At 41.1% G+C, this 71,680-nt stretch overlaps 3 protein-coding genes across 5 annotated transcripts; 2 read left to right on the top strand and 1 right to left on the bottom strand.

Annotated features, from left to right (window-relative positions):
• Positions 1–11,001: 11,001 nt before the first annotated feature.
• Positions 11,002–29,300, bottom strand: msrb3 (methionine sulfoxide reductase B3; the record flags this gene model as incomplete). 2 transcript variants are annotated; one of them, XM_079581297.1, is made up of 6 exons in its annotated part: positions 11,002–11,280; positions 11,354–11,451; positions 14,081–14,109; positions 14,190–14,267; positions 14,354–14,462; positions 29,091–29,300. In XM_079581297.1, the coding sequence occupies 6 exons, from the start codon at positions 29,179–29,181 to the stop codon at positions 11,074–11,076; spliced, it is 612 nt and encodes a 203-aa protein (XP_079437423.1). In that variant the 3' UTR covers positions 11,002–11,073. The 2 variants fall into 2 exon arrangements, with proteins under 2 accessions (XP_079437423.1, XP_079437424.1); XM_079581298.1 differs by lacking the exon at positions 29,091–29,300 and adding an exon at positions 22,676–22,751.
• A 1,864-nt stretch (positions 29,301–31,164) lies between these two features.
• On the top strand, positions 31,165–53,828 carry dera (deoxyribose-phosphate aldolase (putative)). The gene is made up of 9 exons (XM_079581285.1): positions 31,165–31,296; positions 37,668–37,765; positions 38,688–38,835; positions 40,837–40,932; positions 43,985–44,119; positions 44,259–44,387; positions 49,839–49,951; positions 51,811–51,960; positions 53,745–53,828. The coding sequence occupies exons 1-9, from the start codon at positions 31,266–31,268 to the stop codon at positions 53,799–53,801; spliced, it is 957 nt and encodes a 318-aa protein (XP_079437411.1). The 5' UTR covers positions 31,165–31,265; the 3' UTR covers positions 53,802–53,828.
• A 6,082-nt stretch (positions 53,829–59,910) lies between these two features.
• mgst1.2 (microsomal glutathione S-transferase 1.2) lies at positions 59,911–67,634 on the top strand. Of its 2 annotated transcripts, XM_079581301.1 has the most exons (5): positions 59,911–59,952; positions 60,028–60,040; positions 62,863–62,996; positions 65,390–65,487; positions 67,370–67,634. In XM_079581301.1, exons 3-5 carry the CDS (start codon positions 62,880–62,882, stop codon positions 67,614–67,616), a joined length of 462 nt encoding a protein of 153 aa, XP_079437427.1. In that variant the 5' UTR covers positions 59,911–59,952; positions 60,028–60,040; positions 62,863–62,879; the 3' UTR covers positions 67,617–67,634. The 2 variants fall into 2 exon arrangements, with proteins under 2 accessions (XP_079437427.1, XP_079437428.1); XM_079581302.1 differs by lacking the exon at positions 60,028–60,040 and having other exon boundaries at positions 59,923–59,965.
• The last annotated feature ends 4,046 nt before the right edge of the window (positions 67,635–71,680 follow it).

Here is a 71,680-nt window from a genome sequence, read left to right as displayed (position 1 = left end):
GTCCCGGTTTAGACCCGGTCCAGTCCTGGTTTAGACCCGGTTCAGTCAAAGTTTAGACCCGCTTCAGTCCACGTTTAGACCTGATTCAGTGCAGGTTTAGACCCGGTTCAGTCCAGGTTTGGACCTGATTCATTCCAGGTTTATACCCGGTTCAGTCAAAGTTTAGACCCGGTTCAGTTCAAGTTTTGACCAAGTTTAGACCCAGTTCGGTCCAGGTTTAGACTTGATTCAGTCCAGGTTTAGACCCGGTTCAGTCCAGGTTTGGACCTGGTCCAGTCCTGTGTAGACCCGGTTCAGTCCAAGTTTAGACCTGGCCCAGTCCCAGTTTACACCCGGTTCAGTCCAAGTTCAGACCTGGCCCAGTCCCGGTTTACACCTGGTTCAGTCCAGGTTTAGACCCGGTTCAGTCCAGGTTTGGACCTGGTCCAATCCTGGTGTACACCCGGTTCAGTCCAAGTTTAGACCTGGCCCAGTCCCAGTTTACACCCGGTTCAGTCCAAGTTTAGACCCAGTTCAGTCCAAGTTTTGACCCGGTTTAGACCAAGTTTAGACCCAGTTCAGTCCCGGTTTAGACCTGATTCAGTCCAGGTTTGGACCTGGTCCAGTCCTGGTGTAGACCCGGTTCAGTCCAAGTTGAGACCCGGTTCAGTTCAAGTTTTGACCCAGTTCGGTCCAGGTTTAGACTTGATTCAGTCCAGGTTTAGACCCGGTTCAGTCCAGGTTTGGACCCGGTTCAGTTCAAGTTTTGACCAAGTTTAGACCCAGTTCGGTCCAGGTTTAGACTTGATTCAGTCCAGGTTTAGACCCGGTTCAGTCCAGGTTTGGACCTGGTCCAGTCCTGGTGTAGACCCGGTTCAGTCCAAGTTTAGACCCGGTTCAGTCCAGGTTTAAACCCGGTTCAGTCCAAGTTTAGACCCGGTTCAGTCCAAGTTTAGACCCGGTTCAGTCCAGGTTTGGACCTGGTCCAGTCCTGTGTAGACCCGGTTCAGTCCAAGTTTAGACCTGGCCCAGTCCCAGTTTACACCCGGTTTAGACCAAGTTTAGACCCAGTTCAGTCCCGGTTTAGACCTGATTCAGTCCAGGTTTGGACCTGGTCCAGTCCTGGTGTAGACCCGGTTCAGTCCAAGTTGAGACCCGTTTCAATCCAAGTTTAGACCTGGCCCAGTCCCGGTTTACACCCGGTTCAGTCCAGGTTTAGACCCGGTTCAGTTCATGTTTTGACCAAGTTTAGACCCAGTTCGGTCCAGGTTTAGACTTGATTCAGTCCAGGTTTAGACCCGGTTCAGTTCAAGTTTTGACCAAGTTTAGACCCGGTTCAGTCCAGGTTTGGACCTGGTCCAGTCCTGGTGTACACCCGGTTCAGTCCAGGTTTAGACCCGGTTCAGTTCAAGTTTTGACCAAGTTTAGACCCAGTTCAGTCCAGGTTTAGACCCGGTTCAGTCCAGGTTTGGACCTGGTCCAGTCCTGGTGTAGACCCGGTTCAGTCCAAGTTTAGACCTGGCCCAGTCCCAGTTTACACCCGGTTCAGTCCAAGTTTAGACCCGGTTCAGTCTAAGTTTAGACCTGATTCATTCCAGGTTTCCAGAGTTTGACGTGCTTGCTGTTACAGATGATGGACAGTTGTTTGTTGATACCATGGCGCTCTTCCCTCTCCTCGGGGAGTCGTAACGCTGAATAATAACCGCCGTCCCGCTCCTCCCTGCCCTCAGTTTGCCTCTGAGCGGGGCATGGACCTGGCTGACCTGTGCTATCCAAACACGCCCAACAGGTCCTGCCGTGTCCTCAGGCCGGACGCAGACCAGCAGCTGCTCAACAGCCTGGTCCTGGGCGTTCTCTCCGCTCTCATCACCGGCCTCAACCTGCTGGTCATCCTCTCCATCGCCTGCTTTAGGTCAATACGGGAGGAAGGGCTTTGGGGGCTGCTTTGATATGTTCTCAGATTGTGTGGGATGTTTTGAATAGGTTTTACCTGGGCTTCGTTGTGTCTGAAAAGCTTACGGGTCTCGTATTACTGTGGCAGCTCACATTTCAGCCTCTTTTCCGAATGTTGAGGCTCCTGGACGTGTCAGAATCATGATTTTCAAACATTTACAGCAAATATTCTGTACCGCAGTCTGATGATAACTCTGTGTGTTGTTGCATTTATTTGACATAACCCCCACCGCTGATATATGTGGTGTCTCTGTGGTTTTACTGAGTCTGAAACACCGCGCGCACGCCCCGTGACTTACAGCTTTACACACGCGCTCTGAAAGGTCTGGGATTCTTAATCTCGTTTTGAGGCTCATATTCCAGTCTTTTCTCAGATGTTGATCTTCTTCGATGTGTTGGGAAGGATCTGGGTCTTGTTGTTTTTGTTTCCATTTGTGCAAAAGGCTTTAATCTGGGTCTTTAGGATCTTCATGTGCTGCAGCTTTTCTTGTCCTTGTTTGATTCTGAAAGGTTTCTTCAATCCACTGTGCTGATGAGCTCCTTCATTCGCTGCAGGTTTTAAAACGTTTTCTAAACAGTTTACTGACTAAATGTTGAAATGTATGAGCTTACTGAGTTGACATTGACATTTTTAGACCTGGTCCAGTCCAAGTTTAGACCATGTTTAGACCCGGCTCAGTCCATGTTTAGACCTGGTCCAGTCCAGGTTTAGACCAAATTTAGACCATGTTTAGACCTGGTTTACACCAAGTTTAGACCCGGTCCAGTCCCAATTTAGACCTGATTCAGTCCAGGTTTAGACCAGGTTCAGTCCAAGTTCAGACTCGATTCAGATTTGGTTTATACCTGGTTCAGTCCCGGTTTAGTCCTGGCTCAGTCCAAGTTTTGACCAAGTTTAGACCCGGTTTAGACCAAGTTCAGACCCGGTCCAGTCCTGGTTTAAACCTGAATCAGACACGGTTAAGACCCGCTTCAGTCAAAGTTTAGACCCAGTTTAGACCAAGTTTAGACCCAGTTCAGTCCAAGTTTAGACCCGGTTCAGTCCAAGTTTAGACCCGGTTCAGTCAAAGTTTAGACCCAGTTTAGACCTGGTTCAGACTCAGTTCAGTCCAAGTTTAGACCCGATTCAGTCCAGGTTTAGACCTGGTTCAGTCCAAGTTTAGACCTGGTCCAGTCCAGGTTCAGACCAAGTTTAGACCATGTTTAGACCTGGTTCAGTCCAGGTTTAGACTCGGTTCAGTCCCAGTTTAGTCCTGGCTCAGTCCACGTTTTGACCAAGTTTAGACCATGTTTAGACCTGGTCCAGTCCAGGTTTAGACCTGGTTCAGTCCCAGTTTAGTCCTGGCTCAGTCCACGTTTTGACCAAGTTTAGACCATGTTTAGACCTGGTTCAGTCCCAATTTAGACCTGATTCAGTCCAGGTTTAGACCTAGTTCAGTTCAAGTTTAGACCCGGTCCAGTCCCGGTTTAGACCAAGTTTAAACCCGGTCCAGTCCCAATTTTGACCCGATTCAGTCCAGGTTAAGGCCTAGTTCAGTTCAAGTTTAGACCCAGTCCAGTCCTGGTTTAAACCTGATTCAGTCCCAGTTCAGTCCAGGTTTAGACTAAGTTTAGACCTGGTCCAGTCCACATTTAGACCAAGTTTAGACCATGTTTAGACCCGGTTCAGTACAGTTTTAGACCTGATTCAGTCCAAGTTGTGCTGCAGCTTTTCTTGTCCTTGTTTGATTCTGAAAGGTTTCTTTAACGTTATTTACCGTTTTAGCAGTTGAGTGATATCTTACTGACATTGACAGGTTTAGACCCGGTTTAGTTCATGTTTAGACCGGTTTAGACCAGATTTAGACCAGGTTCAGTCCAAGTTCAGACCCGATTCAGATTTGGTTCAGACCTGGTCCAGTTCCAATTTAGACCCAATTCAGTCCAGGTTTAGACCAAGTTTAGGCCATGTTTAGACCCGGTCCAGTCCCAGTTTAGACGAAGTTTAGACCCGGTCCAGTCCCAATTTAGACCTGATTCAGTCCAGGTTTAGACCTGGTTCAGTCTCAGTTTAGACCCGTTTTTAGACCAGGTTCAGTCCAAGTTCAGACCCGATTCAGATTTGGTTTAGACCTGGTCCAGACCAAGTTAAGACCCGGTTCAGTCCAAGTTTACACCCGGTTCAGTCCAAGTTTAGACCAAGTTTAGACCATGTTTAGACCTGGTTCAGTCCAGGTTTACACCCAGTTCAGACTCGGTTCAGACCCGGTTCAGTCCAAGTTTAGACCTGGTCCAGACCAGGTTTAGACCAAGTTTAGACCTGGTTCAGTCCAGGTTTAGACCTGGTTCAGTCCCGGTTTAGTCCTGGCTCAGTCCAAGTTTTGACCAAGTTCAGACCCGGTTTAAACCATGTTTAGACCCGGTCCAGTCACAATTTAGACCTGATTCAGTCCAGGTTTAGACCTGGTTCAGTCTCAGTTTAAACCCGTTTTAGACCAGGTTCAGTCCAAGTTCAGACCCGATTCAGATTTGGTTTAGACCTGGTCCAGACCAGGTTTAGACCAAGTTAAGACCCGGTTCAGTCAAAGTATAGACCCGGTTCAGTCCAAGTTTAGACCCAGTTCAGTCCAGGTTTAGACCCAGTTCAGTCCAGGTTTAGACCTGGTTCAGTCCAGGTTTACACCCGGTTTAGACTCGGTTCAGACCTGGTCCAGTCCAGGTTTAGACCTGGTTCAGTTCCGGCTCAGTCCAAGTTTAGACCCGGTTCAGTCCAGGTTTAGACCTGGTCCAGTCCAGGTTTAGACCAAGTTTAGACCTGGTTCAGTCCAGGTTTACACCCGGTTCAGTCCAAGTTTAGACCTGGTCCAGTCCAGGTTTAGACCAAGTTTAGACCTGGTTCAGTCCAGGTTTACACCCGGTTCAGACTCGGTTCAGACCTGGTCCAGTCCAGGTTTAGTCCTCCTGGCTCAGTCCAAGTTTTTACCAAGTTTAGACCCGGTTTAGACCATGTTTAGACCCGGTCCAGTCACAATTTAGACCTGATTCAGTCCAGGTTTAGACCTAGTTCAGTTCAAGTTTAGACCATGTTTAGACCTGGTTCAGTCCAGGTTTAGACCCAGTTTAGATCAAGTTTCGACCCGGTTCAGTCCAGTTTTAGACCCGATTCAGACCAGGTTTAGACCTGGTTCAGACTCGGTTCAGTCCAAGTTAAGACCCGGTTCAGTCCAAGTTTCGACCCGGTTCAGTCCAGTTTTAGACCCGATTCAGACCAGGTTTAGAACTGGTCCAGTCCAGGTTTAGACCAAGTTTCGACCCGGTTCAGTCCAGTTTTAGACCTGATTCAGTCCAGGTTTAGACCCGGTTCAGACTCGGTTCAGTCCAAGTTTCGACCGAGCTACACGTCACGCAAGGGCGGAGTCTACAGTGAAGATCCCGCCCTTATGCCCTTTTTAGGAACATGCTTCGTCAGAGCTGGGGAGGAGGAGTCTGTAAATCCTCCATGAATTCCCCCACGACCGTGGTCATTATGGTAAACGGGGAGGAGTGAGCAGAAGCCGTCCATTATTTTTTACAGTCTATGGTTTAAACCTGAATCAGACACGGTTGAGACCCAGTTCAGTTCAGGTTTAGACCCGGTTCAGTCCAGGTTCTTGTGTCCTCCCTCTCCACAGGCAGCTGCAGTCCCCCACTCACCGCATCATCCTGTCTCTGGCCCTCTCAGACTTTGCGGTGGGTCTGATCATCATCCCCATCGCGATCCGGACCACGGGAGTCTGCTGGGTCTGGGGCGACGCCGCGTGTGGCCTGTACTTCTACTTCGGGGTCACGCTCGTCATGGCGTCCGTGGGCTCCATCGTCCTCGTCTCGGTCGACCGCTACATCGCCGTGGTGGACCCGATGCACTACCAGCAACGCATGTCCATCTGCAGCGTCAACCTCAGGATAGGCCTCACCTGGACGGGCGCTGTTCTCTACTGTTTCGTCTCCATGCATTCTCTTTTTAGCCCCGGAGGAGGGGCGCGCTGCCTGGGAGAGTGCAGCGTCTCTGTTTTGGTCGAACTGGACATTCTCTTGACCTGGGTGCTCCCCTTCGGTATCATTTTCATTCTCTACATCTACATTTTCAGAGTGATCCACAGTAAAATCAAAGCATCACAGGACAATCGGTCAACGTCGAAGAAGATGAGATCCGAGTGGAAAGCAGGGAGGAATCTGGGTAGCGTGATAATATGTCACGTGGTTTGTTACATCCCGTACTACTGCACTGGGTACACGGGGGGCACGATAGGCACCACGCACGTTACCGCGGTGGTGTCTGTGCTGCTGATCTACCTGAACAGCGCCGCTAACCCATTCCTTTACGTCCTCATCTATCCACAATTCAGGAAGGCTTTCAGAGCGATCCTCCTTCTGAAGATACACCGCCCCGAACCCGTGATACTCTGAAAAACTCTGCAGCTACAACAAATGAATAAGACCGCAGACTGTGGACCAAAGATGAGAAGTTAAGGGTAACACAGAGAAGCTAGTTTGGCTTAAGCTAACTAGCTGGTCGGCTGCTAGCAGATTCATTCAGGATTAGTTGGTTTACGTCACACCACTTTTATGTTGTGCTTCACATTAATTTGGCCCGCCGAAACAATTCGGTTGGCCCGCCAGAGAGTGACCTATACTTTTGCGCTGGGTGTGGTTAATCCCCTTAACTCCCGCCTGAACCGAGAGGATCTTTTTCCTCACGTCATCAAAGTTTTTTTTCAATCATTTTTTTTGTTGGGTGTTCAACTCATTTTTGTAACTTTTTTCGTCATTTTTTCGTCCATTTTTTTTATCACATTTTTGGTCATTTTTTTGACAAATGTTTGTAATTTTTGGGTCAAATTTTTATCACATTTTTGTCATTTTTTGTCATTTTTTGTCACATTTTTTTGTCATTTTTTGTCATTTATTTTGGTCACATTTTGTCACATTTTTGTCACATTTTTGTCATTTTTTTGTCACATTTTTGTCATTTATTCGTCAACTTTTGTCAATTTCTTGTGACATTTTTGCCACTTTTTCATCCATTTTTTGTCACTTTTTTGTCAATGTTTTGTCACTTTTTTGTCACATTTCCATCATTGTTTTCATCTCAGTTTTGTTGCTAATTTTTTTCCCCAGAAGCTTTTGGACTGAGGTAAAGCCAAACTGGAGAAAATGTGCTTGGTTCAGGTGGGAGTTAAGGGGATAATACTAACTCTTTCATTCATTCTCAATGGTAAATATGGTTGCAGTACACTTTTTGACCACCAGCGTCAAATTGGGGTCGCTGTTTCACTCCTTTCGCACTCTTGTGGTGTCTTGGTATTTATCGACTACAGAGCGTCTCAACTTTCACAACCTTTGCAACTTTTATTGCAAAGGTTGTTGACATCAACAACAGTATATGTTAAAAATTGACTTATAAAAGAATTGATGCTGAACTGACACTTTCAAAATAATCTAATGTGGCATTTTCTTTGAGTGAACGAATGAAGTAAAGTTACTGTAGGTGCTGTAGATACAGGTGTTTGTTTGCACTAAATTGCTACAATTGTTGATTCTGTTTTACTAAAACTAGGCCATAGCTACCATTTGTTATAATATAACATGTTATTTGCATAGATAGAATCAAATGCAAATGTAGGCTATCGAAAAAAAAAAAGTAATTGAAATAAAGTAACTATAATTTGCAGTTATGTGTTTTTCGTGCTTGACATCGCCGTGTTTGGCCCGCGACTCACAGGCACTTTTTAATTTTGGCCCTCGGAGACAAAAAGTTTGGGCACCCCTGGATTAGCTCATGGTAGAGATGCAAAATGAGAGTCAGCTAACAGACTCAGCCTGACCTGACTGTACACATCGTGGCGCAGAAGAGCCGCAACAGTAGTCTAACCTGCTGGAGACAAATGCATCGATAAGTGTCTGGTTTTGACACTATTCCTCTGATCTTAGCAATGTTTTTCAGATGGTAAAAAGCTGCAGATGTTATTACTTTTATGTGGCTGTTTAAATTTAGGTCTGAGTCCATGATTACTCCTAGATTTCTAACCTGATTCTTTGGTTTCAGAGAGAGAGACTCAAGGTGACTGATAACACTTTCTCATTGTGTCTGTGGGCCAAAAACAATGATCAGTTTTGTCTGAATTTAGTTGGAGAAAGTTGTTTTGCCTCCACAAACTGATCTGTTGGAGGCAGTGACAGAGTGTATCTACAGGCCCATGTTCACCAGCCGTCAGTGACACGTAGATTTGAGTGTCATCTGCATAGTTGTGGTACGACACATTGTTGCTGTTTATTAGCTGACCCAATGGAAGCATGTACAAGTTGAATAAGAGGGGTCCCAAGATTGACCCCTGGGGGACTCCATAGATCATGGCAATTTTGTCAGAGACACAGTTGCCAATTTCAACAAAGTACGTCCTGTCCTCGAGATAGGACTTAAACCAGTTTAGAGCTAGGCTGCTCTTCTTAGAAGAGGCTTGATGACTGCAGTTTTCAAGGCCTTTGGAAATGCTCCAGTCTGGAGTGAGATGTTAACTAACTGAGCAAGTTGTGGTAACAAGCTGTTCAGCACAGACTTCAGAAATCTAGTGGGTAATTCATCAAGGCAGCATGTACATGAACTCAGACCGGAGATAACCTCTTCCGTTGTTTTGTCAGTAACAGGTGTGAAATGTGTCAGCTCAAGGTGTTTATCTGGTGGCAGAGTTTCCATATTTTGTGGAAATTATGTCATTTTTAATGCTTTGGACTTTGTCATAAAAAAAACATTGCAAACTCATTGCACTTAGATGTAGAGATGAGTTCTAAGGGCAGTGAAACTGGAGGGTTAGTTAATCTGTTAACTGTGGAAAACGGAACAGTTCATACACCAATGTACGTAGACACTGGAGGCAAGGAGGATGAAGTGTCTTGCCCAAGGACACAACGACTGTGCATTTGCAGGAGCAGGGATTCGAACCCACGACCTGCCGATCACGTGACGACCCACTCTACCAAATGCTCCACCGTCGCCCCAATGGATTTTAGATTTATCTATATCTTTTCCAGATGGGTTCTTAGCTCCTTATGGGCTGCTGAGGATCATCCCGAGGTTCCTCTGCTAAAGGAGGATTATGGGAACCCTACAGCTCCTTTCCTAACAACCTCCTAACTGCACTGACACTTTTGGATGACGCACATCCAGGTCAACAATAAAGAGGAGCTTATTTACATTTTTTAGATGCAGCCCACATCTAAAAAGTGGCAAGATAGCTCCTCCTCCTTTACCTTTAAGGCCGACGTCATAAGGTCGACCTCGAGTATCCTTGTGCAGTGAGGAACAGGAGCTTCAGCTGCTTTAATCCCCCTTTTTTTCATCATTGAACAAAATGATCTGGATAAAAATGTATTCAATAATTGAGGCCACGCTGTCAATAAAATACTTTTTAATGGGATATTTTTGTTGCAACAAAATGCAAATCCAAGTCAAAACCAGTTAGATGCATAAATACAAACAAAACAAACAGTTGATACAAGTTTAAAACCTTTGTGATAATTCAAATAAAGAAAAAACACGTTATTTTTTACCCTATTTTCTAATATTCATATCCTCCTTTTTCTTATTCACGCTGACGAAGTGAGAGATGTGTCTTGCTCAAGGACACAACAACTTTTTGCTGGTTCTGGAAACTCAGATCTTAGCTTTGTCTGAACTAAACCATATTTTTTTAATCACAAACTGAAGGGAAAGGAATATTGTATCGCTAGTTCAGTGCCACCGGGCTGAGCAACAAACAGACTCAAGTTTTCTCTCATTTATTACTAAAAAAAATAAGGCATTTGAGGGTTAGTGAAAATGACCAAATTCCTCCCTCTTTCCCACCCACAAAGACCAGACAGGTGTGTATCAACTCGTCTAAGCTCAGGTAAGAACATATCTCTGTATGGAAAAAAAAACGGTGGCCTGGTCCTTTAAAGATAGTGGGCTGGTGCCTCATCTTAAAGGAGCTATACCTGATTGTACAAAGAAACAGGGTCGCTCAAATTTCAAATTGCTATTTTCTGGCCCAAACTCATCTCAAACTTTCGAATATCGTCACAGGGACCGAGTTTAAACCGGTTTTCACAACTTTCAGAGAGGAAAACTGTCACTTCACTGTAAAAAATGCCTACTAGCCTGACGTTTTATGACTGTTTAAAAGGCTTTAAAGGGGGGGTGTTATGCAAAATTGACTTTTTCAAGCTTTACATCATGTTATTATGTCACTCCCTCATTAAAAACATGCCTGAAGTGTTGCCTTGGCACCTTCACGTATTTTTGAGTCATCTGTGAAAACTCTGATGGCGGCCATTTTAGGGATAGGTTTGGCCTGAGTCCTCCTAGGAACGCCCCCACCTCCTGGAGACGCCTCCGAGCTTTCGTCACCAGAACCCCCTCCCCACTGATGCCACAGACAGCGTGTGGAGGGGGCGTGTCTGAAAGGCTCAGAGGTTCTTAAAGAGACAGAGGCCTATTTCAAGACATTCACTACAGCCATTTTGAGAGAGACATTTTATACAAGGCAGTTATTCTAATTTACTGCATTTACAGACCAACAGAAGGTTTGGTCATCATTGTAGTGTGATATAGACTGAAAAAAGCATAATACCCCCTCTTTAAATACATACTATATCCATACATCCATACTATCCTACGAAAAATACATTTGCTGGCTGGACACACTCCCATGGTGATGTTTTGCACAGCAGTGGATTATTAGGGACATGGGCAGGCTGGGTGTGATGCTAAAGCGACGCCCTCAGGCGACCAGCGAAAGCACTGGCGCATCGTTGTTTGCACTCAAGATACCAACCTCGTCTTGAGCGACGCTGTTGTTGCGCCAAGTGAATGATAAAGGCCCCAAGTGTGCGATCATTTTTAGATTGCATAAATAAGATAAAAAATAAATCCACTCATAGCAAATCTTTGTAACTAATATATTAACAAATAAACCATATATTTATTTCTGGCTCTACGCCTCATTTTGATTTCATTGCAGAAAATATTGGCAATTTTGGAATTTTTTCTGCAATGACAGAAAACTTTTTATGAATTTAAACTATTATGACGGATATTTTAAAGGCATTTTAATGAACACTTTTCTGTACCGCCGACGACAGGCCTTAGAGCTCCGTCTTGTCCTGTTTAGCTGGTCCCGTCCCCTCTGCTTCAGCTTCGGGTTTGGACTTGGACCCAGCCTGGGGTCCCGGGGGGGTCTCCGGGTCCGAGGAGGTCTGGGGTTCGAAGGCCAGGGAGGCGGAGTTGATGCAGTAGCGCTTCCGCGTCGGCCTGGGCCCATCGTCGAACACATGACCCAAGTGAGCCCCGCACTGAAGGAAAACACGGGAGGAAAATGTCAATGTCAATGTCCCAAATTTAGAAGAGGGTGGAAGGGCGTCTGACCTGGCTACACGTCGTCTCCACGCGCCGCATTCCGTAGGAGAAGTCGTCCGTCTCGTCGATGGAGCCTTTACTGAGCAGGTCATAGAAGGACGGCCAACCTGAGACACAACATGCACAAAACCAATGGAAGATGATGATGTTGTTCCCCTCATAAAAGAACAGATATGTGTGTTTTGTTTCATTCATCATTCATTCATTCATTCATCCCGAGTTATGGCCAGAGGGAACCTTTGTAAGACGGTATTATGAGCCGTGCAGAGCTATAATTGGTGCGAATACTGCTACAACCGCCGCTGGAGCTATGAGCTTGCCATTTGCGCTAGGGAGCTTGAACGAATAATAGTCATGGATATTAAGGTTACATCTTATAACTGTCGTGGCCGCCGTCTAGGCCAAAGCGTGGAGGACAAAGCTCGCCGTGTTGTCGTAGATGAACTTTTAGGACAGTGTGATATTCTGTGATCTTAAAGGACTGGATTCCATTCACGACAGTTTTCTCGGGGCTGGAGAGTCGACTACTGACCTTAGCCTAGGGATGAAGAGGGGAAGAATCCCAGGACTCGTGGCTATTTTGTGGAATAAAAAACTGGACTAGGGCGGCAACTAACGATTATTTCATCATCGATTAATCTATCGAATATTTTTACGATTAATCGATTAATCGCTTGGCTGTGAATGGTGTAGGAAAATTGGGTATAAAAAAAAAAAAATCATCACATAAAGCCAAAGTGGCGCCGCTTGAGGACATGTTGATGGAGGAGGCTTAGTAAATGATTGTTGGAGGCTCTTGGCGCTAATTCTGCTTCTGATTGGACGAGACACAGACGGATATTTATGAAATTTACAATATACATAACACTACAGAACCTTACTATGAAAAACAAAGTAGGTTTTCATCAAAAATACTACATTTTCATGTCATTTTTGCTCTATTTGAGTCTGTGTGAACCAGAAAACGATTAATCGATGACTAAAATAGTTGTCGACTATTTCAATAATCGATTAGTCGTTTCAGCCCTAAACTGGACTCAATGGTTAATGTCGTTAGACTTGATGTAGACTGGTGCGTTGCTATACGTCTGTCTCAGCAAAACAAGGAATTTGTGATTTTAAATGTTTATGCTCCATATGAATGCAGTTAACCAGTCAGCCAGTTAACTCTTTGTGTCAATACGAGTGAACACTTTGCGAGCTGTCTTGAGAAACCTGATGTTTTACACTGGTATGACTGCCTCTTAAAAGTTTAGAGGTTTTTTATTGATTGTTTTTTTGTCTGTGTTGATCTGGACCACAAGTCTGTAATAAAGCTATCTATCTATCTATCTATCTATCTATCTATCTATCTATCTATCTATCTATCTATCTATCTATCTATCTATCTATCTATCTATCTATCTATCTATCTATCTATCTATCTATCTATCTATCTATCTATCTATCTATCTATCTATCTATCTATGAAGCTAAGCAGGGAAGGGCCTGGTTGGTACTTGAACGGTGCCTGTTTGCGAACACCAGGAAGGCTGGGTGAATGTAGAGAGTGAGTGGCTGGTGGTGGTCAGAGGGGCCGATGGCACAGACTGGCTGCCTCGCTTCCGTCAGGGCAGCTGTTGCTATACTCGTAGCTTACCACCACCGGGTATGGAGTGAATAAATAATGACGACAGTGTAGCGCTTTGAGATACGTGGTTATACAGGCTTGTAACGCGCAACACAAGTGTAAGCCATTAATATTATTATTGTTAGGCCATAGAGCTTCACCGGACACATTATCATCATTTCCTTGCCCTCTCTCTAACTTTCAACTACCGTAAATTCTCTAATATAGTCCGGGGCCTTTATTTAGTCAAGGGCATCTAGGACCAGGCCTTTATTGGAACCAGGCCACAATTAGAGACAGGCCTTTATTTCTATTTGAGCAAAACAGACGACCAGAAAAACGAAGAAAAACGAGATTGTCCATTTGCACCTAAAATATTAGGTTCATTTATTAATGAACATTTCAAACCCTCTCCCAGCGGCTGGAACATTGACGCCTTTTATTTTGTCGGGACAACAGGAAGTGTTTCGTTGCTGTTAGCGGAGCTTTGACATCAGTGTCACTGCAGGTTTCTGTTTCGTTTTTACCGCGGACCGGATTATTTGTTGTTATCTCGTGTAAAAGGCGAGTTTAGACGGAGCGTTTGTGTTTGTGATCGATCATGAGACTGACCCGAGAGAAGACGAGACGCTCGCGCTGATGGGAGGAGTTATTTTGAGGCGTGGGACTGACCTGCACACGGAGCAGCTGGACGTGCTTTGAAGACGCGATGGAGACTTTATTAAAACCCTGGAGGGTCACACAACATTTGTTGCCCTGTTTCTACAAACAGTCACAGGAGGTTTGAAAAAATCTGTGTCAAAGTTACACTCGGATCAGCTCCTCCGCAGCGTCCCCCTCGGCCCGGGTTCCCGTTTGTTTACTTCCTGCACGTGAGTTTTCATTTACACCAGTATGAGACAAATTCCTACCATGGGGAATATTTCTACCGCTATAGTTTCTAATAAAAGCCTGTTTTAGAGACCGGCTTTAATTTGCCTCCGCCAGCCATGAACCCGGCCTTTGTCAGAGACCCGGCCGCTAATGGAATACAGGCCAGTATTAGAGAATTTACGGTATTTACACCGCTGTTACACCCCTGTTCGAAAACATGTCTAGAGTGGCTTCTTTAGTCGAGCAGTACTGACCTGATCCAGAGTCAAATTTGGTTTTGGAGCTGGAAGGAAGAGAAACTTCATGTTATTGGTTTATCAAACAAGGGAGTTTTACTGTTGTTCTGTAGTTACAGCGACTAACCTGAAGAGCGGCGCTCCGCACACCACGCAGTTGTACGTGCCCTCCTCTTTGCTAAAGGTCAGCTCTCCTGCGAACGCACTGAGGACACAACGGCAGAGTGGTTAGCCCGCCTTCTCCAGGGTGCCCCCCCCACTCTGCCACTGCGCCCACGGTCCCCTACCCACCTCTCTGTGCCTCTCTCCTGGGTCACATGGTACTGCATCGGGGTCAAACGCTCTTTCAGCTCCTCCTTCGAAAAACTCACGGGCCATGTCTTCTTCGTGCGACGCGCCCCTGGACAGAAAGGGCAAATTTCAGACCAACTACCGAGGGACGCTCCACGCCCCCTGGTGGTCAGGAGGCGAATACGTGCTGGGGCTCAACAAATATATCAGAGTACGTGATTGTGAAGGAGCAGCTATATGTGTGGTTAGCGTGGAGCCTTCACTTTTGATCACAGCGGCCTCTACAGTGCTCCAGGCTCAATTGTACTCTAGGTTTTCTGGTTAGAAGGTGCGTCAGCTGAGAAAACCTACCAGAAACCCTAAAAAAATGGATCTCGCAAAGGTGCATTATGTAACTTGATATTAGTAAAGTAAAGACGCCATAGATACAGACGGCATCTCGTCATAGAAGGGGGCGTGGCCTCGCCGAGGGGGAAAATAGAATCTTTAGAGAAAGACAAATTTTCACACTTTATAGCCATTTTCTGGTGGAATATCAACTTATTTATCACATAAACAAAGTCAAGTGTAACTCGGGCCCATATGGATATTTTCTCACAGCAGATTGTTCAGTAGAAGTGGAAAAAACGGCATTTGTTGCTAGCGCTAGCTAACCGTTGCTAACATGTAGCATCATGTTAGCATTTTCCGTTTTTTTTTATGTATTTATGGGCTGTTGAACCACTTTGCTCCTCTCCATGTCTTTGTATCTTTATTTAGTAGAAACTACATTCATATTTCAGCATTTGTTAAAGTAGTTTTTGAATTATTAGAGAAAGTTTAGATTTTTTCAAAATTGTTTTCCCCCTTAACTGTTTTCAAACATGACCATATATGGGCGATACCAGAGATAGATACAGACGGCATCTCTGGAATCGTCCATATATGGTCATGTTTGAAAACAGTTAAGGGGGAAAACAATTTTGAAAAAATCAAAACTTTCTCAAAAACTACTGTAACAAACGCTGAATTAAGAATATAAAATTTTCTAATAAATAAAAATACAAAGACATGGAGAGGAGCAAAGTGGTTCAACAGCCCATAAATACATAAATAACGGAGAATGCTAACATAATGCTACATGTTAGCATCGGGCTAATGCTAACGGTTAGCTAGCGCTAGCTACGACTGCCGTTTTTTCACTTCTACTGAACAATCTGCTGTGAGAAAATATCCATATGGGCCTGATTTACACTTGACTTTATTTGTGTGATAAATAAGTTGATATTCCACCAGAAAATGTCTAAAAAGAGTGAAAAATTGAGTTTCCCTAAAGATTCTATTTTCCCCCTCGGCGAAGCCACGCCCCCTTCTATGACGAGATGCCGTCTGTATCTATGGTAAACACACAGCCAGCCGATGGGTCATTAAAAGGTCAAGTGCATGTTAATATCTAATTCATTTTTCGCTTAAAAAAGTTCCATAATGCACTTCTAATAAGGACAACTACAAAAGCTCTTTGTAGTTCAATTATTCTTTGCACTTCGTCTTTACATTTATGCTAATGGGGGTTGAATACAGTTGAGTTAGTCCAGTAGAAATGTGTTTACAATTAACGGACGAGCGATGTAGCCACAGCATCTAGCTAGGCTAACCGCTAGCATGTCTGAATTTTTCTAAAACAGAAGCGTTTTTTAGAAGACTAACTTGAACTCATGATTTTGCTTTCTAATAGTATAATCTAAGTATAATCTAATAGTTCCAAAGTTGTGCGTGAGATAGAATTTATTTTTTCAAACATTCATGAATGGGTTACTGGATTTGCCGCAGATCATGCTTCCGCCTCAGAGCATTACAGGTCAAAAAACATTTTTTTCCAAGTCAAAGGTCAGACATATACCAGCTACCAGTTGGTTGGAAGCGCAGCATTAGATTCACTTCACACTCACAGCGCAAATGTCAAACACGTCCAGCATTAACATCTGAGAGAAACCGGAATTATGACCCACTTAACTACAATTTTAGATTTAATGCCAGCGGGAATCAAAATCAGGGTTTGTAATGACATTTAAGGCATTCATTTTGGCACAGTTGATTAAACGAATGCTTCATTAAATCCCATCAAAAAGTGTGAGCAATTGTTTTTTCCTCATAATTTGTCAAAACAAGACTAAAAACAAATGAATTATATAAAGCAGAAATTAAAGCAGGTTATACTAAATTGTGCTTTGGATTCAATTGAGATTATCTGTGCAGCCACTCTCCAAAGTGTCCGTTTCCTGTTGGTTTTAGAAATATAACCCCCATTTCTTTTTTCCATAGACCTTAACAGAAGAAAATCGGCCAACTGCAGTAGAAACTAGTAGTGATGGGCTAAACAAGCCGAGGCACTGATACAAGTATCACGCGCTGTATCACCGAGCGTATCGCTCTGAGAAAATTCACGTGACCGACACAGTCCCTGTGTCATTTTGTATCATGTAGTGTCATACGCAGCGAGCAGCAGGGGGCGCCAGTTGAACGCGAGCAACGCCTGGCTCATGTTGTCATTTGAGATTCATGTACCACACGCCGATCCCGCGGGGGCTCCCGGGCTCGAGCGCCCGCCCTGGGCTGCCCAAAACGTTGGGCATGAGGCAGTTCTACCTTGATAACAAAATGATTCAATAGATAGCCTGGAGAGCACAAGAGTCATCGTTTTCTTCTCTTTCATGTCCATATTAAAGTGCAACGCAAACACACAGACTGATAGGCTAATAGCCTACATGAAAGCCATTGATATACTGGTCGTCTCGCCCAGAAAAAGAGCGTCCAGTTAGGAATCATAGGGTCGTGAGTTCGAGAAAGATGATGGCCTACATTGGTTTAGTCCTTTGACTTGACATCCAATGGTAAACAAAAGCAGAAATACTTCTGGTGTCATATTATTGTCACAGGCACAATCCTTTATTAAATCTTGGTCAATGACTTCATTTTTACAAGGTTGTATCACTGATACTTCTCATTAATCATTCATTTGTTTCTATGATGCTTATCTGGAGCAGTTTTCCTCTTTCTAAATTCTCACTTTCAGCTGTTAAACAGCTCAATACTGACAATTTGGTTCATATTTGTGAATGAGAATAACTTTAGCTCAGGCAGTGTTGAGTTTGCTTTTTTCAGGCTCACTGCTGCAGTGCTTTTCCACCACCAGATGGCGCCTATAAGCCGACCAACACTGCATGATACAGTGTGACACAGACACTGAGGTATCATCTACCCATCACTAGAAACTACTGACCATACGGAAAATGCTAGTTTTGAAAACACACATGTAGAGTTAAGAAATACCCAGCTTTTTTGCAGCCTCATATTTTAATTTAGTTCTGAGTCTTTTAACAGAAAAATATAATCAAGATTTAATCAGAACTTCACTTTTATGTAATTTACTTTACTTGTGAAGTAAAGTCGTGAAGTAAAGTCAAATCTACAATTTTATTCAAACAAACTGTATTCATCCCTCTTTCAAACAGTCCTTGGAAGTTTAGTTGTTTGTGGTCCTTTTTCATTTTTTATTAATTTCCTTTTTAGTGTAATTTCAGTCTGATAAAACATTGCTTTGACTAAAATTTTGAATTCTAAAACACAATATTTAAGTATATTGTGTGCAAATGAAACTGTCTGATCATTCTGTAAGGATAAAATAAAAACTAGAAAATACAGCAATTTGTTTTGAAGGTCCTGAATCACCCCCAAGATGATCAGCCTCCATCATTTAAAACTCTTTATTACAGGCTGTAGGGAAATGAATGAGACTTATCCTCCAGAACCTCCTGATGAGCTTCAGAGGCCAAGCTCTAGCGTTAAAAAAGACAAATCTACAAATGTTGTGCAGGTCTAAAGTGAGCGGTCTAAGGTGAATCTGGTGGTGACGCTGTAGAAGGAAGGACAAACTGTGGATCATGCAGGGACTCGTGCAAAGAAATACTTACAATTTCAAGTAAACACAGCAAAAAACACACCTATATTATTTAAGGGGAGGCGCAGCAGGCAAAACTATATTTATTTCAATTTTGAGACCAGTTTAATGTATAGAGTTCAACCGGAAACAAATAAATTGCCTTTATTTTCACACTGAGCAGCGGAGGGAGGAAGGCCCGGTGTTAATACGGCCTAGAGGAGAATCTACAAAACCAAACACAGAACTCACTAAGGTGGATTTTAATATTCATTCAAGGTGAAAATACCTTGAGGGAAAGTAAAAGTCAGCCTTTTTTACTAAATGTTGTATAACACGTATAAAACGCTGCTCAGTGCAGTGTTGTTCAGTTGATGTTCATATTTATTATGTGAAATGATGGTCTGACACGTAGAGATGCCGTTTTACCATTTGTTAGCATCAAATTAACACTAACTTTTAGCTAAACACAGAAGTCGACGATTCAATATCGATTATTTACATCCTGTATGAAGTTTTTAACATGCCATTGATTACATATGGTTAAAACAAATCATTTTTCTGAGGGGTCTACATTTTTTTAAACTGTTTTGGAACATTTTAACAACGCGGAATGTGAAAATGGCATCCATTTGTCTGTATCAGGATTAGGGCTGCTCGATTATTGAAAAAATAATAATCACGATTATTTTTGTCATAATTGAAATCACGATTATTCAAACGATTATTTGTTGCCTTTAAAAAAATCCAGCAAAAAAAGTGACAAAAATCTATCAAAAAAGTGACAAAAAACCAGCAAAAAAGTGACAAAAAACCATTAAAAAAATGACAAAAATCCAGCAGAAAAGTGACAAAAATCCATTAAAAAAAAGACAAAAATCCAGCAAAAAAGTGACAAAAATCCATTAAAAAAAAGACAAAAATCCATTTTAAAAAAAGACAAAAATCCATCAAAAAAGTGACAAAAATCCAAAAATTAAAAATTAGAAAAAAAAATGTGAAAAAAAAATTGAAAAAAAAAAAAAAAACATTTGAAGAAAAAATTTAAAATTTTTTTGAAAAATAAAATTATAAATCGATTTTTTGCGATTATGCTATTTTTGTAACCGTTTACTGTTGTAATCGAAATCGTAATCGAATTTCGATTAATTGCAAAGCCCTAATCAGGATGTTTTTTTTTTTAAAAGAGGGGGTATTCTGCTTTTTTCAGCCACATAGCACCAGTCTATATCACACTACAATGATGAGCAAACCTTCTGTTGGTCTGTAAATGCAGTAAATTAGAATAACTGCCTTGTATAAAATGTCTCTCTCAAAATGGCTGTAGTGAATGTCTTGAAATAGGCCTCTGTCTCTTTAAGAACCTCTGAGCCTTTCCGACACGCCCCCTCCACACGCTGTCTGTGGCATCAGTGGGGAGGGGGTTCGGACTGGGACTGAAAAACAGCCCTGGACTCTGGTCAGCCTGGGCCCAAATTAGCGTAAATGTGACACTTCCACAAATACACATGTGAACCTCTTACCCCCCGCCTTAACCGAGAGCATTTTCTCCAGTTCGGCTTTGCCCAAATCTAAAAGCTTCTTGACTGGAGAGCAACACTGCAACGCCTCATTTGAAAGCTGAAATCTAGAAAAGTGACGGTAACTTTTTGTCACGTTGTCGCTGCATTTTTGTCATGTTTTTGTTGTTTTTTAAATGATTTTTTCTATCATTTTTTGTCCGTGTTTTTCTCATGTTTTTGTTGACTTATCATCCTCTTTTTCTCGCTATTTTGATGCTATGATTACTTTTTTGTGGCTTTTTAGCGTGTTTTCGTCACTTTTTTGTCACTTTTTCGTTGTGTTTTCGTCTCTTGTTTTTCGGGGGGGGGGGGGGTTCATATTATTGTTGTTTTTTCATCGCTTTTTTCATGCTTTGTCGTCACGTTTTTGTCACTTTTTTGTCGCTTTTCCAGCGCATTTTTGTTTTTGGATGCTTTTCTTTTAACCCCTTAACTCCCACCTGAACCGAGCACATTTTCTCCAGTTTGGCTTTACCCCAGCCCAAAAGCTTCAGGAAAAAAGCTGTGAAAATAGCAACAGAACTGAGACGAAAACAATGATGGAAATGTGACAAAAAATGTGACAAAAATTTGATTAAAAAATGACAAAAAATTTCACAAAAATGGACAAAAAAATGCTGAAAAAATTGACAAAAATGAGTTGAATACCCAACAAAAAAATGATGGGAAAAAAATCTGATGACGTGAGGAAAAAGATCCTCTCGGTTTAGGCGGGAGTTAAGAGGTTAAGCTTATAGATTTGGGTAAAGCTCGGTCACGCCCGGGGGTAAGGGTAAGGTAAAGTGAGAGGCCAGACCGGTGGCCCCTAGAGCCAGTTGCCCTTCTGTGCTCTTCCAGAACGGACATATGGCCAGTCCGCCCCTGGGTTCTGCTGAGGAGCAGTGGTTGGTTACTCGGCTGGTGACGAAAGCTCAGAGGCGTCTCCAGGAGGTGGGGGCGTTCCTAGGAGGACTCAGGACAAACCTATCCCTAAAATGGCCGCCATCAGAGTTATTACAGATTACTCAAAAATATGTGAATGTGCCAAGGCAACACTTCAGGCAGGTCTGCTTTCAATAAAACACTTCTATTGTATTTTTTGGCATTTCTAAGAAGTGAACTAGGAAGTGAACAAATAAGAAAAGTGCCTGTGCATCGTTGTCTCGTCACCAACACACAAGGGTTTGGAAACACAGCTGCTTTCAAATGTAAATGTCCTTTGGCGAATTGGTTGAGGGATAAAAAATTGACCAGACTAAGTAAAACGTGTGTATTTAACGCTAACTCCCCATTGCAGTAAAACGAGGACAAGAGACCGGTTTAAGCTAGCATTAGAATTTGGCTAATATCACAAGATGGCCGCCACATTTGGAATTTCAACAATGTCCGAGGCAACAATTATTTGAAATTCACCATGTGACTGATCTGGCCCACGATATAAAGCCTTTTCAGACCAGCTGTTTTGTAAGTACTTTTTGCAGAGTGAGTTCCGTGTTCAAGTCCTGCTTTGATTAAGGCGAGACGCGGCAGGTGAAAACATGGATTTTTTTTTTCATGCCGTGGTCTGTTTTGAAGTTTATGATGGTTTTGTCCCTCAACATCTTAGTTTTAACGTCAGAGTAAAAAAACAGACCAAACTCAGCCTTTGCAAAGTTTATTTTATGTTTTGTTTGTTAGAAATCACTCCAACATGGCCGCACGTATCTATTAACCTCTTAACTCCCGCCTGAACAGAGAACAGTGTCTCCAGTTCAGCTTTACCCAAATCCTGTAAGCCAGTGTAACGCCTCATTTGAAAGACCTACAAAACTCTAAATGGATCTTTTTCCTCACGTCATCCGATTTTTTTTTCTATCATTTTTTGGGGTGTTCAACTCAGTTTTGGAACTTTGTCTTTTTTTTTCAAATTTTTTGTCATTTTTTCGTCAATTTTTTATCACATTTTGATCACATGTTTTGTCATTTTTTTGTTATTTTTTGTCAATTTTTTGGTCATTTTTTGTCAAATTTTTATTACATTTTTGTCACTTTTTTGTCATTTTTTGTCTCATTTTTGTCACATTTTTGTCACATTTTTGTAATTTTTTCGTCAATTTTTCATCATTTTTTGGTAATATTTTTTGTCACATTTTCATCACATTTTTGTAATTTTTTTGTCAATTTTTTGTGGCATTTTTGGCACTTTTTCAATTTTGTCATTTGTCATTTTTTTGTAATTTTTTGTCAATTTTTTGTAATTTTTTCGTCAATTTTTCATCACATTTGTCATTTTTTGTCAATTTTTGGCACTTTTTCAATTTTTGTCATTTTTTGCAAATTTTTATCAATTTTTTGTCACTTTTTTGTCATTTTTTGTCACATTTTTGTAATTTTTTCGTCATTTCTTCATCAAGTTTTTGTCATTTTTTGGTCAAATTTTTGTACATTTTTTGTGACATTTTTGTCACGTTTTTTGTCATTTTTTCGTCACTTTTTTGTCAAAGTTTTCCCACTTTTTTGTCACATTTCCATCATTGTTTTCATCTCAGTTCTGTCGCTATTTTCACACCTTTTTTCCAGAAGCTTTTGGACTGGGGTAAAGCCAAACTGGAGAAAATGTGCTCAGTTTAGGTGGGAGTTAAGGGGTTAAAAGAATCCCCCTGACAAGACTCTATAATCCAAATATGGTAATTTCCTTTGTGGGATTTGCCAGCTGCAAAAGTCAGAGGGCGGACTTGCTAGGCTCAAAATAATAATAATATTTATTTCCCCTGTTCCCCTGCTGCGTCTCGCCTCGGCGTGAACAGTGAAGTTGTTCTACAGGAGAAGCGTGCGCACACACCAGCCGCGTTAGACACAGCAGCCACACAGCAGCCGTTTGAGGACCTGAGGGAAGACTGCAGGCCCGCAGCGTCACCGGCTGGCCCTTGGTGACCAGGTGCAGGAGGTTGAAGCCGGACATTTAGAGGCAGCGCGGTGAGGGGCGCGGTGAGGAGCGCGGTGAGGAGCGCGGTGAGGAGCGCGGTGAGGAGCGCGGTGAGGAGCGCGGTGAGGAGCGCGGGTCTGCACAGAGAGGGACAGGTTACCACAGGGAAACAAACTCCACAGTCCGGCCCACTCGGGAAAACAAAAGGAAAGGAGAAAAAATATTGCTGTGTCCTTGGGCAAGGCACTTCACCCACATTTCTCATGAATGTGGTGTAAAAAAAAAGGAAGAATTTCAAGTTTTGTACACTTTTCTCAATTAGCTAACTTGGTCTGTATTACATGGAAATGACTGTCCACTAGAATGTCATGGCGACGTGTAAACAAGCAGCAACCTCCCTCTCTCTCCATACAGCTGCTTTGTTGCCTTTTTCTGCGAGCTGCATTTGTGGTTCATGTGCGCCACATTGTTTTCCTGGATGCGATTTTGTTCGTCTTTGGCGTGTTTTTGTGGGGATCGGTGGATTTTTTTTATTGCAGAGAGTCCATCATGGTCCTGAAGAATGCAGCTTTCCAAAAGTAAACAAACAGCTATCGAGCTAAAGATATTTGAGATCTACACATTTCTTCTTCTCAAACACTTACAGGATCTGTATCCTGCTATTTTATCCATCCCAAAGAAAAGTATTGGCATTTATATGAAATATTGTACCACTATGAGTACTATAAGTATTTTCTGGTGGTATTTTGCAAACCCGGAAGACACGACCATGTGAAATTAGCAGTAAAAAATATAGAAATATCACAGTAAGAAGTGCAGTTACTTCACAATGTTATATGGAGTTGACATTTGCAACACAGCTTCGTAAATGGCTAACACACACGCTAACATGCTAACACACACGCTAACACGTGTTTTGCTCCCCGCTCTGTCCTGATCGCTCCATCAGGTGTTTACATTATGGGACTCGCGTTGGTTATAAAAGTGAATCCACTTTGATTCTGGTGAAGATTCACCAAACATCCATCAGAGACAGTCACAGAAAAACACGATTTTGGTGATAGTCGCTGAATCCCGGATTTTTTTTTTTTTAATTCTAGTGAGTGGCCTCTTCTTTAGGAAGGTTGAAAAAAGTCCTGTACCTCCAAACACGCTTTTCCCTGTGACATTATCGTTAGGTAAGAAAAAAAAGAACAGGCGTGTCCAGAGTAGGTTAGAAAGAGCTCCTTCTTCACAACTTTCAGTGCAAACATGACATCTGTTCAGACGCTCAGGGGGTGCGTTTGTTGAATGAAAAAGCTGTTTTATCAATTAAAATCAGGCCGTAAGGCATTATGTTGCAGACGTCAGGCTCTTCCTGTTTAACACCATGATGTAAAAACGTCAGAGTGTCAGAGTCAGTGGTGGAGAAGCTGCTCAGAGAGCAGGATTCAGGAGGATTGCTTAGAACTGCGTGAATGAAGCCAAAAAACACTCTGGGGGGGTTTTTGATAAGGAAAGAGCATTGCAACACGGCTAAAAGCTCCAAAAAGTCAATTTTGCATGATATAGGACCTTTAAGAGGCACCAGGAGGAGAAGCAGGAATAGAAACAGAGACAAACGAGGAGGTATCTGGGCAAGACTCAAAGCTAAGCCACACAAGCCTACTGTCCCTATAATGTTCCAGCTAATGGACGTTCACTGGAGAATACAACAGATTAACTGCTAAGCTCCGCTCAGAAGACGATAAAAGACTGTTTTGGAGTGGAAGGAGCTGCACAGGAGGAAGAGGAGGGACCAGTGCAGGACACCACGCTCTGTAACAGGGACAAACCCAGGAGGCGGTGCACCATCTCAGAGGATCAGGGGAGCACTGAAGGCTCTGGAGCCAGTCAATGCACTGAAAAGGCTCCACTTTTTAGTGCGAATGTACAAAACGAGTGTGGTTAAAATGCCAAGCCCCTCCAAAATGTCACACCCGTCCCACATGATGATTTTGGTCGGCCCCTGACATGATTATAACTTTTAATCATAACTTATTATATTATAACCGGCCCGCTGATAAATTGTACTAAAGACGTGACAACTCCATTTCCCAGCGCTTCAAGGTTTATCGCAGGACTGTGGTAACCTGTGGTACCTGCAGACTGGAGCCGCTGCAGGTCCAGGACCACAGATTCACGGCCTTTATGCCTTCAAGCTGGGCAACTGATTTGACTTATTTGATTTGATTTATTCTTATTATTGTGTCTCGCACATAAGTTTGTGCCCAGCCCTCATGGGCTTACAAGACTTTCTAAACAGAATTCAGATTTACAGAAGCTGTACAATCAATCACAACAGAACAACATCCACATCACAGAGGACTACTACCTACTAACACCTGCTTCACAAATTGCCCGGCTCTGCCATACTCTTCCCTGTACATTCCATGCAGGGAATCAGCCTGGTCACGGAGCAATTGGAGCAGTTTGAACGGGCGGGCCTAACATGTACAGATTGTCATTGAAATAAACCAATTAGCGGACGTGACAACAGCTGTGTCCAATTCAAAAAATATGAAGTGAATATAAACTCATGCGGAGAACGCGAGGCAAAATCCTCGACTACTTCAAGTTCATCCATGATTAGTTTTGGCTCATGTTAATGTTAACTGAACTAACAACATAGTGGTGCAGCCATAGACTGTAAAAAACAATGGACGTCTTCTGCTCACTCCTCCCCGTTTACCATAATGATCACGGCCGTGGGGGAATTCATGGAGGATTTACAGACTCCCCCTCCCCAGCTCTGACGAAGCCTGTTCCTAAAAAGGGCATAAGGGCGGGATCTTCACCGTAGACTCCGCCCTTGCGTGACGTGTAGCTCGCGCTGCTCCAATGCTAACAGTCCGACCCTCATTAAGTACAAGATTTCAAAAATTCATATTACGAAAACCAGCCTGGTTTCATATATTGTGATTAACCCAGCGTTATCTCAGGAGGAAGATCTAGCCTAGTCTAGTGTTGAAACAATTGAAACCAGGCTTTAAAGTAGTTTTTAACGTGTCTAAACTCCAATGCTTTTCAATGGGGGCCTAGCGGCGATATGGAGGTACTGCAGCAACGGCGGAGCAATGGCGGCCCCCACGTTTGTGGTCAAAAAGCAGGGCAGCCAGCGGCCATTGGGTGCAGCGAGTGACGTCACCTTGTCCTTTCTCTGTGACGGTCGAGATTGGTTCGGCCTTAGCCGCCAATCAGACGCTTGTTTACTGTGTGTGGCCAGACCCACCTTCTTTCCTGCAGAAAGAGGTGGTGTGTGGTTTATCCGGCTACTTCAGAAAAACTTTCTAATTTAAAATTCAAAGCTAAAGCCAAAATGTTTATTAAAAAAAACTGGTAAAACTATGTATCCATTGGGTATATAATGATTATGTTATATAAAAATAGAATAATACAAAAAGAGTGTATCGGATCGGTATCGGCCACATGAAGTGTCAAAATATCAGATCAACAAAGCGGATCGGTGCATCCCTCATGTTAATGCTGACAGGAAGGAGAACAGGCGGCTTTATACGGGGGTCATATTTCAGATTCTCTCATCGATAACGCTCCTGGACGTGTTTCAAAACGTGTAGATTTTACTCTCCGAGCCGAGCTGGTCTGAAAGGAAGGCGGTGGATCATACCTGCGAGTACCGCGGGGGACAGAGTGGGGGACACGGGGACAGTGCGAGGCCCGGTGGCACGAAGGCAGACTGCGAGGAGAGCCCTTCTCAGCAGCACCGCCATAAACAGGTCAGGCTGAAGAGAGAGGGGGAGGGATGGAAAGTAGGAGAAACAGAGGGGGGTGGCAGAACAAGTGGTGGTTAGCAGTGAGCGCACACAAAAGGGTCACATGTTCCAGAATCATGTTGAGTCTGATCTATGTTTCAGTGTTGACCTAATACAACAGACAAAAAACAAAAAAAAGCAAAAAATATGTGTTAAAGAAGCTCATAATGGGGGGGAGAAGTGTGTGTAAGTGACTCTTTTTGTTTGCAGTGGGGGGCAGGAGCCAGTTTTTCCTATTAGCTGCATTACACTTTCACAAGTCGTATCTAAAAAGAAAATATGAACCACAAAAATGATCATTAAAGGGATATTTCAGGATTTTTTTTTGACACAGGGCCTCATTTCCTGGTTATCCAGAGTGTTGCTGGTACCTGGAGATATTTTTTTTTGTAATTCATGCAGTTCTTATGTTTGATAAGCTAATGATTTGCTAATGCAAGGCTAGTGCATGTCTATGGTATCAGCTAGCCTGCATTTAAACCAGTCTGACCCGCTCCACAGAGCACCTGAGGCAAATCACTTATAACGCCAGACTAACCATATAAATGTCTGTGTCCATAGAATAATTTTAACCATTTTGCAGAAAAAAGACCTTATATTTGAGCAGCATCAGTTTCGTGGTTGTATAAGCTACGCAGCGGTGGGGTGATCTGCTAGAAAATAGTCCCTCAAAATGTGATCATTCATGTGATGCAGGTCAGTTATATTCCAAACATTACTCTATGGACCATATATGGCCCATTTTTGATTTTTTTTTTTTTTTTTGAAAACAGGGGGAAAACAATTTAGAAAAAATGTAGATTTTCTCTAATTATTCAAAAACTACTGTAACACACGCTGAATTATGAATATAGTTTCTACTAAATAAAGATACAAAGACATGGGGAGGAGCAAAGTGGTTCAACAGCCCATAAATACATGAATAACGGAGAATGCTAACATGATGCTACATGTTAGCATCGGGCTAATGCTAACGCTTAGCTAGCGCTAGCTACAACTGCCGTTTTTTCACTTCTACTGAACAATCTGCTGTGAGAAAATATCCATATGGGCCCAATTTACTCTTGACTTTATTTGTATGTGGTAAATAAGTTGATATTCCACCAGAAAATGGCAAAAAAGAGGGAAAATTGTGTTTCTCTAAAGATTCTATTTTCCCCCTCGGCGAAGCCACGCCCCCTTCTATGACGAGATGCCGTCTGTATCTATTCACGTTATTCCGCCCCGCCCACTTTTGCCACTTTTTGCGTTGTCTCGGCACCAGTCACCACAGTTACCATAGTTACCGTCAGTTGCCCTCCACCCCAATTTAAAACTGTAGGCTCTTTCATGTTGTGATGTCACGTGAACGCTACTTATTTACTGCAAAAAGCATGACTATTGATACAGTATCTATCCATTCCCTAGTCATTCTGCTCGGGTAAAGTAGATAATAAAACCGTGCTTGTTACATGTACCTCTGCTGCTGTTTGGTTCTAAACAAGAGGAGAAATTTCAAAAAACATTGAAAAAACATTGATGAAAAAGTGGCAAAAATGTCACAAAAATGTCACAAGAAATTGAAAAAAATGTTGACAAAAAAATGTCAAAAATGGGACAAAAAAATGACAAAATGTGACAAAAATGTGACAAAAATGTGACAAAAAATGACAAAAAATGACAAAAATGTGATAAAAAATGACAAAAATGTGATAAAAAAACTGACCAAAAAGTGGCAAAAATGTCACAGAAATTTAAAAAAAAATTGACAAAAAAAAGTAAAAAATGTGACAAAAAAATAGTAAAAAATGTGACAAAAAATGACAAAAATATGACAAAAAAATGACAAAAATGTGACAAAAAAAATGTCAAAAATGTGACAAAAAATGACAAAAATGTGACAAAAAAATGACAAAAATGTGATAAAAAATTGACCAAAAAGTGGCAAAAATGTGACAAAAAATTGAAAAAAAATGGACGAAAAAATGTCAAAAATGTGACCCAAAAAAAAGCAAAAATGAGACAAAATGGGACAAAAAAATACAAAAATGTGATAAACATTTGACAAAAAAATGACAAAAATGTGACAAAAAAATGACAAAAATGTGATAAAAAATTGACCAAAAAGTGGCAAAAATGTGACAAAAAATTGAAAAAAAAATGGACGAAAAAATGTCAAAAATGTGACCAAACAAAAAAGCAAAAATGAGACAAAATGGGACAAAAAAATACAAAAATGTGACCAAAAAATGACAAAAATGTGACAAAAAAAAAGAAAAAAATGTGATTAAAATTTGACCAAAAAATGACCAAAAAAACCAAAGAAAAAAAACAACTATGGTTCTAAACAAGAGGAGCAATTTCAGGTTTTACGCCGCGCTATTTCTGGGTTTGTCCTGATAACGAAGGGCCAGACACGATGACACGATGACCTGAAATACGACACCTCTCCCCGGCTAACGTGCTTTAAAATGCGCCTCAGGTAAAAACTGGACACGCAACGCTGCTCCTCCACTTCGTAAAACACTTCGGAGTTTGTTAGAAAAGTGTGAATTACGTAATAACAGCGGTGTAAACAAACGGCGCGCACGGTTATGTTACGTACCGGAGAGGGACAGCAGCAAGAGCAGGACGCAGGCCGAGTTCAGGAGCGTTTTCCGGGGGGAGATGTGACCTGGCGGGGCCCGGAGGACCATGAGCTGGATCTGAGTCAAAAACAGGAGTTAGAGTTATGTCCAGCAGAAACGCAGCGCACTGTGGTGGTTTTACGTCACCTTTTATGGAGACGAGGGCAGTACGTACGGCGTCAGGAGGAAGCCAGCGTGACGCAACAGGAAGCGGGAGTAACCAGGAAGTAGGTTTTGTAGTTTTAAGAGATGAGAGATGTGTGACTTATGACCTGTTTTTAATTTTGGAAAAAGCTCTTCATTATTCCGGTTGTAAATATGTATGAATGAGTGAAGGAATAAAAAATAAATAAAAAGCTCTTCCGAGGACTGCACTTTTTTGCACTGAGACGTCTGATGTGTTTAACCTCTTAACTCCCGCCTGAACCGAGAGGATCTTTTTCCTCACGTCATCAGATTTTTTTCCCATCATTTTTTGTTGGGTATTCAACTCATTTTTGTAACTTTATTTGTCATTTTTTGTCAAATTTTTGTCACTTTTTTGTCAATTTTTCATCCATTTTTTGTCATTTTTTTGTTACATTTTGGTCATTTTTTTGTCATATTTTTATCATTTTTCTGTCACATTTTGTAACATTTTTTGTCATTTTTTGTGACATTTTTGCCTCTTTTTCATCAATTTTTCGTCACTTTTTTGTCACATTTTTGTCATTCTTTTGTCACATTTTTTTGTCATTTTTTTGTCAATTTTTCATCAATTTTTTGTCATTTTTTCTCAGTTTTGTTGCTATTTTCACAGGTTTTTTCCAGAAGCTTTTAGACTGGGCTAAAGCCAAACTGGAGAAAAAGGTGCTCGGTTCAGGTGGGAGTTAAGGGGTTAAATAAAGGCTTTACATATGTCACTTTGCAAACCGTGAGTTTATATCATATATTAGCTTCACATTTTAAGTTGTATTGCACAAGTTAATAAACTTTATCATGATATTCTAACTTTCACCTGTCCTGTACAGGTGATGCAGAATGACCGATCTGGGACTTCCAGATACAGACGGACAGAATGGTAATGTTGGCTTTAACCATCATAGTATCGGCAGAAAATCTTAAATGGTGACCCATTTTAGCTGAAAGAATAAGAAAGCTAGACACACACAATTAATTATACGGGTTAAGGCAGCAATACCATGTACTATGTATAATTTTAATGGCTGTATGTTCTTTTGTTCTGAAGTTACAAACTTGATCATTTTCAGATCTGACTTGCCAATTCACTTTTAGAGGACTTTAAGAGCCAGAGAGCTCCAACTTTAAATGGCCCATTTTACCCATTTTACCTGACATCACCCTATTATTATTATTATTATTATTTTATTTATTTATTTATTTATTTATTTTGTTATTTTTTGTTATTTTTTTTATTATTATTTTTTTTATTTTAATTTAATTTATTTTATTATTATTTTTAATTTATTTTTGATTTATTTGTATTTATTTTTATTTGATTTAATTTTATTTAATTTTATTTTAATTTTATTTTTTTTATTTTTTTATTTTGTTATTTTTTTATTTTTTTATTTTTTTATTTTTTTATTTTAATTTATTTTATTTTATTTTGATTTATTCTATTTTAATTTTAATTTATTTTATTTTATTGTATTTTATTTTATTTTATTTTATTTATGTATTTATTTATTTTTCATTTAATTTTAATTTTAATTTTAATTTTAATTTTAATTTTAATTTTAATTTTATTTTATTTTATTTTATTTTATTTTATTTTATTTTATTTTATTTTATTTTATTTTATTTTATTTTATTTTATTTTATTTTTTATTGAGGACATATTTACATGACATCAGAGAACAAATACCGTATCTGTTAAAATGCTTACAGTTATGGAGTCTACACACTCGTCATGATTCATTCACTCCATACTCGGTGGTGGGAAACTACTACTACTAAGTTTGGGGATGTGCCATGGCTCAACCACTGGAGGGCAGCAGTGCGCGCCTCACCCGACCCCTCTCACCGCGTCTGCCGGAAATTAGAGGAAGGGGAGGAGAGTGGGGAATGTGCGGAGGTCAGGGGCAGCGCCAGCACCACCGGACTTTGGACCTGCTTTAGTTTAGTTTGTCCCGCTGCAGACCCGGTCCACGATGTGCGCGCGGAACCCGGGAACCAGCCTCGGTACGTGTTATAACGTGGCACCACGCGCTCTGCACCCGAACTCACGTGCGCCTCATGCACGAGAGCGATCACATGCTTGTTATTATACTGTAACTGACAGATAACCCTCAGACTCGATTCTGATGTGTGTCAGATGCCCTCCCATCGGAGGAACACAGGGGTCGTGGATCTTGTCATAAAATGGGAAATGATCAAGGAAATCATTTGTTACTTTTCGTTTCATAGGTTTAACCTCTTAACTCCCGCCTGAACCGAGAGGAGCTTTTTCCTCACGTCATCACATTTGTTATTGGGTATTCAAATCATTTTTGTAACTTTTTGTCACATTTTCCACAATTTTTTATCACATTTTTGTCAATTTTTTGTCATTTTTTGTCACATTTTTGTCACATTTTGTCACATTTTAGTCATTTTTTTGTTGAGTTTTTTGTCACATTTTTGTTGAATTTTTGTCACTTTGTGGTTGAGTTTTTTGTCACATTTTTGTCATTTTTTGTCACATTTGTGTAAATTTTTAGTCCATTTTTTATCACATTTTTGTCATTTTTTGTCACATTTGTGTCCATTTTTTGTCCATTTTTTGTCATGTTTTTATCACATTTTTGTCATTTTTTTGTCACATTTTTGTCATTTTTTGTCACATTTTGTCACATTTTTGTCATTTTTTTGTCACATTTTTGTCATTTTTTGTCACATTTTGTCACATTTTTGTCATTTTTTGTTGAGTTTTTTGTCACATTTTTGTAGAATTTTTGTATTTTTTTGTCACATTTGTATCACATTTTTGTCATTTTTTGTCTCATTTTTGTCATTTTTTTGTATTTTTTTGTCACATTTTGTCACATTTTTGTCATTTTTTGTCTCATTTTTGTATTTTTTTATCACATTTTTGTCAATTTTTTGTCACATTTTGTCACATTTTTGTCATTTTTTGTCACATTTTTGTCATTTTTTTGTATTTTTTTGTCACATTTGTATCACATTTTAATCCATTTTTTTATCACATTTTTGTCATTTTTTGGTCAATTTTTTATCACATTTTTGTCATTTTTTTGTATTTTTTTGTCACATTTGTATCACATTTTCGTCCATTTTTTTATCACATTTTTGTCATTTTTTTGTCAATTTTTTATAACATTTTTGTCATTTTTTTGTATTTTTTTGTCACATTTGTATCACATTTTAGTCCATTTTTTAATCACATTTTTGTCATTTTTTTGTATTTTTTTTTGTCACATTTGTATCACATTTTAATCCATTTTTTTATCACATTTTTGTCATTTTTTGGTCAATTTTTTATCACATTTTTGTCATTTTTTTGTCACATTTTGTCACATGTTTGTCATTTTTTGGGTCTCATTTTTGTCATTTTCTTGTCACATTTTTGCCACTTTTTCATCAATTTTTCGTCACTTTTTTGTCAAATTTCCATCATTGTTTTCGTCTCAGTTTTGTTGCTATTTTCTCACCTTTTTTCCAGAAGCTTTTGGACTGGGGTAAAGCCAAACTGGAGAAAATGTGCTCGGTTCAGGTGGGAGTTAAGGGGTTTAAGTTGTGTTCGTGACTGACCTAATGGGAGTCTCTTGAGCGTCACATGACGGACCCCTCCCACAAACACTCTGAAGTCACACAGAATAGCTTCCAAATAAGTAAAACTTTCCCTCTTCTGGCGAGAAATGATGGAAAATGTGGATATTTTAAAACAAATTGGACTCAACAGAAACATTTTTTGCAGAAATGTGGGTAAAGCTGACAGAAACTTTTCAGTAAAACCTGCAGCTGAATGGGTTTTGGACAATTCTTTTTGTATTTTGACCCATCTGTGTTATGAAGCCGGGCAATATCGATGCAGATTTATATTTAATAAATCTGCATCGATATCAACCCCATGAACTGCTACCTTAACGTGGTGGGGTTGTTTGAGTGCCCGAATGATCCGAGGAGCTATGTTGTCTGGGGCTTTATGCCCCTGGTAGGGTCTCCCATGGCAAACAGGTCCGAGGTGACGGGTCAGACGAAGAGCAGTTCAAAAGACCCATATGGACGTACAATATTCAAGGACCGTGACGTCGCCCGGCATGGCGCAGCCGGGGCCCCACCCTGGAGCCAGACCTGGGGTTGGGGCCCGAACGCGAGCGTCTGGTGGCCGGGTCTCTGCCCACGGGGCCCGGCCGGGCCCAGCCCGAAGGGACGACGTGGGCCCGCCCTCCTGTGGACCCACCACCCGCAGAGGGATCCGTAGGGGTCGGGTGCGGAGAGGACTGGGTGGCAGTCAGAGGCAGGTGCCTCGACGACCTGGTCCGCATGCGCAGCTTCTGGCGTTCGGGACATGGAACGTCACCTCACTGGGGGGGAAGGAGCCTGAGCTTGTGCGGGAGGTTGAGAGATACCGACTAGATATAGTCGGGCTCACCTCCACGCACAGCTTGGGTTCCGGATCCCAACTCCTGGAGAGAGGCTGGACTCTCCATTTTTCTGGAGTTGCCCGCGGGGAGAGGCGGCGGGCTGGGGTGGGTTTGCTCATATCCCCCCAGCTCAGCCGTCACGTGTTGGAGTTCACCCCGGTGGACGAGAGGGTCGCGTCCCTACGCCTTCGGGTCGGGGACAGGTCTCTCACCGTTGTTTCGGCCTACGGGCCCAACATCGGTGCAGAGTACCCGGCCTTCTTGGAGTCCCTGGGAGGGGTACTAGATGGTGCTCCGACTGGGGACTCCATTGTTCTGCTGGGGGACTTCAACGCCCACGTGGGTAACGACAGTGAGACCTGGGAGGGGGTGATTGGGAAGAACGGCCTCCCCGATCTGAACCCGAGTGGTGTTCTGTTATTGGACTTCTGTGCTAGTCACAGTTTGTCCATAACGAACACCATGTTCGAGCACAAGGGTGTCCATAAGTGCACGTGGCACCAGGACACCCTAGGCAGGAGGTCGATGATCGACTTTGTAGTTGTGTCGTCTGACCTCCGGCCGCGTGTCTCGGACACTCGGGTGAAGAGAGGGGCTGAGCTGTCAACTGATCACCACCTGGTGGTGAGCTGGATCCGCTGGCAGGGGAGGAAGCCGGTCAGACCTGGCAGGCCCAAGCGTGTTGTGAGGGTCTGCTGGGAACGTCTGGTGGATCCCTCTGTCAGTGGGGTCTTCAACTCCCACCTCCGGAAGAGCTTCACCCAGATTCCGGGGGAGGCGGGGGACATGGAGTCAGAGTGGACTCTGTTCTCCTCCTCCATTGTCGATGCGGCTGCTCGTAGTTGTGGCCGTAAGGCCTCTGGTGCCTGTCGCGGCGGCAATCCCCGAACCCGGTGGTGGCGCCCGGAAGTAAGGGATGCCGTCAAGCTGAAGAAGGAGTCCTACCTGGCCTTGTTGGCTTGTGGGACTCCTGGGGCAGCTGAGAGGTACCGGCAGGCCAAGCGTGCTGCAGCTCGTGCGGTCGCGGAGGCTAAAACTCGGGTCTGGGAGGAGTTCGGGGAGGCCATGGAGGAAGACTATCGGTCGGCCTCGAAGAGATTCTGGCAAACCATCCGGCGCCTCAGGAGGGGGAAGCAGTGCTTCACCAACACTGTTTACAGTGCGGGTGGGGGGCTGCTGACCTCGACTGGGGATGTCGTCGGGCGGTGGAAGGAGTACTTCGAGGACCTCCTCAATCCCGTCGTCACGTCTTCCAATGAGGAAACAGAGGCTGAGGACTCGGAGGTGGGCTCGCCCATCACCGGGGCTGAAGTCACCAGGGTGGTGAGAAAGCTCCTTGGTGGCAAGGCTCCGGGGGTGGATGAGATTCGCCCTGAGTACCTTAAGTCTCTGGATGTTGTAGGACTGTCTTGGCTGACACGTCTCTGCAACATCGCGTGGCGGTCGGGGACAGTGCCCCTGGATTGGCAGACCGGGGTGGTGGTCCCTCTCTTTAAAAAGGGGGATCGGAGGGTGTGTTCCAATTACAGAGGAATCACCCTCCTTAGCCTCCCCGGTAAGGTCTATTCCGGGGTGCTGGAGAGGAGGATCCGTCCGATAGTTGAACCTCGGATCCAGGAGGAACAATGCGGTTTTCGTCCTGGCCGTGGCACACTGGACCAGCTCTACACCCTTCATCGGGTACTCGAGGGTTCGTGGGAGTTCGCCCAACCAGTCCACATGTGTTTTGTGGATCTGGAGAAAGCGTTCGACCGCGTCCCTCGTGGTGCCCTGTGGGGGGTGCTCCGGGAGTATGGGGTCCGGGGCCCTCTGCTAAGGGCTGTCCGTTCCCTGTATGACCGCAGCAGGAGCTTGGTTCGCATTGCCGGCAGTAAGTCAGACCTGTTCCCGGTGCGTGTTGGTCTCCGCCAGGGCTGCCCTTTGTCACCGGTTCTGTTCATTACTTTTATGGACAGAATTTCTAGGCGCAGCCGGGGGCCGGAGGGTGTCCGGTTTGGGAGCCTCAGAGTCTCATCTCTGCTGTTTGCGGACGATGTTGTTCTGATGGCTTCAACGAACCAGGACCTTCAGCACGCACTGGGGCGGTTTGCAGCCGAGTGTGTAGCGGCCGGGATGAGGATCAGCACCTCCAAATCCGAGGCCATGGTTCTCCACCGGAAAAAGGTGGCTTCCCCTCTTCAGGTCGGTGGGGAGTCCTTGCCTCAAGTGGAGGAGTTCAAGTATCTCGGGGTCTTGTTCACGAGTGGGGGACGGATGGAGCGTGAGATCGATAGACGGATCGGTGCGGCGTCAGCAGTGATGCGGTCGCTGTATCGGTCTGTCGTGGTGAAGAGGGAGCTGAGTCGGGGCAAAGCTCTCGATTTACCGATCGATCTACGTTCCCACCCTCACCTATGGTCATGAGATTTGGGTCATGACCGAAAGGACAAGATCGCGAATACAAGCGGCCGAAATGAGTTTCCTTCGCAGGGTGGCTGGGCGCACCCTCCGAGATCGGGTGAGGAGCTCAGTTACCCGGGAGGAGCTCGGAGTAGAGTCGCTGCTCCTTCACGTCGAAAGGAGCCAGCTGAGGTGGCTCGGGCATCTGTTTCGGATGCCTCCTGGTCGCCTCCCGCGGGAGGTGTTCCAGGCATGTCCTAGTGGGACAAGGCCTCGTGGAAGGCCCAGGACACGGTGGTGGGACTATGTCTCCGAGCTGGCCTGGTGTCGCCTCGGGGTCCCCCCAGAACAGCTGGAGGAGGTGTGTGTGGATCGGGAAGTTTGGGCATCTCTGCTGAGACTGCTGCCCCCGCGACCCGGCCCCGGATAAAGCGGAAGAAAATGGATGGATGGATGGATTTATATTTAATGTCTGTTGGAATTTAACCTCTTACCACCCGCCCAAACCAAATGCATTCTGTCCTCTTAGGTTATTATATAGGGCTGTGTAACACCTCATTTGAAAGCTAAGACCCACAAAACTGATCTTTTTCCTCGCATTGTTGCTGTGTTGAGTCACCTTTTTTATGTTTTATTTTGTGGGTTTTTTTTTTTTGGAGTTTTTGTCATTTTATTGTTGAGTTTTTGTCACATTTTTGTTGAATTTTGTCACTTTTTGTTGAATTTTTGTCATATTTTTGTCACATTTTTGTTGAATTTTTTCACATTTTTGTTGAAGTTTTGTCACATTTTTGTCACTTTTTGTTGAATTTTTTCACATTTTTGTTGAATTTTTGTTGAATTTTTGTCAAATTTTTGTCACATTTTTGTTGAAGTTTTGTCACATTTTTGTCACTTTTTGTTGAATTTTTGTCATATTTTTATTGAATTTTTGTCACATTTTTGTTGAATTTTTGTTAAATTTTTGTCACATTTTTGTTGAATTTTTGTCACATTTTTGTTAAATTTTTGTCATATTTTTGTTGAAGTTTTGTCACATTTTTGTTGAATTTTTGTCACATTTTTGTTGAATTTTTGTCACTTTTTTGTTAAATTTTTGTCATATTTTTGTTGAAGTTTTGTCACATTTTTGTCACTTTTTGTTGAATTTTTGTCATATTTTTATTGAATTTTTGTCACATTTTTGTTGAATTTTTGTTGAATTTTTGTTGAATTTTTGTCACATTTTTGTTAAATTTTTGTTGAATTTTTGTCACATTTTTGTTGAGTTTTTGTCACATTTTTGTTGAATTTTTGTCACTTTTTGTTGCGTTTACATCCTTGTTTTCTTCTCATTTTTCGTGGCTATTTTGGCGCTTTTTTCCCCAAGAATCTGTTTTGATAAGGGTAAAGCCAAACTGGACAAAATGGGATCCGTTCAGGTGGAAGTTAACACGTTAATATTCTGATAACCTTACTTTTAGCACAATTCATTAAATCTGAATAATGGATATAGTACCAGGGTCATCCGAACAAAAAAATACACGAATAGTAAAAAGTACTATTTCTACTACTACTTGTGGTCCTGAGTGCTTTGCTGTGTTTCAGACCTGGAGTGGGTGTCAAAGTCCAGGGTGAACACTCAGGCTGTTCTGAAGAGAGCTCAGCAGATCCAGAGTACCCGGCTGCCCAAGAAACAATGGCAGGTACTAATACTACTAATCCTACTACTACTATTAATCCTACTACTACTACTTCTACTACTACTTAATAGGACGATGTTGCGAGTATTATGACATGTTAAGGTAAGAATGACAAGGCTTGCAGGTGGTTTTCCTCTCTGTGTCCCTGTATCAGAGTGTTTATCCTCTCTGTGTCCCCGTATCAGAGTGTTTATCCTCTCTGTGTCCCTGTATCAGAGTGTTTATCCTCTCTGTGTCCCTGTATCAGAGTGTTTATCCTCTCTGTGTCCCTGTATCAGAGTGTTTATCCTCTCTGTGTCCCTGTATCAGAGTGTTTATCCTCTCTGTGTCCCTGTATCAGAGTGTTTATCCTCCCTATGTCCCTGTATCAGAGTGGTTATCCTCCCTGTGTCCCTGTATCAGAGTGGTTATCCTCTCTGTGTCCCTGTATCAGAGTGTTTATCCTCCCTGTGTCCCTGTATCAGAGTGTTTATCCTCTCTGTGTCCCTGTAGCAGAGTGTTTATCCTCTCTGTGTCCCTGTATCAGAGCGTTTATCCTCCCTGTGTCCCTGTATCAGAGTGTTTATCCTCCCTGTGTCCCTGTATCAGAGTGTTTATCCTCCCTGTGTCCCTGTATCAGAGTGTTTATCCTCTCTGTGTCCCTGTATCAGAGTGTTTATCCTCTCTGTATCCCCGTATCAGAGTGTTTATCCTCTCTGTGTCCCCGTATCAGAGTGTTTATCCTCTCTGTGTCCCTGTATCAGAGTGTTTATCCTCTCTGTGTCCCCGTATCAGAGTGGTTATCCTCTCTGTGTCCCCGTATCAGAGTGGTTATCCTCCCTGTGTCCCTGTATCAGAGTGTTTATCCTCTCTGTGTCCCTGTATCAGAGTGTTTATCCTCCCTGTGTCCCTGTATCAGAGTGTTTATCCTCTCTGTGTCCCGTAGGCTGCGTGGCTGCTCAGGGCGGTCTCCTGTATCGACTTGACGACTCTCTCCGGGGACGACACTCCGTCCAACGTCCAGCGGCTTTGCCTCAAGGCGCTGCAGCCGATCAGAGCGGACCTGCTGCGGGACATGGACATGCAGCACGCAGGTACCACACACATGCACCACTTAGGTACCACACACATGCAGCACGCAGGTACCACACACATGCACCACGCAGGTACCACACACGAGCAGGATCACGTGGCCATATTGTGTCTGTCCATTCAATTTATGATGAAAAAACATACTGCAAGTTCTGTCAGGAAGTGTTCAGTCGCAGATATGTGCTGCCAGAGATGGACAAAATTGACTGTGTTTTTGATGACTTAATATTAATGAATAGAGAGAGGTTTTAAGTGCAGGGGTGTCGGACTGGGGGGGCCCTCAAAAATGCTGCAGAAAGTGTTCTGTATTGTACTTTCTATAGTTTCCTCATAATTGATACTATAAGAATTGAACACGACCAGGCTATAATACAATGGTTGCTACACAGAATTTTGCACAAACAATAATGATTGATAATATCTCAGTGCCCTGACACCCCTTTAAAAATGTGCCAAATGGTTCAGCCCACACACCGGCGTTCAAACACAGAGCGATGAGGAAAGACAGATATTAGTCTGGCCTCGCTCTAATGTGCTTTTCTTTAACACTAGCCTGTTCTAGCGGACCTGAGAGGAAACTTTCTGTCATAAATGACACTTAAACATGAGGTGAGGCGAGTCCTGCCTCTGCCTGCGCTGAGACGAGGATGGTGCAGGTGCAGAGACTCCTCGTTTTAGACTTTAAAGTTTCTGTTTCCTCATATTTATTATAATTGACTCATCAGGCCAATACAGTGACAAAAGCCACAGGTCGCGCACGCTAATTTCGCCGAATTAATGATGCTAATTAGCTGCGCGCGTTTGGATTCAAGCATTATAAATGCGCAGCTTTGGAGACGAGTCAACCTGGTTCTAGTGAAAGGTGGAGCTCGAGCCATTTAGTCGATTCCAGCGTAACTTTTTACAACAACAATTTACTGACAATACACTTAAAGGCTTCAACTATGGTGAGACTAAATCAGACTGAAGCCCTTGAGTTTTGTGTTCAGGCCTGTGGCCACAGAGACATCATAGTATCATCATTTTTTGTAAAATAGCATTTTAAAGCCTATTTCAAAGTCACAAATGTGTTATTCTCAGCACAAATATCCCATGTCCTGGTGCAGCCCTCCTGTTTAATGTGATGCTAATAATCATTATGCTCTATCTAAAACTAGCCATTTCAATTGGCCCAATGAAAGTAGAATATTCCACCTTAATCTAAATATCTATGTCACTACAGGATTAAAGGTTATTACATTTCTGTAACTGAAGCCAAATCAGATGCAATTTCAAGTCAAACATTGTCTTGAAACAAACAAACAAACAAACAAACAAACCATGAACTAAGTACCCATTGGATTGGATATGTGTTTGTATATGAAGCACTTTTTTGGCCAAGTTAAGGTATATATAAAGGTGTATATATACTATATAATAAAGTTATAATAGAATATAAATGAACTGTACTGTCAAACCACGAAACCATTGTTATGTGGTCAAAGAATCTAGAATATGAAATGTGAATTTCTTAAGTAGGAGGTGGGGGGGGGGGGGTTGTACCCAGGGCCCAGAATTTGGTGCTACGCCCCTGAGTGTATGGTTTCATTTTCTTTACATGTTGTATTACTGATTGAACTAGATAAGGAAAAACCCCTTTGGAAAAAAGTTATGAACTGGAAAGTTTGGTGTCACTTCACCTTATCCCGGAGGTTCTCTCTTATCTGTTTGGGCATCATATTTTAGCGGCAAACATTTTTGGAGAAAAAAAGACAACGGAAGTCCTGATCTATGGCAAAAAGAGCCAAATGTGAGCGGGTGTGATATAAGGTGAATAGAGCTCAATAGTCCCGCCCACTTCTGGTTCTCTGGTGAAGAAAAGCCCTTCACAATAGGTCAGATCAAAGCACTCTCCAGGAGGCGAGTGCTCATCAGCTTTAGCAGTTACAGTGCAGCGAGTCAGCCTGCAGATGGCGCCACAGCCCACTGTTTTGACCTCCTCTCTCCTCTCTCCTCTCTCGCAGGTATAACCACTGCAGCCGTGTGCGTTTACCCCTCCAGAGTCTCTGATGCCGTCAAAACTCTGAAAGCTGCGAACTCCAGTCTTCCAGTGGCTTCAGGTCAGAAAGTACTGCAACTACGACTGCTCATAGTACTGCTCTCAATGGGTACCTTTCAAGTTTTCAGTTTTACAGTCCTGTGGCACACTTTAACAAAGGCGTCTCAGACATGCAAGGTATTTTGCATTAAACACGTTAGAACTACATTTCCCATGAGGCACCGCGCGGTATCGCCAATGCTGTTGCGGACGCGAGAATGTCAACATCAGACGGGGAAGGAGATGCTTCTGCAGACGACTTATCAACTTTTTTCAACAGAGAAACAGACTAAAGCAGCGACTGAGAGAGAGGAGCTTCTGAACCAGGTGGAGACGTCAGAACACGAGGGAGAAACTTCAGCTGTTCAGCTAAACATGAGCTGGAAAAGTTACAGCGAAAAAGCACCTTTACCATATTTACCTTTAGGACTTTGCAAAGCGAACACATGGTATTAGTGTTTAAAACAACAGTAAAGTGAGGAGCCTTTTCTCTCAGAGCCACATTATCAGGTCAATGAATTTAATCTTTATTAAGGACACAAGTGCGAACACATGATCCATAGAGATCCATAAAATCGAGAATATGGAAATATATTCAAATACTGCAAATAATTACAGCAAAACATAAGCCCCATCAGTTCTAACTGTCGGTCACAAACAGGCCTGAGGTCAAAGACGCCACATTATTTCCATGAGGTGAATCTGAGCTGATCTCAGACACTCCAGAGTCAGGAAAAGTGTCCGAGTCGACACATTCATCGATGTATTTATTATATGACATATATATATATGTATGTATATTATATGATATATATATATTTATTATGTTTTTGTTATTTTTGTCTACCTTTTGTATCTGAAGAAAGGGGCAGTTAGCATAAGCGTTGTCTTCATCGTGCTCCTTTTCAATCATTTATATAAAAAAAATTAAAAAAATCCTGTATAGTTGTTGAAATGTGAAAACATGTAACTAACATGACTGAAATAAAAAAATAAAAATAAAAAAATATGACCGGGTCATTGAAAATGAACACAGAACAAAACAAGTTTGAAGCTGATGCTTTTTGCTAGTGCTCATTATCATCCCTGTTTTTTCTACACTGAATTAAAATGACATTTGTTGTACATTTTGCATTTCTTTAAAAGGACCTGACTCCTGAAAGATCACTGATGCCCTGAACCAAAATGGGATTCATTACAAAAAAACTAATTGTCTAAGTCTGTAATTTCAAATTTAGAAGCTCAGCAAATGTGATTGGAAACCTCTAGAAGCTTAAACATGTGCAGATAGGTAATGTACAGTCTATTTTAAGTTATATTATAGCAAACAATAAAAAGTTGCTAAATCATAATTGACTTAATACAAAAGGCTTCGTCTGTTCCAGCCCCCGACCAACACTGGGTTTGCATTTTTGGCCCCCAGTCCAAATGAGTTTGAGAGCCCTGCTTTAACGGTGCTGTAATGAACGATACCTTCCCTAGTATCTAAAGGTGTGTTAGCGCCACTGGAACCTTTTGCAGTTCTTGGTGCTCCCTTTTCTAGAGAACTGAGGCACTATGTAATTCAAGCACACTTTGAATCACTGCATTTGGTTATGACCTTATATTGACTTAAATCACACAGCCCAGATGCTAATTTAAAGGCTGTTATACTCTTTAATCTTTAATATGGAGCTCCTTTTTGGTTTGAGCATCATGAACAGAAGCAGTAAACCCTGATGCCTTGTTTTTATCTTAACTCCCAAAGCTGCTTTTTGCACTTTTGCTCCATTTCTTTTGACATTGACTGAATTATTTAGTTGATCAGCTCAGTCTTTGAATGTTTTTAAATCTCTTTTGAAGACCCATCTGTTTGCACTGGCCTTCAACACAAGCTGACCTGATTTTCTTTGGTGGTTATTATCATTGCTTTTGTTTGTTATGTAATGTATTTTAACTTTGTTGAAACCTTGTATTGCCTGTGTACAGCACTTTGGGCAGCGATAGTTGTTGTAAATGTGCTTTATAAATAAATTTGACCTTGACCTTGAGTTGATGCCACTTCATTTCAGGCGTGTGCTTTCGTTGAGGAGACCTCACCTGTCAACTTTCCAATACTTGTTGACCTAAGTTAACTTGTATAACACTTGTGCTGTTTTTTGTATTCCTTTTTTTACTAGTCTATAGTCTATAAGCGTTTTGAGTTTTCATCATCTTAACCTCTTAACTCCCGCCTGAACCGAGAGGATCTTTTTCCTCACGTCATCACATTTGTTTTCCATCATTTTTTTGTTGGGTGTTCAACTCATTTTTGTAACTTTTTTGTCATTTTTTGTCACATTTTTGTCATTTTTTAAAATCATTTTTTAATCAAATTTTGGTCATTTTTTTGTCCAATTTTCATCACATTTTTGTCACATTTTTGTCAAATTTTTTCGTCAATTTGTATTATTTTTTCGTCAATTTTTATTATTTTTCGTCAATTTTTATTTATTTTTTTGGTCAATTTTTATCACATTTTTGTCATTTTTTTGTCATTGTTTGTCACATTTTTGTCATTTTTTCCATCATTTTTTTGTTGGGTGTTCAACTCATTTTTGTAACTTTTTTGTCATTTTTTATCACATTTTTGTCATTTTTTAATCAGATTTTGGTCATTTTTTTGTCCAATTTTCATCATATTTTTGTCACATTTTTTGTCACATTTTTTCGTCAATTTTTATTTATTTTTTTGGTCAATTTTTATCACATTTTTGTAATATTTTGTCACATTTTTGTCATTTTTTCGTCAATTTTTCATCAATTTTTTGTCATTTTTTGTGACATTTTTGTGACATTTTTGCCACTTTTTCATCAATTCTTCATCACTTTTTTGTCCCATTTCCATCATTGTTTTCCTCTCAGGATTTTCCCACCTTTTTCCCAGAAGCTTTTGGACTGTCGCAAAGCCAAACCGAAGAAAATGTGCTCGGTTCAGGTGGGACTCAAGGGGTTAAACTATCACAAAAAGACATGACTAAACTAAAATGGCTGCCAAAAACAACCCTGTCCGTGGTCATGCAGTAATACTGTGTACGTGGGTGTAATTCTTGCAGTGGCGACTGGGTTCCCCGCGGGTCAAACGCCGCTGCAGACCCGGCTGGAGGAGGTGCGGGTGGCTGTGGCCGACGGGGCGACCGAGATCGACATCGTGATCAACCGAACTCTGGCCCTCACCGGACAGTGGCAGGGTAACTTCGATGCTCCATTCATAAATCCCTTCGTTGTGGATTGTAGTTCTTGTACCATATCGTAAATGTGAATTTGTTCCTAGCAACAACATGATCTGGTAGATAAACTTCCCAGCTCTAGTGACCCTCTCCTCCTCAGAGCTGTACGAGGAGCTGGTTCAGTTCAGGACGGCCTGCGGAGACGCCCACATGAAGTCCATCCTCGCCATCGGGGAACTGGGCACCTTCACCAACGTCTACAAGGCCAGCCTGGTTTCCATGATGGCAGGTCAGACCCTCCAACGCGCAGCTGCTAAGATAATACACTCTAGTTATTAATAAATACTCTAGAACACTCTGCACTAGGGCTGAGCTATGTAGATACAGCCATTCTCAAAGTCCAGCTCTTAAGTTAATACTCTGTCACAAATGGCAATGTATGTGCTAAATACTTTTTTTTATTTGGTACATTTTGAACAAGTGCATGTCATTTTTCTTTTTAAATATATATCATCTTGATGTTTTATGGACAGGCATTGGAGGCCTTGTAGTACTTTTGACAGCTATGCAGCACATTTAACCTACTTATCACTTCTTTACATCCTTAAATGATCTGTATCCTGCTATTTTAGCCATTCCAAAGTTAAGTATAGGCATTCATGTGATATATTGTACCTCTACCACTATGGAGCTCTCATTTTTGTGATAAATATAAGTATTTTCTGGAGGTATTTTTCAAACCCGGAAGACACAACGCTTCGATTCAGTTAACTCCGCCCCCTCTCTCCGCACATACAACTTTACCGAAGTAGAAAATACACAGGAAAAAGGAAAGTTACTTCACGATGCAGTTATAAGGAGTTGACATTTGCAACACAGCTTCATAAATGGCTAACACACAAGCTAATATGCTAACACACAAGCAAACGCTCGTTTTGACTCACCACCGCTCACTGTTTAACTCGCCTTGGTTATAAAAGTGAATCCACTTTGATTCTGGTGAAGGTTCACCAAACATCCATCAGAGACAGTCACAGAAAAACACTGTTTTGGTGACATTTGCTGAATCACGGAAAGAAATTCCAACTTCTGGCGAGTAAAGTTAGGTCTGTCCTCTTGTGACATTGCCATTAGGTAAGAAAAAAGAATAGGTGTCCAGAGTAGGTTAGAAAGAGCTCCATCTTCACAGCTTGCATTCCAAACATTACATCTGTTCAGACGCTCAGGGGGTGTGTTTGTTTTGGCTGCAGGGGCAGCTCTGACTTCAGGAAGTTCCTCGGGCACTTCCTTTTTCTTTTTTTTCCCTTTATTTCTTTCTTATAACAGAAATAATGAAAAAGCTGTTTCACAAATTAAAATCAGGCCGTAATCATAGAATTAAGACATTATATTTCAGACGTCGAGCACTTCCGTTCCGCTCTGACGACACAACTGTGCAACTCAGTGGTTTTCCAGCAGAGGGCGGAGCAGCTGCTCAGAGCAGGATTCAGGAGGATTGCTGAGAACTGCGTGAATGAAGCTAAATAAGGAAATAGATTCATTTATTTTGTGGCGCTTGGATTATTTTCCCTTCATATTTCACGTGCCATGGCTCATGCTTTTGCCTGACATAAAAACAAACAGTGTTGCTCAGTTTGCTTGCGCAGGTGTGAGGGCTGGCCAGCAGGGGGCAGGTGTGACACAGAGACCTCTCCTTAATCGAGGCAAACTTGAAAACAATTGTACTTTTATGACTGTCCAGAAAACAGAAAATAGTCAGCATAGTTTTTTTTATTAATGAATATATAAATAAAATAAAGACTTTTTTTTTTTAAAGGCAACAAATCATAGTTTGAATAATAATAATAATTTCTGCGAATCCGTTGCAGATGTTTGTGTGTTTGCGTTCCTGTGAGACTTCGAGGTGTCCAGCTCTTTGCTGCCCCCGCGCTCCCGATAACCACTGTGCCACAACCGGGACAATCTTCATTAACATTAGCTCCTTTTGTCTGAGCCTAATCTCCTCCACAGCGAATTCAATGATAATTTGCTCCGTATTAATCTGTCCGTTTGATCCCGCGCCTCATGTATTACCCATTATCTGTGTTCGGCTCATTAAGGCGACACTAACGGACGACGCGGGACATCGGGGACGTCGACGCCGCCGTGTCGGGACGATTTGCAGGCCATTCGTTAAAGGCGTCATCGCCGACTATTTTCGTCCCGCGCTGAAATTGATCAAAGGAAACGTAAAAATGGAGTTTGTAATGAAAATGAATTCGGCGTCTCGAGCTGGAATCGCCGTCTGTCTTTGTCCGGCCCCCGACGCCCCCTCGGTAATGGACCGTCCGAGGAAAGGGGAAGAAATTAGAACCGTCGTAAGAGGAAGAGATAATTACGAGCGTGTTTTAACCGGAGTTTAGTAAAAGAGCAGAGGACGAGTAACATTATGAATATTCTTAAAGGGATATTTCAGGTTTTTTGACGTAGGGCCTCATTTCCTCGTTATCCAGAGTGTTGCTGATTTCTGGAGATGTATTTTTTGTAATTCAAGCGGTTCTTATGTTTGAAGAGTTACGAGGCGCTAGGCTAATGCAAGGCTAGCGCATGTCTATGGTATCAGCTAGCCTGCATTAAAAACAGTCTGACAAATAACACCAGACTAACCATATAAATGTCTGTGTCCATAGAATAATTTGAACTATTTTGCATTTAAAATTAGGGCTGTGCAATTAATCCACACTTAATTCCACTAAACGATTATAAAATTAGCATAATCGGAAAAAAAGATTATTTTTTTTTCACTTTTTTTTTTTTACATTTTTAAATCTTATATTTTTTTGTAAAGCAGACTTGCATATTTCATGGCGCTGGGATTATTTCCCTTTAAACAAACGGCGCTGTGTGATGATGTCATCAGGCCGCGCCGCTCAGTTTGCTTGCGCAGGTGTGAGGGCCGGCCAGCAGGGGGCAGGTGTGAAACAGAGACCTCTCCTTAATCGAGGCAAACTTGAAATCATTTGTACTTTTATGGCTGTTCAGAAAACAGAAAATATTCAGCATAGTTTTTTTTATTAATAAATATATAAATAAAATAAAGACCTTTTTTTTGATAGGGAACAAATAATCGTGATTTCAATTATGACAAAAATAATTATTATTTTTTCAATAATCAAGCAGCCCTACTTAAAAGACCTTATATTTGAGCAGCATCAGCTTCGTGGTTGTATAAGCTACGCAGCGGCGGAGTGATCTGCTAGAAAATAGTCCCTCAAAATGCGATCATTCATGTGATGCAGGTCAGTTATATTCCAAAAATTATTCTATGGACTCAGACATTTATATGGTTAGTCTGGTGTTATAAGTGATTTGCCTCAGGTGCTCTGTGGAGCGGGTCACACTGTTTTTTATGCAGGCTAGCTGATACCATAGACATGCACTAGCCTAGCGCCACATAACCCTTCAAGGTAACACTTTACATTACGGGCCGCTAAGTCCTTGGTACTTACAGTGGAAATTCTAGATACTTATGGTGGTACTTAAAGGAGACTATAGTGAGAATTACCAGGTATGTACTTTTAGAAACTGTGGTAACTCTTAGTAATGAAGGTTGTACATCTTGTTTTCTCTAATGCTGTTTTATGTTGTTTCATAGTCACACAATCCTAGAAATTACTTCTGTTTGTAGAAGTACCTCATTTACTAACCATGAATTGCTGCTGTAGTATCCTCGAATTACCAGTAAGTACCATAGTAAATAGAAGTACAACCTTCTTACTAAGAGTTACCCCTGTATCTCTTAGTAATGAGAGATACAGGGGTAACTCTGTGACTCCCTAACCCCAATCATTTTTAGTGCCACAATAAAGTACCACTGTCATAATAAAATAACATGAAAATTCTGATATTTCCAAAGAATCCGCCTCCAAACAACTGTGAACAAAGTGATTAAGATAAGATACAAGAAAACAGGATTGAAATACACTGCAGGTCACTTAACAGCATTGATTTTTCTTTTTTCGAGTGAGGATAATGATCAAGTGTACAGCTCTGCAGTGTTTAATGGTACATTGTGTTAGCTCATCGTGTTAAAGGCTAATTGATGATTAGAAAACCCTCGTAGAATTCTGTTCTGAACATTCTGAGGACTGTTGCTGATGAGAGAAACTGACCTTATGCTCTCAAATGGACAAAAAAAAGGGAACTTTCTTCTACACTACAAAAATTAAATATCAAGCATTGGCTTAAATGACTTGAATTGAGGAAATGTATCTTGTTTTGAGCGGTTTTCACTCATTTAGACACTTTTCCTGATGGGACCAAGTTTGCTTTGCTTGTTTGAGGACATTTCAGACCAGTTCTAAGGTAAATCTCGAAATAAGAAAGTAAAATTGCCAATGAGATAAGACCAATTGTCTTACCCCATTGGCAAAGAAAATGACCTGAAAGGTAATTTGGTGGTTCCAGAGGCGAGGGCCGCAACACTGGAAAGACGCCTCACCATGAGTCTTTTTGTTTGTGACTTTAGGAATAACTAGGAGAGCCCTGCCGGAGGAGCGAAGGGGCCGTGAAGGTTTGGTAAAAGCAGTTCTGAAAGATAAGAAGGACCAAGACCATTAAGACATTTAAAAACCATTGAATTGCCATTGATTGCTGCTGAGTTTTGTAAAAGTTGTAAACCTGAGATCCTCTTTTTGGGAAGACCAGAAAGCAGGGCATTACAGTAGTGGATACGACTGGTGATGAAAGCATGCATGAGCGTCTCCATGTTGGCCCGAGAGAGAATGGGGCGACTCTGGCTATGTTCTTTAGATGGTAAAAACCTGTCTTTGTGATATTCTTAATGTGTGGAATAAACACCAGAGTCAAAGATCACGACCAGGTTCTTCACCTGTGAGGAAGGATTCATAGACAGTGACTGTAGTTTGGGTAAAAGTCTCTCTCCGATGATTAACATTTCAGTTTTGTCCTGGTTAAGAGAAAGTTTTCTGCCATCCAGGATTTGATATATAAAATGCAGTTAAAAAGTGCATCCATTGGCCTGGTGTCATCAGGAGACATGGAGATGTATAACTGTGTATCATCAGCAGAACTGTGAAATTGACTCCATGTCTCCTGATGACATCACCAAGAGGGAGCATATACAGATTAAAAAGCACTGGGCCTAAAATTGAACCCTGGGGCACACCACATGTGATTCCATGCACCTTAGAGGAGCAGGCATCCACACTCACCATGAACGTCCTGTCTGTGAGGTAGGAAGTAAACCATTGGTAAAATGGTAAATGGTCTCAACTTATAAAGCGCTTTTCCACCTACATTAGGCACTCAAAGCGCTTTACAGCAAGGATCACTCACCCATTCATACTCTCATTCATACACCAATACACCAACCATTCTGTGTCCATATATTCTGTGTTGCAGAATATTTGGAATCCACTGATTTTTGTCTTGTGTTCGGAAAAATCAGGCAAAAGTAACGGCCGTGTGTATCAGCATTGGCCAATAATAATCCTCAAAGATCGACATCGGCCTTAGAAAGACCCATATCGATCGACCTCTTGACTAAGTTGCAGTACTTCAAAATAATGTTTTTCACCTACTGTGTCATTAAACTACTCCCAAGACATGCTGCTCCAACAAGAACATCACTGAAGTATTTGTACTTGATTAAATGCCCCTGAATACAGCCCGTCCCTGGTCAGACTGTGCAGAGGGAGCGGAGGATGGTTAAACACGTCGTCTTTATTTTTCTCTGCAGGCTCAGACTTCATCAAGACGTCGACGGGGAAGGAGGCGGTGAACGCTACCATCCCTGTGGCCGTGGTCATGTCCCGCGCCATCAGAGACTACTACGCCAGGACCGGATACAAGGTACTCAACCGGGACAGGAGTACTCAGTCCCTGCAGGATTTCACAAAACTTTCCCGCAACTATTCCTGAAAATGTGCATTTCCCACCTTCACATATTTTCCTTTCATTTCATTTATTTATTCATTTGAGCAGAAAAAGTATGTCAACATTTTACAGAAAGAAAAAATACAAAACAAGACTTTGAACTTCTTCCTACTCCTTTTGAGCACAAAGAACTTATAGTAAACCTACCCCTTATCTTTCATTCAAGTAATCATCACATAAACTTTCCGCTAGACTCATGCAGGAAACCGATGCATGAGTCTGTGCTTACATGTTGATATAAATCATTTATGATCGTACAAAATGTCAAAGAATTTCATCATTTACAGTCTACCAAAAAATAGAAATAAAGGATTTATCATTTACAGTCGTAAATAAATAAATACACCATATGGTACATAAGAGTTATGCCAAGGCACATCTCTCTTTCGTTCTGATCACACAAAAATATATATAATATCGCTCAGCCCTGCTATACCAACTATACCCAAATGTACAAGCTCCGTATAGATACAGACGGCATCTCTGGAATCGCCCATATATGGTCATTTTTGAAAACAGTTATGGGGGAAAACAATTTTGAAAAAAATCTAAACTTTGTCTAATTATTCCAAAACGACAGTAACAAATGCTGAAGTATGAATATAGTTTCTACTAAATAAAGAAACAAAGACATGGGGAGGAGCAAAGTGGTTCAACAGCCCATAAATACATGAATAACGGAGAATGCTAACTTCATGCTACATGCTAGCATTGGGCTAATGCTAACGGTTAGCTAGCGCTTGCTACAACTGCCGTTTTTTCACTTCTACTGAACAATCTGTGAGAAAATATCCATATGGGCCCGATTTACATTTGACTTTATTTGTGTGTGATAAATAAGTTGATATTCCACCAGAAAATGGCAAAAAAGAGGGAAAAATTGTGTTTCTCTAAAGATTCTATTTTCCCCCTCGGCGAAGCCACGCCCCCTTCTATGACGAGATACTGTCTGTATCTATAACCATGTAGAAATAGAAACTATCTGTCCATAGTCATTCACTTAAGATTGACAGGGAAAAGGAAAGAAAAAAGACATGTATACATCCTTGAAGTATACATACGTATATGTAATCCATGAACATACTGGTAATGTAAACTTGAACTAACAAGCTGACCTCACTTTGAGTTCACACAAAATGATTTCCAAACGCACAAAACTTACTGTAGTCAATGCAAAATAATGCTTTAGGGTCTTAACTTTCTTTATGTTTTGATATTCATATCCAGGCAACCACACACAAAAACGCAAGTGTGTGCCTGTCTAAGAATGTACTAGTAATTATGATACTTCGCTAGCATACTTTATGGAGACATGTTTGGTATCCACATGTAATGCAATAGGCGACGGAGATTTTTACAGATTTTTTCACTTATAAATAGCCAGTTCAAAACTAAACAAGATCCAAAATCCCTCTAAAAAAATCTTTGTAATTAATCAAATTAATTTAAAAAATGAAGCCATCGATTTAAACCTGGGTCTATCAGGTTCTCAACTCTGCCCGATCCCGTCAGATCTCGGAGCTTACCACTCAGCTTACCACCACTGAGTATGGAGTGAATGAATAATGACGGCAGTGTAGTGGAGGCTTGTAAAGCGCAATACAAGTGTAAGCCAATATTATCAATTATTGACATTTTGTTACTGAAAATGCAGATCATGTCCCATTTCTTATGAAAACATATAATGGCCTTTGTTTTTCCTCATACAGGGAAAGTTTCAATATCTGTATACTTGTTATATACTGCAGCGTCTCGCCTTAATCTCTTATTTCCAGATCGGGTTCAAACCCGCGGGCGGGATCCGCACGGCGCAGGAGTCCCTGGTTTGGCTGGTGCTGGTGAAGGAGGAGCTCGGCAGTGAGTGGCTCAGTCCAGAGCTGTTCAGGATCGGAGCCAGCAGCCTGTTGGCCGACATCGAGAGACAGGTACCACCCCAACACAGACGGGTACCACCCGAACACAGACGGGTACCAACAGAACACAGACTGGTACCACCCCAACACAGACGGGTACCACCAGAATACAGACTGGTATCAACAGAATACAGACTGGTACCAACAGAATTCAGACTGGTACCACCCCAACACAGACGGGTACCACCAGAATACAGACTGGTACCAACAGAACACAGACTGGTACCACCCGAACACAGACTGGTACCACCCGAACACAGACAACCCGAATATGGACGACACCACCCGAACACTGCAGTGATACTGAAGTATATTTTGAGTATATAAACCATAGAAATATATACATGGAAGAGGCATGTTGTCCCAGCTCCTATCTCTTTACATAGGGGTGCTCAGTGGCGCATGACTCCAGTTTCGTCCGCCATAACGGCCCAAAGTACCCGTATGACGCGTCATCTGTATCTATGCTCCCCACGGCCCAAGTGGGTGAAAGCAGCGTGAGCGCGCACGGCTGCCGACGAAGCCTCAGAGCCGAGCGGACGCCATTACGCAAAAAGTAAAATCTCTTAATATCATCGTTCTTTAAATACAAAATGTTTTTTTAAGGCCATTTCAGGCGAATAAGCTACCATGCTACGATGACTTTGGGGGTTAGTTTGTCAGTGCGGGGCTTAAAAAGCTAGTTTAGTCCGCTCTTTGAACAACCGGGCGCTTAGCGGCCCTTCGGACGTACGTAGCCGCGCTCATGAACTTCCGCTCGGTCACTTTTCTGGGAAGTTTCGTAAGTGCTGGAAGTCTTGATATTGTGATAGAATTGATAAAAATCGAGTTATTACTTCACTGTATTTGCTAGTATAACATCACAACTAGAATTGTTTGGCTGAAATACAAAGAATGAGCACTGCAAAAGTGTTTTATATTACATTTTCATTGGTAAAATGTAAGATATTGTTTTTTATATAGCATTTATCTGTACTGTACTGTACTGGATCCAGGACAGATGCGGAAATCATGCATTTTTTTTGTGTTTCATTCTACTTACACAAATAATGGTGTAAGTACATAAGTACATTAAATGCTGGTAGTATTTTTTTAATTAATAAAACAGTTACAGGTTATTAGTGCCATTATTTAATTTTCAGAAATGAGTTTAATAACATGTAGACTAGTTGTTTCTTATTAACCATAATCCAATGCTATAAACACATGCTATATTCATCATACATTTCGTATTTAGTTTTTGGCTAAAGACTTAGAGAAACATAAACTTACTTGAGATGTTTGTTATTTCGCGTTTATCCTTGTTTTTAGTCCAGTCCGTTCATTTGTTTTGCTCAGACTTCAGCCGCTAAATCACACGAGGGAGAATCTGCTCGTTCATGAGTCGTCACGCACACGCTCGTGCACGTCTACGGCCCTGGTGACGTCACGTCATTAGAACACTTTTAAAAATGTATTTTTGATGCTTTACAATTTTTTTTCGAAGAAAAAAAGTCCATGTCCTAAAAATAGTAATTTTTAAGAAATATATTTGCCATAGTCTGAAACTCCAGATGCCTGTGGACCATTTTACAGGCTGCTCCTTTTACATGAGTGTCTATGACAAAAAGGGCTTTTTGGGCTGCTGGCTGCAATATCACGGCCTGCCACTAGCACAACTGGAGACGGGTGTAAAGGGGCGGACCCCCCCACTGATATAAACATGTAAAAACACCATATTTCAATCAAATGAACGTCAGGCCCTGTTGAAAAGGGACTTGGCTGAATCAAACCTTCTTCTTTGCCTGTGTTTGCAGATCTATCATCATGTGACGGGACAGTACGCCGCCTTCCACGAGCTGCCTCTGGCCTAAACCTGCGGACCAGCGCCTGAAACATCGAAGAAACTTCACAGATCATTCCATGTTTTTGATTTATCACGTCGAGATTTTCAGACTGAAGAGAGAAATAAATTAGTTTAAAACGATATGTGTGTGTGGGCTCTCAATCGTCCAGGACTGCTGCTTGTGATGAATTCTGAGTGCTGTTGAGAATATCCATGATCTCCGTACAACACCAAAAATCTCCTCACAAACAAATAGGCAAGGCAACTTGAGTTCTCAGCATGGGAAAGGCCAGCCGCTACCTGATTGGCCAGTTGCCGACACTGGCAGCCAATGAGCTTCGACCATTACGCCACCTCACCAAAAACAACGCTAGCTAAAACAAATCCAAACTGACTGTAATAATAATCCTAGCCCTAAGGATAGTGTTTCAAACTAAGCCTAACCTCACCTTAGTCCTAACCTTAAAGGGGCTGGATGCAAGTTCGCCATTTCACCCTCACTACTGCCACCTCAGGCCATATGTGTTACTGCACCTTCTATGTTAAGCTCGTGCATGATGGCACTTCGGACCAGAATTAATGGGATGATTAATTTTCAGGTTAAGCCCAGTTAAGGGAAAAACTACTGAAAAAGGATGTCCCACTTTATAAACAGACCATCATTTTCATGCAATATGGGAAAGAAAAAGGGTCTCTCTGCCGATGAAAAGCGTGAAATAGTTGAATGGCTTGGACTAGGTATGAAAACCTTCGATATTTCACAAAAGATGAAGCGTAATCATCGTACTGTTAAGAGATTTGTGGTTGATTCAGAGCGCACACAGGTTTGTGCAGATAAAGGCACCATGAGGACGGTTTCTGCCAGACAAATGCATTAGATTAAGAGAACAGCTGCTTCAAAGCAGCAAACAGGTATCTGAAGCTGCTGGAGTCTCCCGAACATCAAGGTGTAGGACCCTCCAGAGACTGCAGTTGTGCATAAAACTTCTATACATCTTTCCATCCATCCATCCATCTACCCATCCATCCATCTACCCATCCATCCATCTACCCATCCATCCATCTACCCATCCATCCATCTATCTACCCATCCATCCATCTACCCATCCATCCATCCATCTACCCATCCATCCATCTATCTACCCATCCATCCATCATCCATCCATCTATCTACCCATCCATCCATCTACCCATCCATCCATCCATCTACCCATCCATCCATCTACCCATCCATCCATCTACCCATCCATCCATCTACCCATCCATCCATCTATCTACCCATCCATCCATCTACCCATCCATCTATCTACCCATCCATCATCCATCCATCTATCTACCCATCCATCCATCTACCCATCCATCTATCTACCCATCCATCCATCTACCCATCCATCCATCTATCTACCCATCCATCATCCATCCATCTATCTACCCATCCATCCATCTACCCATCCATCTATCTACCCATCCATCCATCTATCTACCCATCCATCCATCATCCATCCATCTATCTTCCCATCCATCCATCATCCATCCATCTATCTACCCATCCATACATCCATCTATCTACCCATCGATCCATCCATCCATCATCCATCCATCTATCTACCCATCCATCCATCATCCATCCATCAATCTACCCATCCATCCATCATCCATCCATCAATCTACCCATCCATCCATCCATCAATCTACCCATCCATCCATCAATCTACCCATCCATCCATCCATCCATCTATCTACCCATCCATCCATCTATCTACCCATCCATCCATCCATCTATCTACCCATCGATCCATCCATCCATCCATCATCCATCCATCAATCTACCCATCCATCCATCATCCATCCATCAATCTACCCATCCATCCATCCATCCATCAATCTACCCATCCATCCATTATCCATCCATCAATCTACCCATCCATCCATCCATCTATCTACCCATCCATCCATCTATCTACCCATCCATCCATCTATCTACCCATCCATCCATCATCCATCCATCAATCTACCCATCCATCCATCCATCAATCTACCCATCCATCCATCAATCTACCCATCCATCCATCAATCTACCCATCCATCCATCATCCATCCATCTATCTACCCATCCATCCATCCATCTGTCTACCCATCCATCCATCTATCTACCCATCCATCCATCATCCATCCATCTATCTACCCATCTATCTACCCATCCATCCATCTATCTACCCATCCATCCATCCATCTGTCTACCCATCCATCCATCTATTTACCCATCCATCTATCCACCCATCCATCCATCTATCTACCCATCCATCCATCTATTTACCCATCCATCCATCCATCTATCTACCCATCCATCCATCTATCTACCCATCCATCCATCTATTTACCCATCCATCCATCCATCTATCTACCCATCCATCCATCTATCTACCCATCCATCCATCTATCTACCCATCCATCCATCATCCATCCATCTATCTACCCATCCATCTATCTACCCATCCATCCATCTATCTACCCATCCATCCATCATCCATCCATCTATCTTCCCATCCATCCATCATCCATCCATCTATCTACCCATCCATACATCCATCTATCTACCCATCGATCCATCCATCCATCATCCATCCATCTATCTACCCATCCATCCATCATCCATCCATCAATCTACCCATCCATCCATCATCCATCCATCAATCTACCCATCCATCCATCCATCAATCTACCCATCCATCCATCAATCTACCCATCCATCCATCCATCTATCTACCCATCCATCCATCTATCTACCCATCCATCCATCCATCTATCTACCCATCGATCCATCCATCCATCCATCATCCATCCATCAATCTACCCATCCATCCATCATCCATCCATCAATCTACCCATCCATCCATCCATCCATCAATCTACCCATCCATCCATTATCCATCCATCAATCTACCCATCCATCCATCAATCTACCCATCCATCCATCCATCCATCTATCTACCCATCCATCCATCTATCTACCCATCCATCCATCTATCTACCCATCCATCCATCTATCTACCCATCCATCATCCATCCATCAATCTACCCATCCATCCATCCATCAATCTACCCATCCATCCATTATCCATCCATCAATCTACCCATCCATCCATCCATCTATCTACCCATCCATCCATCTATCTACCCATCCATCCATCAATCTACCCATCCATCCATCCATCAATCTACCCATCCATCCATCCATCAATCTACCCATCCATCCATCCATCAATCTACCCATCCATCCATCTATCTACCCATCCATCCATCTATTTACCCATCCATCTATCCACCCATCCATCCATCTGTCTACCCATCCATCCATCTATTTACCCATCCATCTATCCACCCATCCATCCATCTATCTACCCATCCATCCATCTATTTACCCATCCATCCATCCATCTATCTACCCATCCATCCATCTATCTACCCATCCATCCATCTATTTACCCATCCATCCATCCATCTATCTACCCATCCATCCATCTATCTACCCATCCATCCATCTATCTACCCATCCATCCATCCATCCCAACTATTAGCCCAATGAAGATTCGCGCTGGAGTCATTACCACTGCAGAGAGTTCATGTTCCATCATCTCTCCACCTCCAGCTCGACCCCCCCCCCTCACCCCTTGCTCCTCTGCCGGGCTCTGTTCCCTGGGCTGCCTCTGAGCGCTGACCCTGGCGGACGTCCCCGGAGGTTGAAAACAGAGTGAATTCATGTTTTCGAGATCAAACCGACCACCTCCTCATCCCGGGCACACCGGCGCGCTCATTAACACCACAGGCTTCCCGATCCTCGGACCCCGGACTTCACGCCTTCGCAATGACCTGAAACAAAAGTGGAGTGCTCATAAAGTGGACTGCGCCTTAATAAAGAAGCACTCCATTTGATCCCAGCTGGCGTTCCATCGACATTTCTTCGAACACGACGGCACTGACACATTCAACTGCAGGTTTTACTGGAAATTCCTGCCAATTTTCTTCCAGTTTTACATAGATTTTTGCTCAAAAAGGTGCCACGTAGGAAAAAAAATGCTTCGACCTTTTGCGTTTGTGGCATTAAAAAGCATTCCATTCACCTTGCTCCCTTTGTAGACCTCGATTAGGCTTTTTACAGACTCTTTAGCGCGAGGCCGTTCATCTCCGCTCACGGCCGTACTTCAGTTTGACATTCTTAAATGGCCACTCTGTTTCTGCTCAGATTAATGCTCGGGCTTATAATAGAACCAGACGTTCATAAATCCAGGATAGATGAAGCTGGGATTAGTTCGTCTTCTCTGAATGATCTCCGTCGCGAACCTCTTGATCCCCGTCGCTATGTGTGTTATTTCACTAAAATAAGTTTAAAGCCACGATTGTGTTAAATCCTAGAATTATAAAAAGTATTCTGCCTTTGAAATTAATTCCTTTTAGTGCAATTGCCTTGAAGAGTTGCCCGATGATTTCGTGATGACCGCATGTGGACCTAATGGCTAAATAGAGTCTTTTTGAGCGGTTTTCACTCATTTAGACACTTTTCCTGATCGGACCGAGTTTGCTTTGCTTGTTTGAGGACATTTCAGACCAGTTCTAGGGTAAATCTCGCTTGAAATAAGAAAGTAAAATTGCCAATGAGATAAGACCAATTTTCTGACCCCATTGGCAAAGAAAATGACCTGAAATAAGGACGAAATGTATCGAAACGAGTCAGAAACATCTCAGAACAAGTGAAATAATCCAGGACAAATGCCCAAGAACTTCTTAACTAGTCAAAACAACTAAAATGTGGATTATTGTGCTCAAATTGAGATGTTTATACTGATCTAGTTAAATACATTTTGCAGTGAGAGAGGTGTTCTGTACTTTGAAAGACATGGAAAGAGTCGGACATCACCGCAAACCTACCAAGACCCGGCCGTCCTCCTAAACTTACTGACCGAACAAGGACAGCACTGACCAGAGCTGTTACCAAGAAGCCTGTGATGACCCTCGATGAACTGCAGAGAGACACAGCTCAGGTGGGGGAAACTGTCCACAGGAGAACTGTTAGTCGTACACAGCACGAATCTGGCCTTTATGGAAGAGTGGCTCAAAGAAAACATTTTTAAAAGAAAACCATAAGAAGTCCTGTTTGTGGTTTGCCAGAAGCCACATGGGGGATAAAGCAAACTTGTGGAGGAAGGTGCTTTGGTCAGAAAATTGAACTTGTTGGCCTAAATGCAAATGCAGCTATGTTTGGCGTAAAAGGTGGATTCTAAGCAAGTAAAAAATGTCTTACTTTAAGAAATAAGTTCTTATTTTTTCCCTAAAAAGTAATAATGTCTTACCTGCAAAGTTTTCTTGAGAAAAATATTTTAGGAAATAAAATCTAGCCATTTCTTGTTCAGATAAATTTGCTAAAAACATGCTAATTTTTTCCTGTAACAAGAAAGAAAAACTTTTTGAATCTTCTTCAGTTTTAGACAAACAATATTTTTTTCTTTTTTTTAAAGAAAAACTAAGATCAAAACAACTCTTAATGTAAGAACTGATTCTCACAGAGAGATAATACATTCCATTCTTTAAAGTGGGCGGCTCGGTGGCACAGCGGTTAGAGCCTCAGCTCCACAGCTAGAAGGTCCTGGGTTCGATTCCCACCAGGATGAGGCCTTTCTGTGTGGAGCATGTTCTCCCCATGTCTGCCACTAAAACATGTACAATAGGTGAATCCTCCAGCAGGTGATTGTGACCATCAGCCTCCGGGCGCGGGCAATATTTACCTTAAATATTAGTATTTATTAAGAACATTTTGCTCAACAATGTGTGTAATTTAGAACATTTTACTTGTACAGTAAATAAATTCTCCAGATCTCCACATCTGGCGACGGGTCCCCGGGCGCTGCACTGCCGTCGCTCATTGCTCCTTACTGATCGCCCCAGATGCATCAAAGGATGGGTCAAATGCACAGCACGAATATCCACTAAAGTACACCTTAACCTTTTTTCTTGTGTGATTCCCACCACAAAACCACCAGCACCATGTTCTCCTCCTCTCACCTCTATCTGCTCACCCTGTCTGAACCTGCCTGACTCCTCCTCCACACAGGAAGTGACTTCAGCCTCTGTTTATGCCAGAGTCCAAAGAGTTACACAACATTCCTCTGCTCAGTGTGCCACAGGTCGCTCCCTCAAGTAAGTACTTCTACTGCAACTGCAACTACAACTACTGCACAAGACCCTTCAGTGTGTTACAGGTCACTGCCTCAAGTAAGTACTGCTTCCACTATTTCTACTATGATTACAACAACTGCATAAGAGCCCTCCACAAATAACTTACTGCTATAATGCCAGTACTGCTGCTTCGTTTAAAGTGCATTCATTCTGTAATTCAACTTAAACTGTGAAATAAGTATATGATTGACTCATTACATGCAAAGTGTAATGAGTAATAAAATAATCAAAGTAATAATCCAAAGTATTTGTGGTGCTTTTGATTATTATGGCTCAGCTTGTAAAAAAAAACCTCAAATTCAAAAATCTCAGAAAATTTGAATATTTTGAAAATGGACTGTAAGTAATGTCAAATTATAACAACACCATGCTCGCTCTGCTGCAAGAGTACTACGCAGTACGCACTCTCACGCTCCGTGCAAGTACTACGGTGTACTACTGTAACGTGTAACCTTTCCTCCTGAACTCTTACTGCTACTAAAATACTCCGGATGTTTCGACCTTTTCCAAATACTGGTTCTGCAAAGATCGGTTTGTGTCGAGACGTCTCAAACCGGCTCCTAATCTGATCTGTGCCAAAGGACAAGTACTACTATTACTACTACTACTACTGTGTCTGGAAAGTACAGAGTGCAGCTGCCACACCTCCGCACTCACGAGGTTTGGTGTAAAGTAAAGTAAACCCTGCAGGAAAATGTGTCCTCAGCAATTACATTAGGCACTATAGGCAAGGCAAGTTTATTTGTAGAGCACAATTCATACACAAGGCAATTCAAAGTGCTTCACAGTTAAAGCAGCATAAAATATAAGAAACACAAATACAATCAATAAAAACATCAACATAAAATGTATCAATTACAGTAAGAGGCAAGAGTGTAGATAAGATACTTTCAGTTATATGCATTTTTCAGTCTTGTTTTGACACACACATCTTTGTTGAGTTTTTGTAATTTTTTTTGTTGAGTTTTTGTTGAGTTTTTGTTGCATTTTTGTCACATTTTTGTCACATTTTTGTTGAGTTTTTGTCACATTTTTGTTGAGTTTTTGTTGCATTTTTGTTGCATTTTTGTCACATTTTTGTCACATTTTTGTTGAGTTTTTGTCACATTTTTGTTGAGTTTTTGTTGAGTTTTTGTTGCATTTTTGTCACATTTTTGTCACATTTTTGTTGAGTTTTTGTCACATTTTTGTTGAGTTTTTGTTGCATTTTTGTCACATTTTTGTCACATTTTTGTCACATTTTTGTTGAGTTTTTGTCACATTTTTGTCACATTTTTGTTGAGTTTTTGTCACATTTTTGTTGAGTTTTTGTTGCATTTTTGTCACATTTTTGTCACATTTTTGTTGAGTTTTTGTCACATTTTTGTTGAGTTTTTGTTGCATTTTTGTTGCATTTTTGTCACATTTTTGTCACATTTTTGTTGAGTTTTTGTCACATTTTTGTTGAGTTTTTGTTGAGTTTTTGTTGCATTTTTGTCACATTTTTGTCACATTTTTGTCACATTTTTGTTGAGTTTTTGTCACATTTTTGTCACATTTTTGTTGCATTTTTGTCACATTTATGTTGCATTTTTGTCACATTTATGTTGCATTTTTTGTCACATTTTTGTTACATTTTTGTTGAATTTTTGTCACATTTTTGTTACATTTTTGTTGAGTTTTTGTCACATTTTTGTTGAGTTTATGTCACATTTTTGTCACATTTTTGTTGCATTTTTGCCACATTTTTGTTGCATTTTTGTTGCATTTTTGTCACATTTATGTTGCATTTTTGTTGAGTTTTTGTAGCATTTTTGTCACATTTTTGTTGCATTTTTGTCACATTTATGTTGCATTTTTGTTGAGTTTTTGTAGCATTTTTGTCACATTTTTGTTGCATTTTTGTCACATTTATGTTGCATTTTTGTTGCATTTTTGTCACATTTATGTTGCATTTTTGTTGAGTTTTTGTAGCATTTTTGTCACATTTTTGTTGCATTTTTGTCACATTTATGTTGCATTTTTGTTGAGTTTTTGTAGCATTTTTGTCACATTTTTGTTGCATTTTTGTCACATTTATGTTGCATTTTTGTTGAGTTTTTGTCACATTTTTGTCACATTTTTGTTGCATTTTTGTCACATTTATGTTGCATTTTTGTTGAGTTTTTGTCACATTTTTGTCACATTTATGTTGCATTTTTGTCACATTTATGTTGCATTTTTGTTGCATTTTTGTCACTCTTTGGTTGAGTTTTTGTCACATCTTTGTTGAATTTTTTATTATTTTTTCTATCATTTTTTGTTGTGTTTTTTTGTCTAGAGAAAATGTGCTCGGTTCAGGTGGGAGTTAAGGGATTAATTCACATTATTTATTATTATTTTACATTAAATAATATTCGAAAAAAGTGAAAAATAAATCTTTTTAAAAGTAAAAATGGCCTCTGATCAAATACAGGAGATTAAATGTATTGATTTTATGTGTGTCTTTTCTTTTGATGTGGACCATCATTCGAAATATAGTCAATAATAACAATAATAATAATAATGTACCATTAGAACTCTGGAGCGATGCTGGTATTCCATTCAAAATCACCCTTTTCTTAGAGTAGGGATTCTCAACATAAACAATGTCAAGACTGTGTTTCTGCTTCATTTAATTTTATCATCATTCAAAAGATCAGTGATTTCTTCCCAGCTCTAGTAAAATAGACTCAAGTGACTTTAACAAGTAACAATTTATTACTTTATTATAATACATTGACAGCTTAAAATATCGAATATTTAAGAAATAGTGGAAAAAATGACCAAAAGTCACATTTCTGATGGGTCTGCATTGGAAATACATCGTTTTTTCTGTGTTTCTATTGTGTTCTCTGTAGGCCGCGGGAAATCCAAGATGGCGTCTCTGATGGAGGATGAAGTGTTTCGGTCTTTCGCCAAATACGCCGCCATCGTCATCGTCAAAATGATGCTCATGGGACCCTGGACCGCGTACTATCGGATGACCAGGAAGGTACTACCATGTCTGCTACTTCTGTTCATGCAACGTTTTCACTGTACATCCAGGTGGAAAGAGCAAGGCCGTGGGAACCCAGGGTGCTGAGGGGCGCTGCTGCAGCACCCCCCCTGGTGGATAGTTTGTGAACTGCAGGCAATATTAACCCCTTTAACTCCCACCTGAACCGAGCACATTTTCTCCTGTTTGGCTTTACCCCAGTCCAAAAGCTTCTTGGAATTTGACAAAAAAATGCGAATAATTTGACGAAAAAGTGACAAAAAATGTACAAAAAAAAACGACAAAAATGGACAAAAATTTGACTAAAAAGTGACAAAAAAAGTGAGAAAAATTGAGGAAAAAATGGACGAAAAAGTGATAAGAATTTGACAAAAAAATGCGAATAATTTGACGAAAAAGTGTGGCTGTGGCTTTTTGGTGTGTTTTCGTCACTTTTTTTTGTCACTTTTTCATCACTTTTTCATTTCTTGTTTTTCGTTGTTTTTTTGTCATGTTTTTGTTGTTTTTTCATTGCTTTGTCGTCATTTTTTCGTCACATTTTGTTGTGTTTTTGTTGCTTTTCCAGCACATTTTTGTTTTTAGATGCTTTTCTTCTATGCTTTTAGATTTGGGTAAAGCTCGGTTTCGCCCGGGGGTAAGGGTAAGGTAAAGTGAGAGGCCAGACCGGTGGCCCTAGAGCCAGTGGCCCTTCTGTGCTCTTCCAGAATACAGGACATATGGCCAGCAGGGGCGGACTGGGACTGAAAAACTGCCCTGGACTCTGACCAGCCTAGCCCAAATTAGCGTTATTGCAATCACCACAAATAGGCCTACATATTTTCTCGCACTTTCTCAAGTTCGGCTTTACCCAAATCTAAAGCTTCTCAACTGGAGAGCAACAGAGTAACGCCTCATCTGAAAGCTAAGACCTAAGACCGTGATTTTTAATATTCATTATAATCATATTTAATCAAGGTCCTCTTCTTTATGGAGCTGCTCCCACATGAACAAAGCAAGTCCACTAAAATATCTGGATATTTTAGTCATAGTTTTAGTTTCATGAAATTTTTTTAATTTTAGTCCAATTTAAGTCACCAAAAATATTACTTTGACTAAAATGAAGAATTTTAGTCTTTTTTTCTTTTTTGACGTTTTTCTCATGTTTCTGTTGTGTGGAGAGCCATGGCCTTGGATTTGAAGGTGCCGCAAACCGCCCCAGAGCGAAGCCAACAGAGCAAAATCATTTGCAAACAGCAGAGACGATGTTTAATAATATATTGACATCTGGGTAATGACCGAAATGACAAGATCACGGATACAGGCGGCTCAAATTCACAGTGCGGCTTTTTAGTGTAAAAACGATAAAATGTTACTGCCAATGTATGACCAACCCATTACATCGTGTGCCTCTGTGATTTGGAAAACGCCTTGTTTAAAGCAGTACTAAGTAACGTGTTTACCTTAATAAATCCTTGTCGTAGTCCCTGTGGGGGTAATACAAGTGTTTATGGGATGATTGGAGGGTCTTTCATCTCCCCCTGGTGTCTCTGACCAGAAAACCGTGTTTGCAACTTGACTGCCACCGGTCCGGAGTCACCAATACACACTAATGGAATCACGAAGAAGAAGCTAACAGGCTAACGGGCAAAACTAACTGCGGGCTAGCGTCACTTTAAACAGTATTTACAGCCAAGTTTGAGTGAAAAAAAATATTTCCATTGTATAATTGGATATCCCTCTCTCCCTTCGCCTTTCCTGTCAGCGTAGTATTTACTCTCCAAGACAATTAATAAGTTAAAAAATCGTAACTTGCTACGACACCTGCAGTTGCACTTATGGCCTCTAGGGGGAAGAGTTACTTAGTACTGCTTTAACATTGCAATAAAACTGCAAATGTGATTAATTGTTCAGCCCTGAGCCAGACCCTGCTCGGGCACTGACACAAAATGATACTTCAGTTCCTCATTTGCGAAACTTGTGCATGCACAGCTAGTCCTGAGAAACGTTGACTATCCAAATCAACTATTTTTGCATGGTTGGCAGTGTGCGGGAACTATCATTGTTTTTGCATTTGCTTCCATCTAAAACTATTCATTGTGCTTCTTATGAACTTCTCTCCGAAAGAACATTACTTCTTACTGTGCTTTTAGAGACTCGCGGAGTCACCAGACCCTACAGAGATAGATTGGAGCCACATCATTTATAGCAGGGGCGTCCAATCCTTATACATTGAGGGCCGCATGTTGAAGTGTATGTGAGGAGTTTCAACCCATTTTCCACACCTTCTCTTTTGGCTTGGAACCTTAAAACCAGCTCTTTCTCACAACAGAATAAAAATGTTTGTGTTACAATTGGGTGAAATGATGAAACACAAGTAAATGTGTTCCCAAAGTGTCGACTCTTGTGTCCAGGCGTTTGCGAACGAAGAGGACGCAGCGGCTCAGTCTAAGAAGCCAGAAGATAAGAAACGCCTGCTGCGAAGTGACGAGGACGTGGAGAGAGCCCGCAGGTACTACCAATACTTTTACCACTCTAATTCTACTACAGCTCTCTGCACACTTGAATAACCTTTCCCCTGAGCCCATCGGCGACCTGTCAGGCTGCCAAATGCAAAAACGAAAATGTTAGCGCTGATCGATCATATGAAAACAAGAAATAAACACCGATAAAGTCACTAAAGCCATCGGCTACGAAAGGGGCTTTTAAAGTCGTGCTGCGCTTATTGAATGTATAGTTTATTACACAATTCTCCTCAGTAGAGAGACATAGCATAGCAAGCTAATCAGCTTAACTCTTAACTCCCGCCTGAACCGAGAGGATCTTTTTCCTCACGTCAGCAGATTTTTTTTTCCATCATTTTTTTGTCGGGTATTCAACTCATTTTTGTAGCTTTTTTGTCATTTTTTTTGTCATTTTTTGTCACATTTTTGTCATTTTTTGTCACATTTTTGTCACATTTTTAGTCATTTTTTTGTAATTTTTGGTCAAACTTTTATAATTTTTTTGTCACGTTTTTATCACATTTTCGTAATTTTTTGTCATATTTTTGTCATTTTTTTGTAATTTTTTTAAGCAAATTTTTGTCATTTTTTGGTCAAATTTTTATCACATTTTCGTCATTTTTTGTCACATTTTTTTCATTTTTTAGTAATTTTTTTAAGCAAATGTTTGTCATTTTTTGTCACATTTTCGTGATTTTTTGTCACATTTTTTTTCATTTTTTAGTCATTTTTTTAAGCAATTTTTTGTCATTTTTTTGTCACATTTTTATCACATTTTTGTCACATTTTTAGTCATTTTTTTGTAATTTTTCGGTCAAAATTTTGTAATTTTTTTTGTCACGTTTTTTATCACATTTTCGTCATTTTTTGTCACATTTTTTTCATTTTTTAGTAATTTTTTTAAGCAAATTTTTGTCATTTTTTGTCACATTTTTATCACATTTTTAGTCATTTTTTTTTTATTTTTCGGTCAAAATGTTGTAATTTTTTTTTCACGTTTTTATCACATTTTCGTCATTTTTTGTCACATTTTTTCATTTTTTAGTAATTTTTTTAAGCAAATTTTTGTCATTTGTTTGTCACATTTTGTCAGTTTTGTCATTTTTTCGTCCATTTTTTGTCAATTTCTTGTGCCATTTTTGTGCCATTTTTGCCACTTTTTCATCATTGTTTTCGTCTCAGTTTTGTCGCTATTATCACACCTTTTTTCCAGAAGCTTTTGGACTGGGGTCAAGCCAAACTTCAGGTGGGAGTTAAGGGGTTAAGAGTTAAAACACTGGGGGAGACCCTGGTGTAGATCATGCATGTACAGTTAAAGATCCGCAGGACATCACAGTTAACCCCAGAACAGTTCAGTCTGAAAGCACCTTGGGCTAATGAGGGCTAACATTTTTTCATATTTTTTAGTAATTTTTTTGTCATTTGTGTCAAATTTTTGTAATTTTTTTGTCATATTTTTGTCATATTTTTGTCACATTTTTAGTCATTTTTTTGGTAATTTTTTTGTCACATTTTGTCACTTTTTTTCCATTTTTTGTAACATTTTTTTCATTTTTTCGTCATTTCTTGAATCAAATTTTTGTAACTTTTTTTTTAAATTTTTAAAAAAAATGTGTCAATTTTTTTTTTTCATTTTTTGGCAATTTTTTTGTCACATTTTTTGTAATTTTTTGGTCATTTTTTTGTAATTTTTTGTCATTTTTTTGTAATTTTTTTGTCACATTTTTGTCATTTTTTGTCACATTTTCGTCATTTTTTGTAACATTTTTTCAATTTTTTCGTCATTTCTTTTCAGTTTTACCCAGTCCCCAAGCTAATTCTTATCCCGTGCATAAAGGGCTTACTACTACCACTATACTACTACTGCAGTAAACCACGTCTGTGTCCCAGGTGCCATCAGAACGACCTGGAGAGCGTGGTTCCGTTCGTCCTCATCGGGCTGCTCTTCACCCTGACCGGTCCGGACCCGTTCTGGGCGCTGGTCCATTTCCGGGCCTTCGTCGGGTCCCGGCTGGTCCACACCGTGGCCTACATGTTCGCCCTGCCCCAGCCGTCCAGGGGCCTGAGCTGGATCGTGGGGCTGCTGACCACTCTGTCCATGTGTCACAGCGTCATCCATGCAGTTCTGTTCCACTGAAGACCCGATACTTGGAGGCAGAGGCCACTGGAACCACTTTATAATGTTCTTTTTATAATTGTTTTTACAATTTTTGGTCTATAATCATTCCATACTGACATGTTTGGCATCCGCGTGACGCACTTTGATTGAAACAATAAGAAAACACATTCAAACGTCAAAATGTTATGACTTTTTGTGATGATTTTTCCAATTAAACCAGATATTTCCCCCTTTTTGTGTCTTCTGTAGTGCTAACTTAAAGTATTTCATCATAATTATAGTCAAAGTCGCAGAGAGGCGCACGTGGTTCTGCTTTTTTGACGCAACTATCTAAAATAACGGCAATTTTAAGTCTTTTATTAGTCTCTTTGGCTCAGATACATACACTATATACACCGCGTTCCAAATTATCATGCAAATTGTACTTCAGTGTCAAAAAAGAAAAGTTTTTCAATGAAACTCATGGGTGGTGTCGTGTCTCGGGGCTCTTTGAATCACTGACATTAATCTCAGAGACCTGGGATGATTAGTTTCCAGGTTAAGCCCAGTAAAGGGAAAACTACTGAAAAAGGATCCACTTTATTAAGCAGATCATCATTTTCAAGCAATATGGGAAAGAAAAAGGATCTCTCTGCTGATGAAAAGCGTGAAATTGACTATGGAAACCTTCGATATTTCATGAAAGATTAAGCGTGATCATCGTACTGATAAGAGATTTGTGGATGATTCAGAGCACACTCCGGTTTGTGCAGATAAAGGCACCATGAGGACGGTTTCTGCCAGACAAACACATCAGATTAAGAGAACAGATGCAACAAAGCAGCAGACAGGTATTTGAAGCTGCTGGTGCCTCTGGAGTCCCCCAAACATCAAGCTGTAGGACCCTCCAGAGGCTGCAGTTGTGCATAAAACTTCTAAGCACCTTCATGGCGAATCAAGTCCAGTTCACCCTGTCGGTGCTTATTTTCCCGATAATGACCAGCGTTCTATACAGTATCCCTTACTTAAAATATGGACTTTTCCTGAATGTTCTATGTATGTATGTTCTACTAGAAAAATACATCCATAAAGCTGTCAAATGTTCAACATTTTTCCTCCCACTGATTGTGTCTTTTTGCTTATCTTTATCTATAAAATACATGCTAACATTGATAAATCTGTAAACATTGGAGTGAAGGAGTTTGTCAGATGGATGAGCAATGTTTGCCATCGCAGCAACTTTACCAACCAGGCTCTCTGGGCACACTCTCACCAGGCACTGAAACTCGACACACATCTGGGGAAAGTTATGCAAAGTTGTGCAAAGCCCTGAATGAAACGTCACGCAGCAAAAGGCTCGACACAGACGCCCCTCGTGGAAGGTTTGGAGTCACGTGAGAGGACGGTGGTTCGGAGCAGTGTTTCGAAACAGTGCCGGATCGCTGGTTCAAGACGACCATCCCTGCAGAGAGGATGAAGAGGAAAGGCAGGCTGACAGCTCGACAAAACATTTTTGATTTTTGTCATTTTTTTGCTGGATTTTTATCATTTTTTTGCTGGATTTTTGTCATTTTTTTGCTGGATTTTTATCATTTTTTTGCTGGATTTTTGTCATTTTTTTGCTGGATTTTTATTATTTTTTTGCTGGATTTTTTTTTTTTTTTGCTGGATTTTTGTCTTTTTTTGCTGGATTTTTGCCTTTTTTTGCTGGATTTTCTGTCATTTTTTTGCTGGATTTTTTTTATTTTTGCTGGATTTTTGTCTTTTTTTTTGCTGGATTTTTGTCTTTTTTTTTGCTGGATTTTTGTCTTTTTTTTTGCTGGATTTTTGTCTTTTTTTGCTGGATTTTTGTCTTTTTTTTTGCTGGATTTTTGTCCTTTTTTTGCTGGATTTTTGTCTTTTTTTTTGCTGGATTTTTGTCTTTTTTTTTGCTGGATTTTTGTCTTTTTTTTGCAGAATTTCTGTCTTTTTTTTGCTGGATTTTTGTCTTTTTTTGCTGGATTTTTGTCTTTTTTTTTGCTGGATTTTTGTCCTTTTTTTGCTGGATTTTTGTCTTTTTTTTTGCTGGATTTTTGTCTTTTTTTTTGCTGGATTTTTGTCTTTTTTTTGCAGAATTTCTGTCTTTTTTTTGCTGGATTTTTGTCTTTTTTTGCTGGATTTTTGTCTTTTTTTTGCTGGATTTTTGTCTTTTTTTTGCTGGATTTTTGTCATTTTTTTGCTGGATTTTTGTCTTTTTTTTTGCTGGATTTTTGTCTTTTTTTGTTGGATTTTTGTCATTTTTTTGCTGGATTTTTGTCTTTTTTTGCTGGATTTTTGTCTTTTTTTGCTGAATTTTTGTCTTTTTTTTGCTGGATTTTTGTCTTTTTTTTGCTGGATTTTTATCTTTTTTTTGCTGAATTTTTGTCATTTTTTTGCTGGATTTTTATCTTTTTTTTGCTGGATTTTTGTCATTTTTTTGCTGGATTTTTGTCTCTTTTTTGCTGAAATTTTGTCTTTTTTTGCTGAAATTTTGTCGTTTTTTGCTGGATTTTTGTCATTTTTTGTTGGAATTTTCGTCACTTTTTTGTTGCTCTAGCCTATAATGTGACTGGGTCAGGAGTGATCTTAAGACTGTTTTCAAAGGTTTTACTAATCTGACTAATCTTTTATGATACAAGTGAGACAGTTAAAGGAAAATGTCCTTATGTGAAATTCTCTAGTGCTTCGTTTACTCCATCTTAATTTCAAAATCAACCCTATTTCACAGGGCAAATGAAAAGCACCTGCCTTTTTCTTGACGCCTAGAGTGTTCCGCAGTGTGGGAAACATGTGACACGGAGGATGTTTTAGCTGGAAAAGAAGAGACCAGAGTTGAGGATATGAGGAGGGCGTCCTGTAGCTCCAGCCTCTCGTGTCTTTGTTCATTTTCTGATAATCCCCTTCATTACGGCCGCAGACTTGTCCATAATTGTCCCTTCGTTTTTTCTAATTCTGCAGATAACTCCCTCGCAGCGTTTCTCATTAAAAAATAATCATTCCACACTTCATTATTGGAAATTTCCACCCCCCCAAACCTCGTTAAGATCCAGCGCAAAGATCGGTTCTGACACTGTCCACCGGGGGCAGGGCGACGCTCAAGGTCCAGGAGCTCGGACTGAATACGTAGGAATCCCAAAGTGAAGCAGAAGAAGGAAGCTGCATCTATAAAGTGGCAAAAGAGCTCCTTTTCCTTTACCTTTGAGGCCGATGTTGAGGCTGCTCCTTCTGCCCGTTAGGAGGAACAACCAGGAAGTCAGAAGTAAGAAGTAAGGATTGCCATTGTCGACCCAGCGCACAAGGTTAAGGCATCTTATGAACTGAAATAAATTGTGGCTCGAGGCCTCCCACACCCAAGTGAGGAACGCACTTATGAACTGATTTCTCCACAAACAGTTGGTAACAAGTCAATAGGCCAATAGCCATCATACATGACAGCTGCTGTAATAATTTGGTCCTAAGTGTAGCCTGAGCCCCACATTGTGCAGTAGGACTAACTAGTGAAAAAGTCTTCTTCTCTCCACTTTGCCATTGTCGTCACTTATAATTTCCCTTATGTGTTTTTGTCACTTTTTTATTACTTTCCTGCTGGATTTTTGTCTTTTTTCTGCTGGATTTTTGTCATTTTTCTGCTGGATTTTTGTCATTTTTTTGCTGGATTATTGTCTTTTTTCTGCTGAATTTTTGTCTTTTTTCTGCTGGATTTTTGTCTTTTTTTCTGCTGGATTTTTGTCTTTTTTTTTTGCTGGATTTTTGTATTTTTTTTCTGCTGGATTTTTGTCTTTTTTCTGCTGGATTTTTGTCTTTTTTTCTGCTGGATTTTTGTCTTTTTTTTTGCTGGATTTTTGTCTTTTTTCTGCTGGATTTTTGTCTTTTTTCTGCTGTATTTTTGTCATTTTTTTGCTGGATTTTTGTCTTTTTTTCTGCTGGATTTTTGTCTTTTTTTTCTGCTGGATTTTTGTCTTTTTTTTGCTGGATTTTTGTCTTTTTTCTGCTGGATTTTTGTCTTTTTTTCTGCTGGATTTTTGTCTTTTTTTCTGCTGTATTTTTGTCTTTTTTTCTGCTGGATTTTTGTCTTTTTTCTGCTG

The sequence above is a fragment of the Gobius niger genome (assembly GCF_951799975.1).
Source record: "Gobius niger genome assembly, chromosome: 22".
Classification (NCBI taxonomy): Eukaryota; Metazoa; Chordata; class Actinopteri; order Gobiiformes; family Gobiidae; genus Gobius; species Gobius niger.
Note: the sequence above shows the minus strand (reverse complement) of the source record. Positions and strands in the feature narration are given on the sequence as shown.

What these genes read in the sequence shown, in the direction of transcription:
- mgst1.2 (XM_079581301.1), top strand. Translation starts at nt 62,880, where the DNA reads ATGGCGTCTCTGATGGAGGATGAAGTGTTTCGGTCTTTCGCCAAATAC. An exon ending in ACTATCGGATGACCAGGAAG is followed by an intron (nt 62,997 to 65,389) that starts GTACTACCATGT and finishes TCTTGTGTCCAG; the next exon opens with GCGTTTGCGAACGAAGAGGA. An exon ending in GACGTGGAGAGAGCCCGCAG is followed by an intron (nt 65,488 to 67,369) that starts GTACTACCAATA and finishes TCTGTGTCCCAG; the next exon opens with GTGCCATCAGAACGACCTGG.
- dera (XM_079581285.1), top strand. Translation starts at nt 31,266, where the DNA reads ATGTGCGCGCGGAACCCGGGAACCAGCCTCG. An exon ending in GAACCCGGGAACCAGCCTCG is followed by an intron (nt 31,297 to 37,667) that starts GTACGTGTTATA and finishes GCTGTGTTTCAG; the next exon opens with ACCTGGAGTGGGTGTCAAAG. An exon ending in CAGTCTTCCAGTGGCTTCAG is followed by an intron (nt 40,933 to 43,984) that starts GTCAGAAAGTAC and finishes TAATTCTTGCAG; the next exon opens with TGGCGACTGGGTTCCCCGCG.